Source organism: Canis lupus, chromosome 22, assembly GCF_011100685.1.
Source record: "Canis lupus familiaris isolate Mischka breed German Shepherd chromosome 22, alternate assembly UU_Cfam_GSD_1.0, whole genome shotgun sequence".
In the NCBI taxonomy this organism is placed as follows: Eukaryota; Metazoa; Chordata; class Mammalia; order Carnivora; family Canidae; genus Canis; species Canis lupus.
In genome coordinates this window covers 3,903,294-3,975,382 of record NC_049243.1, presented here as the reverse complement: position 1 = coordinate 3,975,382, position 72,089 = coordinate 3,903,294, and the positions used below count along the sequence as shown (strand labels likewise).

Here is a 72,089-nt window from a genome sequence, read left to right as displayed (position 1 = left end):
CATGATACTTGGTATTATCACCATGAAGGTGCAAGACGGTGCTGACCTCAGGAAGATGCAAGTAAAGCGTTTACTAGCAACTCTGTATGATATGGTGTGGGGATAACAGACATACACATGCACACACACAGTGCATTCAGGAAAAAAAAATCTATCCTCAAAAATTTGGCCATCTAAATAGGTAATGGATCTCAAACATGAGAAAGACACAAAAATTCTGGAACATACAAACAAAATGGTATCATATAACAACAAATGTATATAGCATTTACCATGTGGTAGGAACCACTGAAGCATTTTGCATGCATGACTGTATTTATTTCCCATAACAACCTTATGTGATAAATGCTATTAGTATCTTCATTTCACAAATAAGGAAAGTAAGGTACAGAAACACAACTTGCCGAAGGCCACAGAGTTAGTGGCAGAGCTGGATATCCACATTATCAACCCCTCCATGCCCCTCATGGGCGGCGTGCCATCTCATATCACTGAAGATAATTTTGTTCTGTTTCCTGCTACAATTCTGAGAACAGATTTTGTGTGAATTGGAATTCTGATTTCCCATAACTTGATACTACAGAGTTCTTAGTTGCCAGGCAATTTTTCTCCTAATGATGCATTTATTTCATGTTGACAGAAATTTAAATAAAACTTGAGATGGGGCTAACCATCTTGGGTTTTGTTTTGAAAAATAATAACAAAAAATTTGGAGCGATCCAGAAGATCTAGACAGGTATCTTTCAACAATATGATTTTGGAAAAAGAGCGGAGGCGAAATCTGAAAAAAAAAAATATTACAAACTCCACATCCACTTGTATAAAGCTGTTCAATTAACCTAAAACACTTTTCTTCCTCCCTTTGTTTGTGGTCTTTATTCCCATGAAGATTCATCAAAAGTCTCACTTCCTACCAGAATGCCCCACCTGGCCATCCCTCTTCTCTCTTCATTCCAGGTGGTCTTAGAGTTCCTCCTCTATACTCTTTGCAGTCATGGCACTAGGTGTCCCTCTGTCATGATATTTGAACCCCTCTACATAGGTGTGGTTTCTGTCTCATAATTTACATTTTAAACTTTTTTGAGAAACAGTATCCTTTATCTTCATAACCTCAACTTTTAGCATGGAACCAGGATTTTAAATATAAATATTTAAATATATGTGTGTAGAATTAATGCCCATAAATATATTTATTGTTTTTCATGGTATGTTTTATTATGTAAGTACCATTGTCTCTTTGATGGGGGAGAGATCATGAAAGGGATCAATGGTGGAATGATAACTGGCCAATTTATGGGTTTTGCGGTTGTCGTGTGTTGTCAGGGAAGAGGAGTGGAGACTAACAGACTAATGAGGTGAAGTATATTTTGCTTCCTCAGTTTTTGTGAATCATCCATGAAGACAAGAGAGGCAAACTGATGTCTTTGAACACTTGCAGCTCTCACTGCCTACTGCTGCCTTGGCAGGAATCACCACCGACCCCTACCCCCATTTGACTCATTAGCCAGAAAATGCAGCAGAGCCAGATTACTTTCAATATGTGTCTTTGTTTATTAGCCAGTGTTTTATACTAGTAACAAAAACCACACTTTCCAAAGAGAAATAGTAAGCTGTCTGGGTTTTGGGGGGTGGTTTTTTGTTTGTTTGTTTGTTTGTTTTTGTTTTTCGTTTTTTGAGAGAAAAATATGGAAGAGTCAGGGCTGAGTGAGATGGACATATACTATAGCTTTCTTGTTACCACAATTTGGAGGCTGAAATTTAAGATAGCAACCCTTCTAAACAAGAGATTATTCCGAGAGAATTGGTGAATAGCAGGGGCCTACAGTTAACAACTCAAGAATGATCAGTTTGTAAATTATAAAGTGGGCTAGATGGGTGATGGGTATTTAAGGAGGGCACTTGTTATGATGAACCCTGGGTGTTATATGTAAGTGATGAATCACTAAATTCTACTCCAGAAACCAATATTGCACTGTATGTTAACTAGCTAAAATTTAAATTACAAAATAAATGACAATGCACAACAGTAACAAAAAAAGTGCTCTACTGATTTTAATATATTTTTAGCGCCCTATACAGTGTCTGTGTGCAGTAAACACATTTGTGTGAGCAAGAAATGAATGAAAACTTAGTTCTGTTGGAAGAAAAGAGAAAGGTGAGAGAATGTCTAGGGGCCAACTCAATTCAACAAGCACTGAGTGCAGACCAAGCCCCTTCTGGGATTTGGAGCATGTAAAGATGAGTCATTGGAAGAGGAAATGGGAAATGAGGCCAGACACGCAGAACTCTGGCGAACACATCTATCAGGATATGAAAAGAGAACAGGGAAAAGTCTGGGAGAGTTCACTGCATATGTTGACATACGCTTAGACTGCAGTGAAATCTTAGAAACTAAGAAATCTTAGAAACTAGAAATCTTAGAAACTAAGTTTTAATTACTGTAATGATTTAAACCCAAATAGATCTAGATTCTGATATTTAGATTAGAAGATTAGAACCAATGTTTTGCTATAGCTTTCTCCTCTGTCTCCTTCTGTATCCTTTTATGTTCCTAAGGAACCATGAAGTAAAGGCAAAGAAATGTTATTTTTTTGTTTTTTTGAAAATTGTGCTCTTTTTGGTAAGGCAGGGGAATGATCATCTTCCACCATAAACCCCTCATGTGGAGCTTTTATATATAATTCCCTCTGAGTACAAGCTTCAGTTTTGTATGCTTATTTTCTAGACCCACTATACCAGCATTTGCTTCACAAGACAATAGACTGTCTCCAGATATTAACTGAAAGAAAATACCTCTTTCTGTCTGTCTCTGTGCCTCTATGTCTCTGAATGTGTCCCTCTCTCCACATATGCACACACGTGTGTGCTCACATGTTACATGGTCCTGTCCCATGTCCAAATTGTTATTTCTAACTACTCCATAGATTTTTATTATTTTAATTAAGGTATTTATGGAACCCCTTCTGTGTGCCTCATAATATGGTAGATGCCACAGAAATATACTGATATCATATAATCTAGTTGAGGAGAGAATTATATATAAGTTTTAAATGCTTAATGAATATACTATCTTATAATTAATGTCCTCTGGTATTTTTTAACAAACTCTTCAAATATGTTATCTACTTTGACTTTCAAACAACTCTCAGTATCAGGAGTTTATAACCACAGGTGGTCACGCAGGTGGTATGTGACATGGTCAGGAAGACAAGCCACATCTTCAGAAATCTGATCCGGTGGTCCACAATTGCCTCATTTGTCCTTTAGACAAGACCAGATAGAGGCAAATGCTCATATTTTCATAAAGGGACTCTGGGTCACAGGACTTAGAACCAAACCATTCTCTTGGGAGAGGCAAGCAGAGAGTCTAAGAGTGAATGGGGCACAGGGCACAGGGCCAAAGTATAGGAATGACTCAGTGGGAATGAAGCCAAAATAAGAATGAACAATGCTGAGTGGACATGGGAAAGGAACTAGCTGTGGGAGGTGGTGCAAAATGGATAGCCATACCTGCCAAATTGGTATATGATTGAAGCAGGGTGATCAGTAATTGAAAGATGAAATTTTCTTCCAGGAAAAGATTTCACATCTCTGTCCCACCAATAATAAGACCAGAGAGGGGCCAAGTATTAATTAGATGACTGGGTACATGTAGATCTAGCTAAACCTTGGGCAAGCCAAGTCTAAGAAAGAAGAGACATTTCTCCCTAAACTGATTGAACATAAAATCTGTCAAAATGCCGTCAGAAAATCAAGAAGTTGATCCTAAAATTTATATGGAAATACAGAGAATCCCGATTAAGCAAACACATTTGAAAAGAAGAATAAAGTTGAGGACTTTCACTTTCAAATTTCAAAAGTTACTATAAAGCTACAGTAATCAAAACAGTCTGATGCTGGCATAAGGAAAGAGAAATAAAACAACAAAATTGAGAGTCCGGAAATAAGCCCTTATATTTAAAATATTTATTTTAGATTTTATTTATTTATTCATTCATGAGAGACACAGAGAGAGAGGCAGAGACACAGGCAGAGGGAGAAGCAGGCTCCATGCAGGGAGCTCGACGTGGGACTCGATCCTGGGACTCCAGGATCACGCCCTGGGCTGAATGCAGGCGCTAAACCACTGAGCCACCCAGGGATCCCCCAAAAGATTGATTTAGATGCTTACCTCACGCCATACACAAAACTCAAAAGTCATTATAGACCTAAATGTAGGAGATAAATCTGTAAGTTTTTTAGATGAAAAGAGGAGGGATCAGTTACAGTGGAGGAGAAGAAGGGCCCTGAGCTTGTCTCGTCCCTCCAATACAGGTAGATAGTTATCAAGTTATTCTGGACACCCAATAAGTCTATCTGAGTTCTGAAAGAACAAAAACTGCAAGTCTATAAGTAGAAAAGCAACCACCTTTTGGAAGGTAGGAGCTTTGGAAGTTCACTTAGGGGAGACAGAGCTGTCGATACGGTAGCAGGGAGGGAGCCTACTTGTGGAGACTGCCGCAAAGTATTCCAAGTGGCAGGACACAGAATCTGAACACTTAAGTTCTACCGTGGGGGATATGCCTGGAGTAAAGGTGCTTAGGTTGGCAAAGAGGGGATGAATCCCAGGAGTGACAAGGTGGCCCGAGTGTCCCCCAGGGCAGGAAGAATGGGTGGCACAAGGGGCTACACTCCTCAAAGGCATAGGAGCTGGGAAGCCAGCAGGTAGCAGGTGGCCTTGGTGCCACCTTTCTGCTCTAAACTATAATGCATTTGTGCAACCACCTTCCTGGGACAGGCTGGCAAACATGGTGAGTCCCTCCCCTGGAGGAACAGTGTGGGGCCAAGCCCCAGGCATCCCTGAGATTTGGAGTTTTGAAACTCAGGCACCTGAGATAAAAAGGCTTGACATGGATGGGGTAAGTACAGGTGTCAGGTGGGATCTGGAAAACAAATAGGGTGATTGCTTTTTTTGTGAGGACTCACTGAACACAAGAGGGCATGAACTTAGAGCTCCCAGGCTAGAGAGTCCAGTGCAGCCATTTTCATCCAGCCCATACCTGAAAGCCTTCAGGGAGCAAACCACCACCACCTAATGGAGGCCAGAGCCACGTATACCAAGCCCCACCTGCCCTGGAGCCTGTAGGAAAGCATTTTCACTGAAATAAGTGAGCCTGAGAATCAGCCCAGCAGGCCCCTCTCGGAGAAGACCAGCACATGTGATGTGATGAGCACTGGGTATTATACGCAACTGATAGGTCCTTGCACACTACATCTGAAACTAAGTATGTACTTTAGGTTGGCTAATTGAATTTAAATTTTAAAAAAAGAAATTAAACAAACAAACAAAAAAGACCAGTATGACCAACGCTCTAGCATCAAGTTCATTGATCATAGAGTGCTCCAAATCTCTAGCTCTAGGGGAAATACGACTGGGTTTCCTTTTTCCTTTTATTCTTTATTTCTTCCACCTATTATTTATTATTTTCTTACACTTTCCAATTCCTTTTTTAAAATATTTTATTGGGATCCCTGGGTGGCTCAGCGGTTTGGCATCTGCCTTCAGCCCAGGGCATGATCCTGGATTCCCCGGATGGAGTCCCACATCAGGCTTCCTGCGTGGAGCCTGCATCTCCCTCTGCCTCTCTCTCTCTCTCTCTCTCTCTCTCTCTGTGTGTGTGTCTCATGAATAAATAAATTCTTTAAAAAAAATAAAATCTTTTATTGTTAATTTATAATTTATATATATAAACTTTATATATATTTAAATTTATATATATAATTATATACATACACTTTTCATATTTTTATTTTTGTCTACTTATTTTATTTTATTTATTTATTTATTCAAATTTTGGGATCTAGATTCTTTCAGAAGCAGATCGAAAAACTCCCAGGATCTAGTTTTTGGGAGGGGGTGGGGGGGATCTTGGTTGTGTGTTTATTCTTTTTTGTTGTTGTTGTTCTTTTTTACTTTTTCTTTCTTTTTTGCTTTGATTTTGGTTTTTGTTTGCTTTGAGAGTTTGTTTTTGTTCTTTTCTCTCTTTCGTCTTTTCTGGACAAAGTGACAACATAGAGGAATTCACCTCAAAAGAAAGAGCATGAGGTAGAACTCATGGCTATGGATTTAATAAATACAAGTATAAATAAGATGTCTGAACTAGATTTTAAAGAGCTTCTAAGGATAGTAGCTGGGCTTGGAAAAACATAGAAGACACTGGAGAATCCCTTAATACAAAGATAAAAGAACTAAAATCTAGTCAGGCCAAAATTAAAAATGCTATAACTGAGATGCAAACCCAAATCGAGGCCATAAAAATGAGGATAGATATAGTAGGGTGAATCAGTAATATAAAAGATAAAATTATGGAAAATAAGCTGAAAAGAAAAGGGAAAGAAAGGTAATGGACCACAAAGGTAGACTTAGAGAACTCAGTGACTTAGTAATATATAATATTTGTATCATAGGATTTCCAGAAGATGAAGAGAGAGATAAAGGGGCAGAAGATTTATTCAAACAAATTGTAGCTGAAAACCTCCAAAATATGGGGAAAGACACAGACACCAAAATCCAAGAAGTACAGTGAACTCCCCCTAAATTCAACAAAAGTTGGCCATTGCCAAGGCATATCATAATTAAATTCACAAAACACACAGACAAGGAAAGAATCCTAAATCAGTAAGGGAAGAAAAGTCCTTAAGCTACAAGAGAGGAGAGATTGGGTTCACAGGGGCTCTGTCCACAGAAACTTGGCAGGCCAGAAAGGAATAGAAGGAAATATTCAACATGCCATATAAGAAAAATATGCAGCCAAGAATTTTTATTTAGCAAGGCTATCATTCAAAATGGGAGAGATAGTTTCCCAGAAAAACAAAAACTAAAGGAGTTCATGATCATTAAACTAGCCCTGCAAGGGATCCCTGGGTGGCGCAGCGGTTTGGCGCCTGCCTTTGGCCCAGGGCGCGATCCTGGAGACCCGGGATCGAATCCCACCTCGGGCCCCCGGTGCATGGAGCCTGCTTCTCCCTCTGCCTGTGTCTCTGCCTCTCTCTCTCTCTCTCTGTGACTATCATGAATAAATAAATAAAAATCTTTAAAAAAAAAAAAAACTAGCCCTGCAAGAAATTTTAAGGGGAACTCTTGGAGTGGAGAAAAAAAGACCAAAAGCAACAAAGACTGGAAAGGAACAGAGAACATCAACAGAAATATCAACTCTACAGGTAACACAATGGCACTAAATTCATTTCTCTCTATAATCACTCTGAATGTAAATGGACTAAATGCACTAATCAAAGACATAGGGTATCAGAATGGATACAATAAAATAAAAATAAACAAGATCCACGGATATGCTACCTACAAGAAACTCATTTTAGACCTAAAGACACCTGCAGATTGAAAGTCAGGGGATGGAGAACCATCTATCATGCTAATAGACATGAAAAGAAAACCAGAGTAGCCATACCTATATCAGAAAGATTGTAACAAGAGATCAAGAGGGCATTATATCATAACCAAGGAGTCTATCCACCAAGAAGATCTAAGAATTATAAACATTTATGCCCCCAACTCAAGAACATCCAAATATATAAATCAATTAATAACAAACATAACTCATAAGTAATAACACAATAAATAGTAGGGGACTTTTACACCCCAATTATAGCAATGGACACAGATCATCTACGGAGAAAATCAACAAAGAAACAAAGGCTTTGAATGACACACTGGACCATATGGACTTAACAGATATATACATTCAGAATATTTCATCCTAAATCTTCTCCAGTGCACATGGAACATTCTCTGGAATAGATCATATACTGAGTCACAAATCAACCCTTAACAAGTACAAAAAGATTGAGATCATACCATGCATCTTTTCTGACCACAACCCTATGAAACTGGAAGTCAACCACAAGAAAAAATTTGAGAAGACCTCAAATACACAGAGGTTAAAGAACATCCTGCTAAAGAATGAATGGATTAACCAGGAAATTGCAAGAAAAAAATAAAAATACATAGAAGGATTAACCAGGAAATTACAGGAAAAAAATTAAAAATACATAGGAGCAAATGAAAATGAAAACATGACAGCCCACAACCTTTGAGATGTGGCAAAAATAATCCTAAGAGGGAAGTATATTGCAATACTGGTCTGTCTTAAGAAGCAAGAAAAATCTCATATACACAACCTAACCTTACACCCAAAAAAGCTAGAAAAAGAAGAGCAAATAAAGCGTAAAGTCATCAGAAGAAGGGAAATAAATATTAGACCAGAAATAAATTACATAGAAACGAACAAACAATAGAACAGATTAATGAAACAAAGAGCTGGTTCTTTGAAAGAATTAATAAAATTGATAAACCCCAGCCAGACTTATCAAAAAGAAAAAAGATGCAAATAGGTAAAATCATGAATAATAGAGAAAGATATCATCAAGACCAACACCACAGAAATATAAACCATTATAAGAGAATACTGTGAAAACTATATGCCAACAAACTAGGCAACCTCAAAGAAGTGGACAAATACCTGGAAACTTACAAACTACCAGAACTGGAACTGGAAGAAATGGAAAATTTGAACAGATCCATAATTAGCAAAGAAGATGAATTAGTAATCAAAAATCACCCAACAGTGGAGCCTGGGTGGTGTAGTCAGTTAAGCATCCTACTCTTGGTTTTGGCTCAGGTTGTGATCTCAGGGTCTTGAGACTGAGCCTCACATCAAGCTCCACACTTGTGCAGAGTCTGCTTAAATTTCTCACTCCCCTTCCCTCTCCCCTTCTCAAATAAATAAATCTTTAAAAGTATACTTTCCAACAAACAGAAGTCCTGAGGCCAGATAGCTTCCCAGGGGAATTCCACCAGACATTTAAAGAATAATTAATACCTATTCTTCTCAAACTGTTTCAAAAAATAAAAATGGAAGGAAAACTTCCAAGCTCATTCTACAAATCCAGCATTACTTTGATTTCAAAACCACACAAAGACCCCACTAACAAGGAGAATTACAGGCCAATGTCCCTGATGAACATGGATGCAAAAAGTCTCGATAATATAGTAGCAAATTGGATTCAATGGTACATTAAAATAATTATTCACCACAGTAAGGTGGGATTTATTCCTGGGCTGCAGGGGTTGGTCAGTATTTGCAAGTCAATCAGTATTATACACCTATTAATAAAGGATAAGAATCATATGATCCTGTCAATAGATGCAGAAAAAGCATTTGGCAAAATATAGCGTCCTTTCCTAGTAAAAACCTCAACCAAGTAGGAATAGATCGAACATACCTCAACATCATCAAGGCCATATATGAAAGACCCACAGCTAATACCATTCTCGGGGTCGGGATGGGGGACTGAGAACCTTTCCCTTACCATCAGGAATAAGATAAGGATATCCACTCTCGCCATTACTATTTAACATAGTCCTGGAAGATTTGGCCTCAGCAATTAGACAACAAAAAGAAATAAAAGGCATCCAGATTGACAAGGGGGAAGTCAAACTTTCACTATTTTCATATGACATGATATTCTATGTAGAAAACCAAAAAGACTCCACCAAAAAATGGCTAGACCTCATATATGAATTCAGCAAACTTGCAGGGTAAGAAATCAATGTGCAGAAATCTGTTGCACTTCTATACACCAATAACAAAGCAGCAGAAAAATCAAGGAATCGATCCTATTTGTAATTGCACCAAAAACAATAAGATACTTAGGAATAAACCTAACTAAAGTAAAAGATGTTTACTGTGAAAACAATAGAACACTTATGAAAGAAATTGAAGAAGACACACAGAAATAGAGAAACATTCCATGCTCAAGGATTGGAAGAACAAACATTGTTAAAATGTCTATACTACCCAAAGGAATCCATACTTTTAATGCAATCTCCATCAAAATACCACCAGCAGGGATGCCTAGGTAGCTCAGTGGTTGAGCATCCGCCTTTGGCTCAGGTCATGATCCCAGGGTCCTGGGATTGAGTCCTGCATTGGGCTCCCTGCAGGGAGCTTGCTTCTTCCTCTGCCTGTGTCTCTGCCTCTCTCTGTGTCTCTCATGAATAAATAAATAAAATCTTTAAAATAAAATACCACCGGCATTTTTCACAGAGCTAGAACAAATAATCCTAAAATTTGTGTGGAACCACAAAAGGCCCCAAATAGCTAAAGCAATTCTAAAAAAAGAAAAACAAAATTAGAGGAATCATCATTCCAGATTTCAAGCTTTATTACAAAGCTATAGTCATCAAGACAGTGTGGTACTGGCACAAAGATAGACACAGAGATCAGTGCATCAGAATAGAGAATCCAGAAATGGACCCACAATTATGTGCTCAACTAATCTTTGACAAAGCAAGAAAGAATATCCAATTGAAAAAAGAAGTCTCTTCAACAAATGGTGTTGGGAAAATTGGACAGCCACAGGCAGGAGAATGAAACTGGACCACTTTCTTACACCATATACAAAAATAAATTCAAAATGGTTGAAAGACCTTAATGTGAGATGAGAAATCATCAAAATCCTAGAGGAGAACACAGGAAGAAACCTCTTTGACCTTGGCCATAACAACTTTTTACAAGACATATCACCACAGGAAAGGGAAACAAAAGCAAAAAATGAACTACTGGGACTTCATCAAGGTAAAAATGTTATGCACAGCAAAGGAAACAATCAAGAAAAGTAAAAGTCACCCTAAAGAATGAGAGAAGATATTTGCAAATGATATATCTGATAAAGAGTTAGTGTCCAAAATCTACAAGGATCTTACCAAACTCAACACCCCAAAAAACTAAATAAATAATCCCGTTAAAAGATAGCCAGAAGACGTGAAGAGACACTTTTCCAAAAAAGACATCCAGATGGCCAACAGACACATGAAAAGATGCTCGACATTACTCATCAGGGAAATACAAATCTAAACCATGATGAGATGTCATCTCACACCTGTCAGGATGGCTAAAATTAACAACACAAGATGCAGCAGGTGTTTGCAAAGATGCAGAGAAAGGGGAAGCCTCTTGCACTGTTGGTAGGAATGCAAACTGGTGCAGCCCCTCTGGAGAACAGTATGGAGGTTCCTCAAAATGTCAAAAATAGAACTACCCTATAATCCAGCAATTGCACTGCAAGGTATTTACTCAAAGGATATAAAAAATACAGACTCATAGGGTTACGTGTGCCCTATGTTTATAGCAGCATTATCTACAAGAGCCAACATGTGGGAGAGAGCCCACATGTCCATGGACAGATGAATGGATAAAGAGGTTGTGGTATCTATATACAATGGGATATTACCCAACCATAAAAAATAATTAAATCTTGCTGTTTGCAATGACATGCATGGAGTTAGACTATACTATGCTAAGTGAAATAAGTCAGAGAAAGAAAAATAGCATATTATCTCACTCAGGTGGAATTTAAGAAAGAAAGCAAATGAATACATGGGAAAGGGGGGAAGAAAAAAGAAGAGTGAACAAGCATAAGAGACTTAGCAATAGAGAACAAACTGAGGGTTGATGGAGGGGAGGTGGTGGGCTAAATGGGTGATGGGTATTAAGGAGGGCACTTGTTGTGAGGAGCATTGAGTATTGTATAAAAGTGATAAATCATTGAATTCTACTTCAGAAACCAACATTGCGCTGTATGTAATACCTAAAATTTAAGTTTAAAAAAAAGAAAGAAGAGAAATATATTCATCTCACAATTTTGATTCTATTTAGCAGTGCTGTAAAGATCCAAGAGAGAAGGGGTGTACATTCAATGAATGGAAACCTCTTTGTGTTAATAATCGCCTCTGAGGCTCATCCTCTGGTCTGGACCATTAAACCCAGTAATTACACCCAGTAATTAAAATTACTGGCAATAGTAATTGTAGCAGTTTCCTATAGCTGCTCTAACAAATGATCACAAAGTAGTGGCTTAAAATGAGGTGAACGTATTATTTTATTGTTCTAGAAGTCTGAGGTCCAAAATCAGTCTCACTGGGCTAATGTCAAGGTATCAGTAGGCCGGTTCTTCCTGGAGATTCTAGAGGATAATCCTTTTTCTGGCCATTTGCAGTTTCTGTAGGCCACCTGCATTCCTTTATCATGGCCCCTTCCTTCATCTTTATGGTCAGCAATAGACTCTTCGTGTTCTCTTTCTCTCTCTCTCTCTTTCATTTGCTTCCAACATGTCATTGTCTTCTCTCCCTGACCTTTCTGCCTCTCTTCAATGAGAACCCCTAATGATTACATTGGGTTCACTGAACAACCCAGGATAATCAGTCCATCTCAAGGCACTTAATTTAATCATCTACAAAATCCTTTTTGTCATGTAAAGTAATATTTTACAGGTTCCAGGGTTAGGAATGGACATCTTTAGGGGATTGATATTCAGCCTACTATAATAATTAACAGTATTATTTTAAAAAATGGATATCTTTAGGGGGTTACTATTCAACCTACTACAGTAATTAATGATATTATAAAAAATGAAATCTGAATTTATGTAGCATATTGATTCTTTTGAAAGACACAATGAAACTAAACATAACAGCAATTTTATATATGATTTAATCCTAATAAAATTTTCTGTTTTGAAGCAATACTGTGTGTGTGTGTATGTGTGTGTTTGTGTATGTGAAAAGAATCTATCAGATTTCAAAGCTGATTCTGCACTTTTACTTTGATACTAAAAAATACCACCAAATGCAAAATACAGATATAGGGGTCATGGTATGAACAAACCATCACATTCCCAGTCTTCAGTTTGTTTAAGAAAGGGTACGATTTAGGGTAATGTAGGACACCAGCTGGTAGACTGTTTAGAAGAACATCTTTATTTTTTATGGTTTTCTTAAACATCTGGTCTCTTCTAGTAGATTTGCAGTCAGAGAACTTTAATTTCTTCTGAGTTCTTGAAATAATTACTCCTGTCATGCTTTTGCAGTTTCTACTTGATTTCCCAGCTAAGTGTTGAGATTATTTTAAGTCCCAATGTTAGATTTTGTGACTCCCTCTAATATAACAGTATCCAACACTATTGACATTTCCTCCACATTAACAGTTTCACAGTGTCTTATTGAACAGTACAGAATTTACCCCAGAAAAAAATGACAAATCCTGATTTGAGAAGTTTGATATTTTAACATCTGTATCCTGGCATTCTACTCCATAATTATTATTCTCCAAGGGAAGATATATTCATCTATTCATTTTTATTTATGCTTTGCTTTGTTCTAAAAAGACTTAAATTTTTTTCCTTCATTTGAAAATATATGTCTGGAGCAACTTAATTTGATGTATAAATCTCAACGGCATTTTTAAAGTTTCCCCTTGAAACTCTCCAATTCAGAGGTGAGAAAAGCTTCCAGCATTCTTCAGAGCCCCATTTTTAACTCAAGTGTCTATAATCCATCTCAAATGGTGGATTGGAGTTGGCACACTAATAGCTAATATCTGGAGTACTCTCCTGGATTAATGCCTAGGACAGTGTAAACTCCCTCCACCGTCCCTGAAAGCTGATTTGTGTCCTAATATGCTTAGTGCTCAGAGTGAGTCTCTGGCTAGAGTGGGCACAGGTGCCCCTAGTTGGGTAAACCTGTTTAGGCAAGTGCCGAAAGGCTGATATCCACTCCGGGCTGAGGGATCCCGTGTGGCTCAGGTATGAACTTCAGTCTCATTTTGAAATAGTTTATAATTATCATCTTGGTTAATCTCATAAACATTCATATGAAGTAAGCATCATAGTTATCCCCATTTTACAGGTGAGGATGCTGAGGTAGATCTGAAAATAATTTTTCCATCCATTCCATTCCCTTGGCATTTGTTCTGTCTGTAGTTTAAGGTATAGTTTTAAGGTATTGTTTGAAAGCATTGGCTTAGGAGGTCTATCAGAATTCAAATCGTAGACTTAGCACTTTCTAGCTTAGTAACCATGAGCAAGATAATTAACTTCTCTGTGCCTGTTTCCCTACCTGGAAGAAAAAAAAAAGGAGTATCAGTGCCTTTCTCAAAGGGTGATCACAAGATCAACCAGCCTGTGAATTATTTAGAACAATGTCTAGCACAATGTAGATATTAACTAAATCTCAGTTATTTTTAGTGATTTTTTTTTTGGTCTTGTTCTTCGTATAAGGGCATTTCATATGCAATTTTTCCCCCTGTTTTTCTAACAAGCTCTTTAGGGGCACCTAGGCACCTAAGTGGCTCAGTTAAGAGCCTTAAACTCAGTTAAGAGCTCTTAAACTAAGAGCCTCTGACTCTTGGTTTTGGCTCAGGTCATGATCTCATGATCTCATGGTCATGAGATCGAGCCTCACATTGGGTTCTGCCCTCAGTACAGAGTTCTGCTTCAAATTCTCTCTCCCTCTCCCTCCTGCTCTCTCAAATAAATAAATAAAATCTTTTTTTTTTTTAAAAAAAGGAAAGTAATCTCTTCAAAGGAAAGCTTACTTCCCTGCCTCATTTTGATTCCCTTGGAGTACCTAGCACAGAACAGTCCCTCAATATTTATTAAATTTGTGATTCAGTTAAACACAGTTGCTGTCCATATTTATTGTCATCAGAAGGGGTCCAAACTTGTTTTCATACAGCAGGGAGACCAAATTAAATGATGTGGTAACTGTTAGACTAAATAGGAACATGGTGCTGTGTACTGATAGATACTGTGAACAGATTCCATAGGAAGAAGGGACTATTTTTCTGGTGACTTGCTTTTATTGGCTCCTGCCATTCCTGGTGACACTTCTCTTGCATAATGAATACTAATTATATCCAAAGAACATTTTTTTTTCCTCCTTAGCTGCTATTTCATTAGTTTGTGTGGAATTCCTTTTTCGAAATCTGTCCTAGGCAACAGAAACTAGGATTTGAGGAAAATTGCAAAGTAATTAAGGCCTTATTGAAATAACTTGGTGCTAGAGGGATAATACATGGGAAATGTTTAGATATACAGATTGCCATGTCTGAAGGGTATATATCCAAAAATCCATGCAATTTAACTAGTTTATCAAGTTATTGCTAGTTGTTTTCTTAGGTCAACAGACAATTAGAAAAGTGTTTTGAGGATTTTAAAGGAATCAAATCCATTGCATATCTGTATCCAAGAAAAAGTTGATCCAAGTCATTTGTTCAATAAGTCTTAGCATGAGGGCTTTGGAACCTCTCATTTGGTTTGTACACTGCAATAAAATTCCATCCTTCATATGTAAAGTATTATTACTAATGGAAGATATCAGCCCACAAGCCCTAACAATGATAAAACTAATATTATGGACGTGTTATTTAAGTTCAGCAAGATTAACTGGACAACTTATATGGGTTCCTGTAACCTGTGATTCTATGATCACTTGTGCCCATTATAATTACAGTAGTTATATGTTTAATGCTTACTATGTACTGGATTCTTTATATCTCCTATCTGATTTGATATTAACTACATTTATAAGAATTCTGATTTCTATTTTATAGGTTAAGAGAGATTAAATGGCTTGTTCAAGATCACACAGCTCATAAGAGGCCTGTGCCTCTTAGACTTTCTGCCATCTCTAGTTGACTCTGGAACCTTGCTCTTGACTTTAAACCACACCATGCTCTGTTTTCTGTACTGCCTCCCACAGAGATTCTTACTTCCATGGAATCCCAGCACAATCCTTGGCCTTCTGTTTTTCTTGTACACTCTCACTTTCAGTACTTTATAGCGTGTTTAGGAGAATAAAAGTGGTCTGAAGAATATGACTCATTTAAGTACATGATAAGGCATGATGACATGAGTTCTTCAAAACTCAGTAATTCTGGTATGATTACACTTAGGGTTGTTGTGAACAATAACTATACTCTTCTCTCATAGTAATGGATCCTCAAGGGTTGATTGGAAAGCAATATTTGATATGCTGTGACACCTGCATGCCACCTCCTTATTCTCTGAAAATAAACATCCCATCTTTCTTCTCAAAAGAAATAAATAACTATTGCCATATTTGTTATTTTTCATAAAACACAGATGCCTCATTTTAGTTCTTTTTTTAAAGATTTTATTTATTTATTCGTGAGAGACACACACAGAGAGGCAGAGACAGAGGGAGAAGGAGGCTCCTCACAGGGAGCCTGATGCAGGACTCGGAACTCAATCCTCCGACCCAGGATCACGCCCTGAGCCATAGGCAGACGCTCAACCACTGAGCTACCCAGGTGTACCTCATTTTAGTTCTTAAAAGAATCTTAAAGATCAGGATAACCTTGTTCATTTTAAAGACAAGGCCCAGAAGAGTTGTAACAATACAGGTGTATTCGTGTGCACCCGCATCAAGTAAGCACAGCTACACTATGGTTCCTATTCATTCATATATTCCTCTATTCATTGATTCCATAAATACTATTGATCACAGACTGTCATACATTGTGTGAATTCCTTAGGAGTCATTGTCTCATTCCTTAAACACTAGAGCTCAGGGAATGGATGGTGACAAGAAAGCAAATAATATGAAATCTAGGCAGAAGTGGTAGGCAAGAAAGTATAGGATACATGGGGAGTATACTAGAGGGGCATCTTACCCACCTAGAGAAGGTTATCTCAAAGCCAGACTTGAAGAATGAGTGGAAGGTAGTCAGGAATGACAATAGCAAATTTGTGTGTCCCCATTCCCATTAATGTTAACTGACACAGAGAAGAGGAAATAATCATTCCAGGCTTCCAACCTTGAGAGATGTGCAGAAAGCATTGCTTGTCTACTGAGAATGTGGATTCTGGCAAAAAGAAATCTCTTGAAAGGGATAGTAGGAGTTGGATCATTAATTTTGAAATGAAAGGAATCCAGGTGAGAAAAGCTTCATAGACTTCTATCAGGTGGTAACTCTGACAAGAGTGCATGTTTTCTAAAGGAAGTGTTACTTTTGAGATAGGGGACACCATCCCAGTTTTAGCAAGTGGAGTAAGATCTTTTGCTAAGTCTAATTTCTCAGGATTCACAGCAGTCAAAAGTAAGAGTGAGACCCTCACAATGGGAGGCACAAGTTACCTTCACTAACAGCTAGTCTCCCGTCCTTGGTACATTTTTCCATGGTGAATGTGCTGGTTATTTGCACATTTACTCCACCTCCAGATACATTCTCTTCACCCAGCAGGCTTATTCTTACCACTGTTACCACCTGAACTCCCTTTCTTTCTGGCCTCTGATTTAATTCAGTGAAAGAAAAATATTGTTAGGTGATCAGAGAGTGGGAAGAGAAAGTGTTCGGAATGTCCTCCCGCCCCACTCTCATACAGCCTTTGCACGTCTGTGTTCCTCTGTGAGCAGCATCTGCTGGGCAAAATTTCCTCCACAGCTCTGGTTCGCACTGGGCCTCAGGAACACTATTTCTTCCCACTACCCCATCAGCCTTAGGTTAACAATGGTTTCCTGGAGTTATTCGTCTCTCATGCTTCCACATCTGCTGTTTTCTCCTTACCACCATCCATGCCTCTGTAGCTAGTCCATCATTAAAATCTCTATTTTCTGCCAGGCCCCTGATTGATACAGTGACTCAACTAAGTTAATTCTGCTTTCTATTTTATTTTGAGGAGTGGGAACATGTAATTCTCAGCACAAGATGCCCAATGGTCATGAAGATTTTACACAAAGCAGTATATTTATAATCTGAATCAGAATCAGTTTTGATCTTCCAGAAGAGAAGAGAAGCAGACTGCAGCTCTAGTCCCAGGTGCTGTAACAGGTATAAAGAGTTAGCTTTTGCAACAATACCATGCAGTGCATTGCACCCATTTTATAGATTATTATAGGGTTGGAGAAAGTTAGAAAATTTGCTTAGTATCACACATATCTCATAAATAATAGGCCTGGATTTGAAATTGCCTCTGATTCCAAAGCCTGTGTTCTTTTACTTGAGCTGTTCCCACCTAATTTATAGACAGACTCTTCTGATTTGAAATACTCCTTGGTTTCACTCTATGTAATTACCTACATCTGGATATTTCTCGGTCTCCTCAAGTTAAAATCTCTTACTCTTGCTCTCATTCTCATTCTCATTCTCATTTTTTTCTCTGCCCCAATGTCCCAACCCACCAAGGAATTCGGGGTTCTATTTGTTCCAGGAGCTCAGAAACTCAGAAAGCCACTCAACTATCCCTTTCACCAAACTCGCCATACACAAGAAGTTACAAAATGTAGAGTGGTTCCAGCATGCCATGAATTCTGAAATGAGATTGGAAAACTATAGGTCCTCAACGAAGACAATAAAAAAGATTGTTAGACAAATAAAACCTGTGGAAATTTGTTGCCAACAGGTCTACACTATAAGAAAGGAAAAAAAAAATTCTTCAAATGGATGATGCCAAATGGAAACTCAAATCTGTAGGAAGGGCTGATGAGCATTAGGTTTGGTAAATACATGGGTAATTTTTTCAATTTCTACATAATTTCTTTATAAATCTATACAGTGCTTAAAGCAAAATTTACAAAAATAGTTTGGGAATTTAAAACATAAGTAGAAATACATAATAATAACACAGGGAATAGTATAAATGGGGTTATACTTTTGGATAGTTCTTATAGATTATGACGTTACAAATGTTTATTATAATATCTATACCTATACCTATAGCTACCATAATAGCAACCTGTAAAAAGATTGCTCAAAGGGTTATTACTAGCTGGTAGAAAAGAATAACATAGTGGAACTGAGATTATTACCCTCTTAGAAGGCAAGGAGGGCCAGTAAGGTTATCTTCCAGATTGAGGAGGTCCTCGAAGACTGAAAAATGAAGCAAGCCACTCCATACTCTCTTTACACAGAGTCTTATTTAGGGTAATTTATTGAGGGGAGGGTCTGTGAGACAGAAAATCCAGCCAGTACACATCTATTCTCTTCTCCCCATTCCCAGTCACATTAGGAATATAATCTCCAGCAATTATAGAGTGAGGGGCACGATGGTGTGGCCATGGGGTAATTATCTAAAGTGGGTCCGTCTGTGCACCAGAGAATCTCTAATAGTTATTTAAGTGGCCCATTTTGTATACCACCATAGGGAAAATCAGAACAAGCCTTCCCTCATTTCAGTAAGGGTGAACATTACCTTCCATGGGACCTAGAACATGTAGCCCCGAGGGAGGTCATTGTGTGAACATGAACAATATGGAGGGCCAAAGATAGAGTCAGTATTGTCAACATTCCTACATACTGTTAGAAAGTCCTATTTGCAAGGGTGGCCCTTGGCTTGTTTTGGATTTGGATTTGGCTGGGATTCCCACTGTTGCCTAAATGTGAAAACAAGGTTTATGCTAAACACTTGTCTTTCTTCTGGGAATCTGGAATTTTGGTGCACTCAAAGCAGAAGGGGATCCCAGTAAAACCCTTGGGTATTGAGACTCTAAAGAACTTCTGTGGTAGACAATATTTCACATGTATTGTCACATTTTATTGATGAAAGAATTAAATGCCTTTTATGTGACTCTACTGAGAGAGGACTTGCCCTATTTCCTTCAGACTTCACTCTGTATGTCTTTTGCCCTTACTGAGCTTATGTTGTATCACTTCACTGTAATAAATCATAGCTATGAATAATGACTATATGGTAAGTCCTATGAGTTTTCCTAGTAAATCGCAAAACCTAGGGTGATCTTGTGGACTTCCAATACAACTAATAAGGCAACAGTGAAATAAAATGGAAAAAAAAGCTTGATTAATATAAAAGAAAACTGAAAGGAAGAATAACTGACTAAAAGTTCATAGGAAAAATATTAAACAAATAGCAAGATTATATACTTAAACCCAATATCCATAATTAAATATAAATGGAATAAATACTTCATTAAAATGGATTAAAAATTTCTGGAGCTATATTTTTTTCTCATAGTGAATTTTTCAGTGTGGCACAAAACATGTTTACTAGTGTCTTAAACTTCTCTGTAATAAGAAGCCAAAAATGGATACGCCTGTGTTCAGTAATGTTTCATTACTTTATCTTATCTAGAACTAATCTAGATATTCAATGACAATCCATAATTTTAGTTAGCAAAACTCTCAAGTTTAAGGTTCTAAAATCCATCTAACTCACTTGTTGTAAACATTTACATTACCATGAAGTAAGTCAGACTGAAAAAGAAATACTATATGATCTTGCTCATATGTGAAATCTAAAAATAAAAAAAAAATCCTAATTCATAGAAACAGAAAGAATGGTGGTTGCCAGGGCCTGAGAGGTAGAGAAATGGGGAGATGTTGGCCAAAACATGTAAACTTCCAGTTACAAGATGAATAAGTTCCAGGAACATAATTTACATCATGGTAATTATATTTAACAGTACTGCATTATATATGTGACCATAGATCTTAAATATCCTCCCCATACACAAAACACTATAATTATGTGAAATGATAGATTGTTAACTATATTGGAATTGTATCTTAATAAGTCAATTATATCTCAATAAACCTGGGGGGATGAGGTTAAAAAATATTTAGAGATATACTCTTGTGAGGCAAATTGTGCATTAACTAATATAGCAGAATTTATTGTCATTTTATTTTTAATTAACTATTCCAATTCATCTGCTATAAAAGTCTTAATATTTTAACTTTCTAGTGAACCAGCATAGTTGATCAGCCAAATATTTAGATTAAGTCTCCTTTTTATGATCCTGAATTTTGAATAGTCATTGAAAATGATTTGTATAGGAAGTAGCAATACTATAAACCTCTAAAGTAGCATAAGTGGAGGTATAACCAATGCCTAGATTCATGTGTTTCTGTGTTTACCATGAGTGCTTGCATTCAAGAAAATTACTCACATTTCCTATTCTTTCACACTTTGTTATATATTTAGATAGTACACATGTTAAGAAAGAAACAAAATTGTTACCAATTTTTAATTGACAATCACCAAATATTAATTGAGAACTTATCATATTCCAGCCCCTGTATTAGCCTGTATACCAAGTGTTGAAGAAACAGATTCTTAGAATCTTGGTCAAAGCCATCAGCCTTATAATTAAGACCAAACTAATCCTAGACTATATAGTTAAGATTGTTCATTTGAAGAAGAAGGGTGGCAAGAAGATGATAAAAAAAATTCTGGAATACGAAGCTATATAAAAGAATGAGGGGAGGTTGGAGGGGGAAGTGAAGTTAGAGAAATACCATTGAAGCAGAACTGGAAATCCTACAACACAGCTGTCAATCATCACTTACGACAAGACAAGAAGGCACAGTTGTTACAGGATTCAATAATTCTGTTCATGTGAAACTTTACAGAGTTATAAATCTGAGTCACCAGAGCCCCAATACTAAGAGAGACATACTTAAGATATGGTCATTGTACTTTAGACAGTGTAACCAGGGATGGTGGACTCTGTCTGAAGTAGCCAGTTGTCTGCTCAAGCATGACTCCAGCCTGCCAGCCATAATGTTGTTTTTGTCATTGTTTGCTATTGACAATATACTTAGACTCCCTTATATTACAGAAAATGATGCTCAGTATCAAGTATTCTTTCACATGCTCGAAGTCGGGCATTAAGTCACCAGATAATAGATATTGCAATTTGTTTTTATTCCAAAGTTTTCAGTACTCCAGGCCCAGTGGCAGCTACTGGTTAGAGACACCTTGAATTTAGGAAAAAGATAGCTGCGGTTTTGAATACATCTTCACCATTTGACACAGTGGGAGTTTAACAACACAACTCCCACTCTGAGAATGCACCCTGGGGTGGAGTCTATGTACCCTAAGCAGAAGCCAAACTGTTAGCATAGAATTATAAAATGTTCTGTGGATGTGGTTAATATGAATAGATCTCTATATAAAGTCGAATTCTATTTTAATATTGTGCCTGTGGGTAAAATTCACTTCAAGAACGTCTTATGATTGTCCTCCAAGCAGGCAAATGAAAATTATGTTCTATTCTTCATAAAGCTGACAAGAGAAGAACGTGTCTCTGAGCCATAGACTATGAACAAAAGCAGGATTGAATATGACTGCCAACCTGCCTGTCTTTTGAGAGACTGACACTGCTGATGCTCAGAGTTTAAAAATCAAATCTGAGAGATGACATACAGATGAATAAATCAGCATATCTTAATACCTCTTTAATTCAGCACCCTGGGCCCCATTTCCTCTTCAAAGAAATAAAACCTAGATCATTTACTTCGATAGGCTTTAAGGGTTGTAATCGTTCATTTAAAATCTAAAAGAGGTCTCTTGTTAAATATTAATATGTGGTGATAATGGAGAGAATTATGCCTGTTTAACAAACTCCAAGCAGTGCTATAAGCAGGAAGGTATTCAATAGATGGTTTTGATTAGGGTGATAATAATGAGTTGTCTATTTTGTAGATGAAAATGAAGAGTCAAACAAGTTAGCCTTGGCTATTATTTCTACACTGGTAAACATTTAGATTTTTCTATATTATCATTAAAATGTGGATAATTACCAGTTCTTTCTAGGCTCATGAATTGTCTTAGAAATGTTCTCAAAAAGTTTAACGTTATTAAAAAGCTTAATGTTATTACCGACAACCACCTTATCTCCTAGAGAAAGTAAACAGATTAGTAAAGTTTCTGAAAGTGTTCAGAGCTCTTCAGAAAAATTTGCTCTGAGTATGTAAATGCAATGAGTTTACATAAGTGATTCCAAAAACGAGACGATAAACGAATAGGCAAGGCTCACATGTCTTTGACCAATTTATAATTCGTAAAGTCAGATTCTATCATAATTCAAGTCCTCAGAGCTATTCATTTGACTCAGTTGTTGGTAGAGCCTAGGAGATTCATTCAAGTGTTAAAATTGCTGGTAGGTTATAATGAGCTGAAGCACCAGAGTAAACTATTCATAACTTAGCATCATACCACCACAGACACCCCGAGACATCACACTGATGTATTTTACCAGGATTCACATCCCTTACAGAGATTGTGTGCTAATAGCACATGTTGCAAACCTATCCTCATATCACAGAATGAGAGCCATCAGCCTGATTCAACCCCCTGAGAAAACCAGATGATTGACTCACTCGGCACATTGCATAGATAGCCTTTTTTTTTTTTTTGCTTCATTTTGTTTTCATTTGTCCAGTCTACATTCAGTAAGAGCACTCTCTCTTTCCTTTGAAAAAATATTCTACTTTCCCATTGTGTTCAGTCTTGGTGGAATTCATCATTATAGAGCCTCTTCCCCTACGTGCCCTGGGCATGTGATCTAAGCTCAGCCACTCAGCCTCTCTTTCTTAATAATGAAATATTTGAGAAAAGTGTTCTTTCTAAAATCTGATTATATAGCCTTTCCTTGAATTGTTTTGGTCATTCCATTTCTTCCCAATAAAGTTCTATTTTGTTTAAATTAATAGGATCTATTTTTGTTGCTTACAGCCAAAGAACCTAGACACACAAAGCCACAGACCTTTATTGTTGGTAGAGACCTTAATGGAAAAAAAAACAAACAAACAAGTGTAGGAAGCCCAAGAAACTGTGGAAATGCAGGGGATATGATGTGAGATGAATCTACAAGCCACAGTATTAGGCTGGCACACAATCCTTAGAAATAATGAAGGAGAGAGCCTGAGATTGGTATAGTAACATGCGCATTGGAGCAAGAGGCAATAAACCTAAGTTAAATTCACTTATTTCATAGATAAGGACATGGAAACTCAGAAGTTATTTACTGTAGAGCCAGCACGACAATTGAGATGTCCTGAATTCCAATTCCAATTCACTATATTTTGCACTATTTATGTCATATTCTAACTTCCTCTAAATTTTGCTTTCTCACTTTTTAGGCTTTTGATGTATACTAAATTTATGGCTGCTTCCAGAATTAGACTATGTACTCTGAGTAATCAAATATATTTTCCAAAAACTGAGCTTAAAATTGAACATAAGAAATTGGAATACTCTTCTCTCTGACTTGCACTTCCACCCTCTGAGCTAGACACCTTTGCATCCCATTCATTTTCAATTTCATTCTCACATTTCAGTTTTTTCTTACTTTTAGACTTTTCCATTTTATCTCTGCCTGTCCCAAAGGAAATGATTGATCCTGGAAAAAGTAACCTGGCCTTCTGACTGATGAAGTTAAGCCTATGACTCATAAAGTCAGACTTGCTGGCAAAGAAGGCAGGAATAAAACAGATTAGACAAGATACTGGACATTTATTTTAGTTTCGTATCTGAACTGAAAATCAGATCTAACCAGAGCCAAGAGGTGCTTATGGAATATCTAGCATGTTCCTGGCACTGTTCTAGGCTTCCTGAGAAGTAGAAGAACAAGAACTATTCTTCAAAGAAATAAAAGCTTTTTATAAGAAAACCTTGACTACATGCTAACAACAAAAGACACCATATAAGTAAGAGGTAAATTGTATTTGACATACCATAGTGCTATATTCTCTCTGAGAAAGTACTTTTTTTATCTGTTGGTCATAAAAACCTCAGTCATGAAATGAAAACCATTAAAAATTAAAGTTGGCCATACTCCAGTGCATATGAATTCCCATTTGGAATAAAAAAAAAACTCTAAAGCCAAATAGAAATCATGAAAGCTCCATGTCTAATTTCCTTCTAAGAAACCCAAAGCCATTTAGAGATAATCTTTCATTTTTCCAGTCCATTCCTCTGAGAGAATTGAGGTAAAATTCTGAATTCATACTTTTCCCCCCTCAGAATATAAATGGGAGAGATTGTGACTTTTAAAATGTTTGACAAAGTGTAATGTTTGAAGGGCCATAGAGGAATTTTAGTACAAAAATTAGAACATTAGTACTTTCTTCTAATATGGCTGAGAACCCATTTTTCTCCAAGTAGAATGGTAAAACTGAAGGAAGATCACTCCCAGAGCAAATTTGTCCATTTTGCCCAATCACAGACATGTAATTTTAGCAGGAATAAAAGCCAGTACAGCAGTAGGCAACAAAAGTTAGCAAACAACCAAACACATCTAGTGTCTAATATTGATTTCACTATTTGCTACTTGTGTAATCTTGGACAAATTATTTAATTTCCACATCCATTAAATTAGGAGATCCATTTTGGGTAGTATAGTAGACTAAATATAATGAAGACTCATTCAGCTAACATAGTGGATAACACATATATTTGAAATCTTTATACAGTGTATTGTACTAGTGATAAGAAACTTTCTGAGGCAGAAAACAAGGTGAAAGAGACAACTTTTCCTTGTGGTCACTTGACGAACCTTTGGTTTTGAGTTTTGCTTTTGTTTCTACCAAAATTCTAGGTGAAGGAGGAAAGCCCATGGCCCACCGTAAGTGGGGAGTTTAATCAGAAAAGGTGCATAAAAATTGCATCGTCTTTATTCTGAGCCATAAAATATCTCAAAAAGTTCAAAATATTGGTACCTATGTTTAGTTATAAAAATGGGACACACATATCCATAATTACAATTTGTTCACAGTAAATGTAAAATATACTTCCAAATAATTCATGTATAGGTTGTATGTATACCCAGCTCTGTCTAAAATTACCCTGGTCTGTATCTCTTCGTATAATTAATAATAGTACATACTTTCATTCTCAAATATGTCCTAATTTAGACAATAGGGTATATGATCATCCTTCTGAAGACTCAAGAAAAAAAATCATAAATTTTTAAATACTTAGAATAATAAAGACCTATTTACATACGGGAAATTGTGAGATACAATAAAAGTGATAATTAGAAGAACACCATCATGGCCTTAAATTCTTATAACAGAAGCAGAAGAAAGGTTAAAATTTAAGAAGCCAAGAAATGCCACTCCTAGCTATATTCTCTAGGCAGTATATTCGCTATTGAAATTTTCAAAGGGACAATTCTGATTTTATTCTATTTTTAAAGTGTACAACTTGATGATTTATGTATATGTGGTGAAATATTCACCGCAATCTAGCTAATTCACATATATATTACCTCACATGGCTACCATTTATATATATTTGTTTTATGGTAATAGGACCCAAGATTAACCTCTTAGCAAATTTCAAGTATATAGTATTGATACCTATCATCACTATTTTATACATTAGATCTCTGAAACTTATTTGTGTTGCATAAATGAAAATTTGTATTCCTTAAATAACATCTCATTTCCTATCACCACACCCCTCATAACCATCATCCTATTCTTCGCTCCTATGACTATTTGAAACCCCCACAATAAGTGAAATCATACCGTATTTCTCTTTCTGTGTCTGACTTATTTAATTTAGCACAAAGCCTTCCAGATCCACTTATGTTGTTGCAAAAGGCAGTATTATTTATTAAGGCTTGAAAATACTATATATATATATATATATATATATATATATATATATATATATTCCGTTTGTGTCTGTATTTTGTATCCAGTCACTTGTCAATGAATAGGTTGTTTTCATATGTTGGCTATAGTCTATAATGCTAACATAGGAATATACATACCTCTCTGAGATGGTGATTTTGATTCCTCTGGATAAATACCCAAAAGTAAGATTGCTGGATCATACAGTAGTTCTATTTTTAATTTGAGGGGAGGTGGGAAGATTTCCATACTATTTTCCATAATGGCTGTATCAGTTCACCTCATCAATAGTATACCAGAGTTCTTTCTCTCTGAATCCTCACCAATACTTATCATTAGTTTTTTTCTTTTTTTAATAATAGCTATTCTAACACAAGTGAGGTGATATTTCATAATGTTTTTGATCCAAATTTCCCTGATGACTAATGATTAGTGATGTTGGTCTCTTTTTCATATACTTGTTGCCATTTGTGTATCTTCTTTAGAAAAATGTCTATTCAAGCTTATTTGAGGGTTTTTGCTATTGAGTTGCAGGAGTTCCATATAGATATTGAACATTAACTCCTCCCTCATCCAGTATATTGTTTGCAAATATTTTCTCCCATTCCATAGGTTGCCTTTTCTACTCTGTTGTTTCCTTTGCTGTTTCCTTTAGTTTGGCATAGTCCCACTCATCAATTTTTGTTTTTGTTGCTTAATGCTTCTGATGTCATTTCAAAAAATAGAACTTTGCCAAGCCAATGTCACGGAACTTTTGCCCTATGTTTTCTTCTTGGAGTTTTATGATTTTAAGTCTTCTTTTTGTCTTTCAATTTGGGGATAATTTCCATATATTATGTAAGATAAGGGTCAAACTTTATTCTTTTATATCTAGATATCCAGATTCCCCAGTATCATTTATTGAAGAGATCATCTTTGTACCATTATGTATCCTTTAGCTCCCTTGTCAAAGATTAATTGGCTGTACAAGCATGAGATTAATTCTGGGCTCTTTATAATGTTTTATTGGTCCATATTTCTGTACTTATTCCAGTACTATTCTCTTTTAATTATGATACCTTTGTAATATATCTTGAAATCAGGAAGTATGATCTCTTCAGTTTGTTCTTCTTGCTTATAAATGTTTTGGTTATACAGTGTCCTTTGTGGTTCCTTTTTTTTATTGTTTTTCTATTTCTATAGAGATGTCATTGGAATTTTGATAAGAATTACATGGGATAAGTAGATAATTTGGGTAGTATGAATATTGCAACAATATTAATTCCTTCAATCTATGAGCATAAGATATCTTTTTATTGATTTGTGTCTTTTTTCATTTCTTCCAACAGTGTTTTATACTTATCAGTGTGCACATGTTTACCTCCTTGGCTAAATCTATTCCAAAGTATTTTGTCCTTCTTTGATGCTATCATAAATGGGATTGTTTTCTTAATTTTCTTTTTGAATAATTTGTTGTAAGTGCATGGAAACAACATAGAAACTGGCATCTGCAGGTTGATTGTTATACTGCTACCTTACTGAATTTGTTTATTCTGACATTTTTTGGTGGAGTCTTTATGGCTTTCTATATATAAAATCATGTCATCTACAAACATATTTTACTTATTTCTTTCCAAACTGAATGATTTTGGTTCTTTACATGCCTACTCGCTCTGGGTAGGACCTCTGTGTTGAGTAGAAGTGGTGAGGATGAGCATTCTTGTCATGGAACTGATCTTAGATGAAAAGTTTTAAGTTTTTCAATATTGAATGTGATGTTGCCTGTAAGCTTCTAAAACATCCCTTACCTATAACTTGTTGTATATGACTTTTATAACATTGAGGTACATTCCTTTTATGCCTTATTTTTTGAGTTTTTAACATATAAGGATGTTGAATTTTGTCAGTTTTTCTACATCCATTGCAATGATCATGTGATGTGTATACTTCATTTCTGTTAATGTGGTATATCACACTTACTGATTTGTGTATGGTGAACCATCTTTGTATCCCAGGAATAAATCCCATTGATCATGGTACAGTTCTTTTAATGTGCTCTTGAATTTGGTTTATTAGTATTTTGTTGAAAGTTTTTACATCTATGTTCATCGAAGATATTGGCCTGTATTTTACTCTTTTTTTTTTCTGTATTTTACTCTTGTGGAGTCTTGTCTGGCTTTGGTGTTGGGATAGTGGTGGTCTTAAAAATTATCTTGGTAGTGTTCCCTCCTTTCCAGTTTTTCAAATGAATTTGAGAAGGACTGGTATTAATTCTTCTAAATGTTTAATAGATTCACCACTGCAGCTGTCTGGTCTCATGGTTTTGTTTTGTTTTGTTTTTTTAAGTTCTCGATTGCTAATTCAATGTCTTTACTAGTAATAGGTCTGTTCGTATTTTCTAATTTTTCATGACTTTGTCGTAGTAAGTCATAAGCACTTAGGAACTTATCCATTTCTTCTAGGATATCTCATTTGTTGATAATTATTTATAATAGCCTCATTTTATCCTTTGTATTTCTGCAGTATAAGTTGTACTACCTCCTCTTTCATTTATAACTTTGTTTGGGTGATTATTCTCTTTTTTAAAGATTTTAATTATTTATTTGAGAGAAACAGAGCATGTTGAGGGAGAGGCAGAAAGAAAGGGAGAAGCAGGCTTCACTCAGCTGGGAACCTGGTGCAAGGCTTGATCCCAGGAGCCTGGGATCATGACCTGAGCTGAAGGTAGATGCTTAACCTACTGAGCCATGCAGGTGCCATTTGGGTTATTCTTTTTGTAGTGATGTCTTATTAAAGGTAATAATTCTGTTAATTCTGTTAATTTTGTTAATTCTGTTTGTATTTCCAAAAACTAGCTCATATTTTTATTAATAATTTCTATTGTTTTTCTACTCTCTATTTCATTTATTTCTGCTATAATACATATTATTTCCTTTTTCAGCAGACTTTAAGCTTAGTTTGTTTCTCAAGTTTCTTACGTGTAAAGTTAGATTATTCATTTGAGATCTTTCTTACTGCATTTACCACAAAAACTTCTCTTTTAGACTACTTTTGCTGCATTCCATAAGTCTTGGTATGTTGTGTTTACATTTTCATTAGTTTCAAGATATATTTTTATTTCTTATCTGTACTATTCTCTTTTTTATATGTGTGTATAATTATCTTCTTATTGAGATATCATTGACCTACAACATCATATTAGTTTCAGTCATACAACAGAATGATTTGATATTTGTATATATCACAAACAGTCCCCACAATAACTCTAGTTAACATCCATTACTATATACAGTTTAAAAACGTTTTTCTTGGGATGAGAACTTTTAAGATTTATTCTTTTGTATTTCCCTTTTTTATATTTCCTTTTTGATACCTTCTTTGACTAATTGATTATTCAAAAGTATGTTATTTAAGTTTGTATTTATTAATTTCGTATTATTTCTCCTGTTAATGACTTCTAGTGTTATACCATTCTGGTTGAAAAAGATATATGAACTTATAATTATCCTCTTAAATTTATTAAGACTTTTTGCCTAACATATGATCTATTCCTTGATTGCTTGAGAAGAATGTATATTCTACTGCGTACACGCCATAGACCCCTCAAATAGCCAGAACCTCCTCCATTATCAACATTACTCACCAGAATGGTACTTGTGTTGCCAAAGATGAAACTACATTAAGACCTCTTACATCATCAAAAAAACATAGTTTACCTTTTTTTTTTTTTCCATGTGGAGAGTAGTCAAAGAACGCAATCTTGATTTAGAAAAGGGGTTGAGAAAACAGAGCAGTGGATGGATAGATGGCTGCTCTTGAGGACATAAAATATATTAAAATATGGGCCTTGCAGTAGTCTGTGGGCAGACATCAAGGGGCTTTTTGTTTGTCTACTTTTATTTGGAAAAGTAATTGTGCAACATGGAATTTTCTAATGCAAATGGAAGAAAGATGAAATTACAAAGAAGAAGTGATGCATGGCTAGACTACAAGAAGAAGGGATTTGAACTTGAGTAGGCAAATGAGAGATGCAGTGAGAAGTAAGAACAGCTGCCTTTGAAAATAAAATAATAGCTAACCACTCTTGCCTAACCTGCCTCCTACCTCCTTCCCTTTCTGACTAACTGGAAGGTCTTTGTTTCCAAACATTCGAGGGGTGGGGGGTTCACCATTGGTGTTATTTGCTCTAAGGGTTTGAACAAATGTATAATGATATATCCATTGTTAAAATGTCATGCAGGATAATTTTACTACCCTAAAATTCCTCTGTCCTCTCCCTATTCATCCCTTCCCCATCTCTACCCCTGTCTACTACTGATTTTATTGTCTCCATAGTTTTGACTCTTCCATAACATAATAGTTGATATCATACAATATGTAGCCTTTTCAGATTGGTTTCTTTTCTCAGTAATTTGTATTTTAATTTCCTCCATGTCTTCTCATAGCCTAAGAACTTTTTTTTGAGCTCTTAATAATATTTTATACCTGCATATACTACAGTTTATTTGGTTATTCACATTCTGTAGGATGTTTTGGTTGCTTCTACATTTTGGCAATGATAAATAAATATGTCAAAGACATTTATGTGTAGGTTTTTGGGTAGACACAAGTTTTCAAGTCCTTTAGGTAAGTATCAAGAAACATGATTGCTAGATAAGTTTCTTTTTATGGTTTCTGTCTCTTTGTTGAAGTTCCATTTTATTTATGTGTTGTTTTCTTGATTTTCTTTAGTTTTCTTTGTTCCTCGTAGCTGAGTTTAAGACAATTATTTTGATATCTTTGTTAAGCAATCTATAGATCTCTTTTTCTTTGGGATCAGACACTGGAGGTTTATTTTGTTCCTTTGTGGTGTTATATTCCTTGATTCCCTCATGTTCCTTGAAATCTTGTGTTGCTCTCTTCACATTTGAAGATTGTTTTGGCAATGATAAATAAATGATGTCAAAAAACAATTATGTGTAGGTTTTTGGGTAGGCACAAGTTTTCAAGTCCTTTGGGTAAGTATCAAGAAACATGATTGCTAGATCATGTGGTAAAAGTATATTTATATAGAAATAAATCAAGCAAGAAATCATCAAACTGTCTTCTACAGTGGCTGTATCAATTTTCATTCCCATCAGCAACGTATGAGTGTCATGATTTCTTCATATCCTCACCAGCGATCTGTATCTATATTAAGCTAAACAGGAGTTCATATTGTCTATATCTCTAATTCATCTTCTCCCTCTACTTATCTGTAATCTTTCACTTCAAGTGAGAAATATCTGGCTCCCACCATAACTGTACATTTGCTTAATTATTCAGTTTCAGTGTACATATATAGTGGTTTCAAAATTGTTAACCTGTACCACCATGAGAGACAACTTTACAGAGGACAGTGCTTATGTGCAGTTTTTTTTTACTTTAGTTATGCAGAGTACATTCATTTCCAGAACTAATTAAGTTCTGCTCCTTTTTCTTTTACATCATTCAGCGAAGTTATTTCATACATGTATCATAGTTACATTATTTGCTCACATTCTGTTTTCCATCACAAGATCTGTGAACTTCCTGAATGAGTTTTAAAAATTTCTATAGATTAAGGTTTGCTTTTGGTGCTGTCGAACTCTTTGGGTTTTAACAAATATGCAATGTCATACATCCATCATTACAGTATCACAGTGAATAGTTTTGCCCATAAAAAAAAAATCACCTGTGCTTCACCCATTCAATCCTCCCTCCCAACCCTTGAGTCCTGGCACATACTTGTCTGTTCACTGTGTCTCTAAGTTTTCCTTTTTACAGAATATCAGATAATATCAGGAATCATTCAGTATATAGCCTTTACAGATAGACTTTTACCACTTAGTAAAATTCATTTAAAATTATCCATGTCTTCATGTGATATGAGAGTTCTTTTTTCTTTTATCATGGAATAGTATTCTGTGTAGATGACCACAGTTTGTTCATCCACACACCTATTAAGGGACATTTTGGTTGCTTCCAGTTTTTAAGGATATGAATAAAACTGCTATAAACATGCATATGCAGGTTTTTGTGTGGAGATCAATTTTTAAATCACTTGGTGATTAATTAAATCACCAAGTGATTAATTAATTAAATCACTAGGTGCTCAATTATCAGATTATATGGGAAGATACTAGAGATCTACACATAAAACTAAATTACCAACCTTCAAGGAACTGCTCATCTGATAGTGGAGGAAAGCATGTAAAGCAACAGTTAAGAAACACTACAGGGAGAACTAAAGCATGCTGTGGAAACCCTGGAGAAAGGTAAAGATCTTTATTCCATTAAAATCATAACTTGTCTGTAGTATTTGGTATAAAAAGGGGGAAGGAAAAGCCAAACTTGTTTAGGAAAATTGTTAAATTTCATTTAGTTATGGAATTCCACAGAGAGGGACACCTGGGTGGCTCATCGGTTGAGCTTCTGCCTTCAGTTTAGGACGTAATCCTGGGATTCAGGATCTAGTACCACATCGGGCTCCCTGCATGGAGCCTGCTTCTTCCTCTGCCTGTGTCTCTGCCTCTCTCTCTCTCTCTGTGTCTCTCAGGAATAAATAAGTAAAAATCTTTTTAAAAATCATGAATTCCAAAGAGTGCTAAAAATCTAAATATGAATGAAATTAATAACATTCAACAAGGGTAGGATAAACAAAAATTCAATTTTTACATATATAATTTTTTTATTTTACATTTTTCAGGGATTTTATTTATTTATTCCTGAGAGACACACAGAGAGAGGCAGAGATACAGGCAGAGAGAGAAGCAGATTCCATGCAGGGAGCATGATGTGGGACTCAATACTGGGACCCCAGGATCACGTCTTGAGCCTAAGGCAGATGCTCAGCCACTGAGCCACCCAGGCATCCCTTACATTTTGTTTTCTATAATATGTACTCAGACTAGATACCTGGATAATAAAATGTTTGAAACTGTATTCTAAAAATATCATTTTTCAGTTCCTATAGTATCATTTTCATTTTATTGATTTTATAAGGAGTATGCATTGCTCACTTATATAAACAGCAGTTTTTATATTCAAGATTTCTAAATGTGTGTATTTTTTGAAGTTTAAACAATTACATATATTATGCAATTTTCAAATACACACAGGTACACTGTTGGTGCATCTGGCTTACTGTTTGAATGGACAGATGGATTAGAAATGCAATCCAATGTTGAAAATACTCTGAAGAAAGTACAGAAGAACAAAAGGAAAGTATGGGAGCCTAATGAAGTTTCAACAGTAGAATGGTCAAAGCATATATTCTGGAGCTAATCAGAATATTTAAATTGGCAATATAGTGTTGTGAAACTAACTCAGTTTTAGAGTTACACCTCAGTTCAGAATCTGCTCTGCTAGTGTATAAGCTTGGACATGTTACCCTGAGCTTCACCTGTAAATTGGAATAGGAGCTGAAATATGTAGAGTACTTATTATGGGCCAGGCACAAATCAAGCATTTTACTTGGATTAGCTTTTATTAACCCTAGGATCAGCTCTACAAAATACATGCTAATATTTTCCTCACTGTGTAGATGAGGGCCATGCCCTATAGAAAAAGATCAAGAGACTTGGCCAAGTATACAAAACTGGTAGGTGGTTGCATGGGCATCTGGACATAACTCTAGTTCTAACCCGCTTCAAAGCTTGTTGGGTTTTCTCCATAATCTGAGCTCTTCTCATGCCTTAGAGAATTCCATAGTCTTTGAGCAAATCTTGGTGGAGTTCCCTGCATATATCATGGATCTTTCTGTCATCCCAAAGACTGATGAGAGGAGAGTTCACATTCCAGCTAGGTTCACACAAAATAAACACATAGAACCACAGTTCTATCCATTTCTCCTCTCCTCATTCTCCCTCTCTTCCCATGACATCTCCTTCTCTTCAGTAAAGCAATTACTTTTCCTACCAGAAAAGAATACCTTTAACACCCTTCTCACAAGAACCACTTTTTCGATCAGAAAACAGCATTAGACCAAGGAAGATGTGAAAAAAAAAATGAGGACACATTCAAAAACCAGAACACGAACCTTAAGAGGGAGCAATTTATGATTAACAACAGGTATTTAGTAAACTAGATTGGGGAGACACAAATTTCCTACAATAATGCAGAGGTAGTAAGCAAAAATATTCTTCAAACAGTATGACCCAATCACTGAAGTGGCCATCCCAATGCAACTGTATGTTCTAAGAGAGCAACATATGACATAAATAAGATCACTAGCCTCTGAAGAACTCTAGATGAGAGCTACAGACCAGACCACTACAGAAATATGTGCTTGGCTAAAGGTTTTACACATTTCTGGCAAAGAGGAATTGGAAGCTTACATAGCCCATACTCCTACTCTGTTGTTGCAACTCCTCAAAACAAGCCTTATTATGCAAGTGTATAGCTAGAAAATGAAAGAAGTGAGATTTGACTCAGGTATGCTCTACACCAAATACGTGGTTCTTTCTATTACCCCTTGTTGTGGCTCTTCATTTACTCTTTTAGTAGTCTTTATAAAGTGTTGGATTAAGAATTCTCCAGGTGTTGTTATAAATATCTAGGCTGTGTGTACCCTAACTAACTATTATAATAAAAATACTGTGCCCAGAGTAGGCAATGCAAGTAGGAAATGCTTATAAAAGATCATTTCCAGAGGTAGTTCTTATTGCAAAGGCCTCTGTCTGTCTCTCTAAATTTACCCTTCACTTACTCTGTATAAATATTCTGCAGCAGTTAGGCTGTGTAACATTTTTTAAATACTGTAATCTATAATTTTGTTCATGCTTTTCCCTTTATTCATAATGTTCATTTTCTTGCATTCTTCTTGTTCATCTCCTCCTCTGCCACTCCCAGATATAGTGATCATATATCTTTGGTACTCTTTATCTGCATTGTCCATATAACAGAAAACATAAACCCCTTTTCATTGATATTTGCCGTTTTAAAATATGTGTTGCTCTGGCTCCTCAATTAGATTGCCTATCTCTGCAGAGTAATCTTATATTTCTTACTTTTTCCAGTATATTCCTTGTGTCTGGTTCTCAACAAGCCTTCAATTAATGTCAGAGGTTGAGGATAGTGAGAGATGATGATACTAGTGATGATGACTACAATATGTATGTTGAGTAATATTTTAAAAACTGACCTGTTCATGTAATTGGATAATATGAATGAAAATAAAAATATTACGCTAACATTGAATTTTTGTTAGATGCTAAGCACCATTCTTATTTCTTTCCCAAACCCTATAAGTACTGTTAATCTTCCCATTTTAATGAGTGTAGAGAAACTAAAGAACTTTTCCAAGGTCACACACAATAAGTAGCAGTGCCAAACTCTGGTCTCTCTGGCCCCCAAATCTTTCTTCCACAAAGAGGTGAGGTATCATCAGAGCTGAAAAGCCTCCAAGAGAAGACCGGCTGGGGGCATCAGGGCCCAGCCTTGGTGTGATGGACCAACAACTGCCATCTGGCAGTACAATTGCTTTTGAGAGCCTGTAGTCATTGGGATTCAAATTGATATTTTGAAGGCATTGTAGCTTTTCAACCAATCTTCTGTTAACACCTCAATACATATGCCGATTTAGCTCTGGAAGTGTACTCAGGCACAACTTAATTTCATAAAATACCTTGCTCCTGGTAATTGTAGCCCTTTGCAAAATAACAAGTCAGATCCAGAGGGTAGGAAAGGATATGATTTTCTCAGAATTCTTGTAAAGAAAGATATGATTAACAAATATAAAACATTGTTTTTAAAAAATGTTCTACTCTTGATTCCAAATTATCCTTCTTCCAAGATGATGGAAGCTTTGTCCTTTCTTCTTTGTCACCAGAAATCTCCAGCAACTTTTTGACCAGGAGAAATGTCAGTTTGAGATTAATAGACCCCAGACCCCAAGCACTTGGCTTCTCTGTTTTGCTACATTCCTTGGGACATAATCTGCTTTTCCTTGGCTTGTTTTTTCTCAATTTTGATGAAAGCAAGTTAAGCACTACTATAGAAATAAATTTTAAGTATTTTGTATTCTATTTTCACTATGGTAGGTTATCATTACCATTAATCAGAAGCTCTGAACACCTGGAGACTACATCTTCTGCAATGAAAATAATAAAAGAAATGAGTACATTCAGTGATCTTTGGGCTCTTTAGGGCTTATACCCTCAGCTGAAATAGAATGAAGATAATTTTGAGGGGAAAAAAAGTATCTATATAACAGAAACATGCAAAAGAATTACTCAAAAACTAAACAGGTTTGATCCACTGGATAATGCTTTATGTATTACCTATATTTTATTTGATTTTTTCAATTATTTATTAAGTAAAACACCCCCAAATCGAATTGAAACCCTCCTTGTCTTTACTTGTATAATTACTGTAGCAAATTAGGCACTGATGTCATCTCAAAGTTTCAAAACAATAGCCTGAAGTTGTCTCTACTTTCTAAAGACCTGATCATCTCACAAGCCAGTCCAATGTAACTGCTCTTGTTACGATCATTAATGTCTTGAAAATTGTATAACTTGATGAGCGTGTTTTAGTTCTATCATCACTAGACAAGTATGATATTACTCAGATATTTTTTGGCATCATTTACCTTTTTCACATTTTAAAACCCTTTCTTCCTTGGATGTGCCTTGTTCCTCTTAGGCCTCTCTTTCTTTCCTATCTTCTTTGTGGGTTTCTCATATTTTTCCTATCTTTAATTGCTGGTGTTACCCAAGTTTAATCTTTGGCCCACCGCTCTTCAATGTTATATATATACACTCTTGCTTCATCCCATGTGATCCATGTAACTTTTTCTTTCTCTCACTCTCTTTTCTTGTAAAGATTTATTTATTTGTTTATTTAAGAGAGAGCAGGTGCTCATGCTCATGAGAGAGTGAGAGAGCATGCATAAGAGAGAACATACGCAGGGGGAGGGGCAGAGGGAGAACCAGACTCTCTGCTGAACAGGGAGTCCTATGAGGGGCTGACCCCAGGACCCTGAGATCATGACCTAAGCAGAAGACGCTTAACCTACTGAGCCACCCAGGCACCCCACTCCTCATGTAACTTTTTTATGGTTTGAACTGCTACCAAAATGCTGATAGCTCCACAACCTATATTTTCAGCTAAAAGAACGTCTCCCCCAAGAGCTCCAGACTCATAAATCCAAATGCATCTTAACTGTTCCATAAAAATCTCGAACTCATCATGTTCAAAGCTAAATTCATCATACTCTCCTCTAAACCTGCTCTTCTGTCCCCATCTTTATCTCACTGTCCTTTAGTGCTTATCTAATCACTCAAGCTAGAAGCCTAAAAAGTAATCTGTGTTTCTTCCATGTCTTTCACATCTTAAACCCAATAGATACTTGGCCAATTTTACCACACCGTTCCATTTCCTCACCTTTTACTTGACCCTGTTGACCATGCCATAGTTCAGATCCTTGTGGTCTCTGGTCTACGCTATGATAACAAACTCCCAATTCCTATCTCCAGTTTTATTGCTTCTCCCAAGCTTCCATAGTCACTTACCTGAAAGGGACACAGATGTCCCTTCCATGCCTCCCCTTTCCCTCTAAGATAAACCAAAGTTCCATTGTTTAACCTATGAGGCACTTCATGATTTGACTTCTTCATTCCCCTCCCAAGTTCACCTCTTGTGTCTCCCTCCACCTTACTCTTTAAATGAACAACCTATTCCTACAATATTAAGTTTCCTGGAAGACATAGGCTTTACCATTCTTTGTCTTTTCTTGGAAAGGGATTATTGAGAAAAATGATTTTCTTTTGTGCCAAACACATAAAAAATATATATTTAAAAGTAAGCATTGGTTTTCCAGGGGAAAATTAGCCATAATTTAGGATTATTGCAGCTTAAATATATATATATATATATATATATATATATATATATATATATATATAGACATAGACCTGGGTGGCTTAGTCAGTCAAATGTCTGCCTTCAGCTCAGGTCATGATCTGAGAGTCTTGGGATCCAATCCTGTGTCAGGCTCCCTTCTCAATGGGGAATCTGCTCCTCCTCTCCTTCTGTCCTTCCCACCATACATGCTCACTTGCTCACTCACTCTCTCAAAAAAGTGAATAAAATATTTAAAACATGTATATGTTAAAACATGTTTTAATATATATGTGTATATACACACACACACACACACACACACACACACACACACAAATATATAAAGACTGGCTGTGTTGTCTTCGGGATAATCAGGAAGACAGACTTTATTCTTGACTTCCAATCCCTGTGCAGGTGGTCTTTTAAATGTATCTATTGTGTTAATTGCCTTTTTAATAAGAAATGGAATGTGTGCATGTGTATTTATGTGTGTGTGCATGTGTAGTGTGCATGTGCAGTGTGCATGTGCACATGCCTCATGACACGTGAGTGACAATGGGCTTAAAGGCTTTTGTGTAGGGTGATGACAAACATTGATTGAATTTCATGGACTATGATCTGTAAGGTATGTCATTGTTTATAAGAAATTGTAACAAAACAAAAGCTTTTGATGCTTAGTTCTAAAATTATTATGTCCTTTCTAACAGGTACATTTTCTATGTATATTTTTAGCAGGAGTGCTTATAAAAGCAGAACTACGTGTCCTTCTGCCCAAAGCCCTCTTTACTTGTATCTTTCAATTTTCCTGTCTTAGTCACCCAATAAACAGTCATCCCACTTATCTTGTAGTGAAATGTTGATTTTCAGGGAACTTATTTTAAATGGCTGGATATACCTGCCTTTTCATATTAAAACCACTTTCTGGACAAGCGTTGCATGGATATTTGAATTTTAATGGATATTCAATGTGATGGATATATTTAGGATTGTGTTGCCAGGAGACATCAGGATGTCACCGAGCGTTTTTAAGGGCCTTCACTTCATCCCTGTCAACCTAATCCCATTTATTCATTCATCAAGCATTTATAAGATACCCATTTTGCATAAGAAATAAAGTCATGAGTCATTCCCTCTCTGTTGATGCAGTGTAGTATAGAGTGGTGGGGAAAGCAGGAAGCCCACTGAAATTGTAAGATAATATATGGTGAATACCACTAGTTGTAGAGTACTAAGGAAGCCAAAGGAAGGTGCTTAGTGCCCATTAAAGGGTTAGAGGAAGCTACCTTAGAGGAAGAATCATATGGGTGGAGTGCTTAGAAATCATCAGTGCTCGTATTATCTGACCCTCCCTCCAACCCATCCTCCTCAAAGCTAGTTCCACATGTTTTCATAACTCTCCCAAATGATTGCTTAATTTGATATCTATCATATTGAGTTCTACATTAATTATTTTGTCATGTTTTATTTTAAAAGAAAAGTTAGCAATAATTATTCAATAAGCATTCACTGAACACCTGTTGTACGCCAGGTGTTATGCTAGGTGTCTGGGAACATAAAAACCAGAAAGGCAAAGTTCCTGTACCGAGAAAGTAAAAAAGTAAAATAAAGCAAAAAAAATAAAAATAAAAAACAAAAATAAAAACCACTCCAGATGATTAGTAGTCGTTTCCATTCTAGAATGTCCTCTACGCTGCTCCTTCTACCTGGAAATCTCTTAGCTTCTCTCTTCATCCAATTAATTTAAACTCATATCCCAAGTCTCAGGTCAAATGCTACTTCTCCAGAAACCATTCTTGACCACCTCATCTATATTAGGTTCTTGCTGTTATTTGTAGAAAAACATTCTTTTTCCTTCATTGCCCTTATACAATTTCAGCCTATGTAGTTATACATGTACTATTTGTCTCCACCACTCATACTCTGTTCTATTAGGGGAGGAGCTTGTATCTGTTTTACTCATTCTCATGTGTTTATGGTTCAGCATAGTTCTAAGCAAGTAGTATATCCTCTACAAATATATTTGGAGTTGGAAGAGGTTTTTTTTTTAAGATTTTATTTATTTATCTGGGAGAAAGAGCATGAGTAAGAGGAGGGCAAGAGGGAGAGGAAGAAGCAGACTCCCTGCTCAGCGAGGAGTCTGACTTGGGGGTTCAATCATAGGACCTTGAGATCCTAACCTGAGCTGAAGTCAGATACTTAACTAACTGAGCCACCCAGGTGCCCAGAAGAGTTTTAATTATATATGAGGAAACTTGATCTCTGAGAATTTATATCATTTTGCTTATGCCTTAAAACCTTGAGGTAATTAGACTGTTTTATAGTTGAACTCTATAAGGATTTTGAGAAATTTTCATTACAAAAGTCAATAAAGCCAAAGATTTACATTACTCCACAAGATCCAGTTGGATACTGGCTGTGTAAACATCACCCTCTCTAGCCCTTGTTCTATGGGTCTCCATGCCTCCAAAGAAGCTATACTCAGAATGGGCAGCTCTGGCCAGTCGCAGTCCAAGATTATTGGGTCACATAGGCCTTAGAGCACAAGACATACTGGGAGGAGATCCATTGCTATCCCTATCAACACTACTATTAGATTCCATCATTTTTTTAAGTTTCTATTTGAATTCTTATTAGTGAACATACAATGTAATATTAGCTTCAGGTGTACAGTATAATTATTTGACATTTCCACACATTAACCTGTGCTCATCACAAGTGCACTCCTTAATTCCCATCACATACATCACCCATTCCCCCACCTACCTCCCTTCTGGTAACCATCCCTTTGTTCTCTATAGTTGAAAGTCTGTTTCTTGGTTTGCCTCTCTCTCTTTTTCCCTTTGCTCATTTGTTTCATTTCTTAAATCTCATATAAGTGAAATCATATGATATTTGTCTTTCTCTCTTATTTCACTTAGCATAATATTCTCTAGCTCGATCCATGATGCAAATGGCAAGATTCAATTTCTTATGGCTGAGTAATATTCCATTGCATATATATATACCACATCTTCTTTATCCTCTCACCAGTAGATGGGCACCTGGGCTCCTTCCATAATTTGCCTCTTGTAAATAATATGGTTGTAAACATCAAGGTGCACATATCCCTTTGAATTAGCATTTTTGTATTCTTTGGGTAATAAATAGCCAATAGTATGATTGCTGGTCATAGGATCATTCTATTTTTATCTTTTTGAGGAAACCCCATACTGTTTTTCAGAGTGGCTGTACCAGTTTGCATTCCACCAATACTGCAAGAGTTCTCCTTCTTCACCTCCTCACCAACACCTGTTGTTTCTTGTGTTGTTAATTTTAGCTATTCTGACAGGTGTGAGGTGTCATCTAATTGTAGTTTTGATTTGCATTTCCCTGATGAAAGTAATGTTGAACATCTATTGACATGTCCGTTGGCCATCTGTATGGCTTCTTTGGGAAAATGTCTTTTCATGTCTTCTGCCCATTTTTAATTGGATTACTTGTTTTGGGTGTTAAGTTTCATAAGTTCTTTATACATTTGGGGTATTAACTCTTTATCAGTTATGTGATTTGCAAGTATTTTCTCCCATTCCCTAGTTTATTGTTTCCTTTGCCATGTAGAACCTTTTAATTTTGATGAGGCCCAATACTTTATTTGTTCTTCCAATCCATGAACTTGGAATCTCTTTCCATTTCTTGGTGTCATCTTTAATTTCTTTCATCAATGTTTTATAATTTTCAGAGTATAGTCTTTCACATTTTTGGTTAGGTTTATTCTTGGATATTTTATCGGTCTTGGTGCAATTGTAAATGGAATTGATTACTTAATTTCTCTTTTGCTGCTTCATTATTGGTATATAGAAATGCAACAGTCAGGTGCTGCAGTCAGTTGAGTGTCTGACTCTTGGTTTCAGCTCAGGTTGTGATCTCAGGGTCATGATATTGAGTCCTGCATCCAACTTCATGCTCTGCATGGAATCTGCTGTAAATTTCTCTTCTTTTCCCTCTCCCTCACCCGCTGTCCCTTCTGCTCATGCTTGCTCTCTCTCTCTCAAATAAATAAACAAACCTTAAAAAAAAGAAATGTAGTAGATTTTCGTATGTTGATTTTGTATCCTGTGACTTTGTTGAATTTATAAGTTCTAGCAGTTATTTGGTGGAGTCTTTAGAGTTTTCTATACAGAGTATCATGTCATCTGCAGAGAGTGAAAATTTTATTTCTTCCTTGCTGGTTTGGATGACTCTTATTTCTTTTTGTTGTCTGACTGCTGTGGCTATGACTTCTAGTACCATGTTGGATAAAAGTGGTAAGAGGGGACATTGCTGTCTTGTTCCTGACTGTGGAGGAAAAGCTCTCAGTTTTCCCCTACTTGGGATGATATTAGCTATGGGATTTTTACATAAGGCCTTTATTATGTTGAGATATATTCCCTCTAAACCTACTTTGTTGAAGATTTTTATCATGAATGATGTTATATTTTGTCAAATACTTTTTCTGCAGATTAGATTTCATCTTTGAGTCAGAACCTACTGATTCTAAGAAGGCAACAAGGAAAACTCTTTTATCTTATAGAACTTAAAAGCATTTACATGAACGACACCACTGTTATTGTACTATGGCATTCCCTTAAGGGGACAGAGACACTCAAGAAGCTAAAACCAAAACTGCATTTGAAAATCCACTTTTTTAGAAACAAGAAGTAGGACAGGAGAAAACTGTAAAAGAAGTTAAAAGAGCAGACTTTCAAATTATTTTTCGTCTTGGCGGGAAAAGAAAAAAAAATCCCTAGGAGCTTTCTCAATATAGGAAGTGTGGATATTCTTGGCCTAATTCCTGTCTAGCACTTGTCTGTACTGTTCCTCTCTCCAACACACCTCCCCCAACCCCTCTGCTAAGGAGTGCTCATTTGCATAATTAAACTGCTTGACAGGGAGGCTGAGAAAGTCAAACAGACATGCACAGAGCCAAGTATTCTTCAAATGCCATTCTTACCCACATCCCCACTACTCAAACTGTTAAACCATTTGAAGAGAAAATGGAAGGTGTACACTGATGCTCAAGATGTCAAAAAAGCAAAAACAAAATGTCCATGGCATATATTTTATGAAATCAAGAGTTTTATCATGAGCCCAATGGCCCAAGGGCAGAAAGAAATGGTGTTCCACTGAGAAGGAAATAAGATGTGTGGGAAATGGAAAGTTTAAATGTATTTTGCAGCTCTTGGAGGTGGCAAAGGCTAGCCCCGTATATGTGAAGAGTTAACTCTCTCCATGATAGGTATGACACATCCCATAAAATTCCAGTCACTAGAACCAATAGTTTGGGTAAATTACCTTCAGGATTCTAGGATGCACGTAGGTTATCTGATTGTTGATGATCTTCTAACAAGCATACATATCTACAAGAATTTAAGAATTATTTTTTCCCTCAGAACAATGAAGAATAAAACTAAGGGCTACTTCTAAGTAAGGAATAATAATGGAGGATAAAAGGGAAGACTCAAGCTGGTTAAGTTTGACCTGATACTGTTACATGACGCCTCTGGATAAAGGTTAGATGTAAGAAGGAAGCAGGAACTTTGCCTTTCTTTCAGCTTTGCCTAAGGCTTGCTCTGCTGATGCTTCCAGTCATCAGCTGTTTAACTATTATTAATAATGTTAATAGGGGAAGTAAGTTAAATACTTATGAGTTAAAACATATGTGGTTTTGATATGTCTTAGATAAAGATTGAATGAAGGTGTTAGCCAGAATCCAAGACATCAGAGTTGTTGCTGGAAGTTACTAGAACTTTCACCACAGCACAGACTCAATCCAATCATGGCCTGCATCAGTCCTGGGCAATGCCTGCTGGCCAATGATGATTGAACCCAACATCTCCTGGAGTTTAATGTCAGTTGTATTGTGTAGGATGAACCTCAGCATCTAAGGCCCATTAATACCAGCTAATGCCCCTGCTAAGAAATACAGCTTTATGACAGCAGGAGCCTTATCTGACTTATTTATTGCATTTTTCTAGTACTTAAGCCAATGTCTGTTATCTGATTAGGTGCTAAATAAATATTGACCAACAGATGAATGAATGATAAAGCAAGCAGCTAACAAAGAAGTTTAGCAGAATGACCTACTTGACTGTTTTGCAGCCAGAGAATTTTCTCAGTCCCAGGCAACCAGAGTGGTTGATCACAGTAATGTCCAACCATATGGGTGAAATCCGCAGTGTGGGCATGAGAGATTATTCTTCCAACAAATGTTTTTGAGCATGTCATCTGTGCCAGACACTGTTCCAGGCACTAGATTTAGGGCAGTGAACAAAATACAAAACACCTACTCAAATGGAACATGCATTCTGATGTGGCAGTGCTGAAGCCCACAGACCAACAGATACACGGATAACTTAAGATCAAGGGTCGAGCTATTCTATGAAGAACAGTAAAAGCATCCTGAGGGACAGACTAGGGGGCCCTGCATTAGATATGGTGACCAACAGGTGTATCCTGATTTGAGCAGTATCCTGAACGCAGTACTGGAGTGAACTCTGAGGGTGTGTGGGAGACATGGTCTAAGGCTCAGGTCCTGAGACAGGAGCATGCTAGGCCTTCTAGAGAAATCAAGTGGCTACTGTTTGAACCACCCTCTGGAGTTTAAAGCTGCAGGAACACAAATCTCCATGACCACCTGTCTTCAGTTGTGCATTTTTTTATGCATTAACTTATTTCGAAACCATTTCTCTAGGTACCTACTGGGTACCAGGGGCCAGACCATATACAAAGAGGATGTGCCTCATTCTTTGTTGTTGTTGTTGTTGTTGATGTATAGTTGATACACAATGTTGCTTTAGTTTCAGGTGTGCAACATAGTGATTGGACGACTCTATACATTAGGTTATGCTAATATACCACAACATAGCATCTGTGACCATTCATCACCACACAATATGAGGGAGTACGATTAGCTACCTATGCTGTGACTTTTATCCCCATAACTTATTCATTCCATAACTGAAAGCCTGTATCTCCCACTCCCCTTCACTCAGCGCCCATACTTCCACTGCTATTCCCTCTGGCAGCAATCAGTCCATTCTCCATATTTATGGGTCTGTTTCTGCTTTTTGTTTCATTTGTTTAGATTTTTAGATTCCACATACAAGTGAAATAATATGGTATTTGTCTTTCCTTTTCTGACTTATTTGTCTTGGCATAATACCCATTAGGTCCATCCATTTTGCCACAAATGGCAAGGTCTCATCCGTTTTTATTGATGAGTAACATCCCATTGTACATATATACTGTATCTTCTGTATCCATTCATGTATTGCTAGAGACTTTGGTGGCTGCCATATCTTGGCTATTATTAATAATACTGCAATAAAATAAACAGGGGTGCATATTTTTTCAAATTAGTTCATTTCATTTGTGTAAATACTCAATAGTGGAATTAGTGCATCATATGGTATTTTTATTTTTTGAGGAAACTCCAGCTGGCAGCACCAGTTTGTATCCCACCAGCAGTGCCCAAGTTTCCTTTTTCTACACATCCTCACCAACACTTATTGTTTCTCTTTTTTTTTATATGTTTTGATTTTCATTTCCCTAATGATTAGTGATGTGAACATCTCTTTACCTGTCTATTGACCATTTCTATGTCTTTTTTGGAAAAATGCTTATTCATATCATTTGTCCATTTTTAAATCAGAATTTTGGTGCTGAGTTGTATAAGTTCTTTATATATTTTAGATATTAACCCCTTTGGATATATTATTTGTGAATATTTTCTGTCATTCAGTAGGTTGCCTTTTTACTTTGTTGATAGTTTTCTTCAGTGTGCAAAAGCTTTTTTTTTTTTTTCTTTTTCTTTCTTTCTTTCTTTCTTTCTTTCTTTCTTTCTTTCTTTCTTTCTTTCTTTCTTTCTTTCTTTTTTCTTTTGGTGTAGTTCCAATCATTTATTTTTGCTTTTTTTTTTCTTTTTCCTGAGGAGACATATCTAGAAAAATGTTGCCATGCTCAATGTGAGAGATATTACTGCTAATATTTTCTTCTAGGAGTTTCATGGTTTCGGGTCTTAACATTTATGTCTTTACCCCATTTGAGTTTATTTTTGTGTATGATGTCAAAAAAAAAGGAGTCCATTTCCATTTTTTCGCAGGTAGCTGTCCAGTTTTCCTGGCACCATTTATTGAAGATACTGTCTCTTCCCAACTGTATATTCTTGCCTCCTTTGTCATAGATCAATTGACCATATAATCAAGAGTTTATTTCTGGGCTCTCTCTTCTGTTCTATTTACTTATTTGTCTATTTTTGTGCCAGTACCATTATGTTTTGATTACTATATCTTTGTAATATGTCTTGAACTATGAAATTGTAATACCTCTAGCTTTGTTATTGTTTCTTAAGATTGATTTGGTTATTTGAAGTCTTTAATGGTTTCACAAAAATTTTAGGATTTTTTGTTCGAGTTCTGTGAAAAATGCTGTTGGTATTTTGATAAAAATTGCACTGAAACTGTATATTGCTTTGGGTATCATGGACATCTTAACAATAACAATTCTTCCAGTCCATGAACATGCAGTGTCTTTCCCTTTGTTTGTATCATCTTTAACTTCTTTTGTCAGTGTTTTATAATTTCAGAATACAGGTCTTTTACCTCCTTGGTTAAGTTTATTCTTATGTATGTTATTCTCTTTGGTACAGTTTTAAATGGAATTGTTTTCTTAATTTCTCTTTCTGCTATTTTGATTGCAGTGTAGAAACAATTGATTTCTGTGTATTAATATATCTGGCAGTTTTACTGAATTAATTTATTCTAATAATTTTGTATAGAGTCTTTAGGATTTTCTATGAAGGGTATCTTGTCATCTGTAAATAGTACGTTTAACTTCTTTTTACCAGTATAGATGTCTCTTATTTCTTTTTCTTGTTTGACTGCTGTGGCTACAGCCTCCAGTACTATGTTTAATTGAATAAAAGTGACTAGAGTGGACATCCTTGTCTTGTCTTGGTCTTAGAAGAAAAGCTCTCAGTTTTTCATTATTGAGTATGATGTTAGCTGTGGGTTTTTCATATAGGCCTTTATTATGTTGAGATATGTTCCCTCTAACTCTATGTTGTTGAAAGTTTTTATCATGAATGGTGGAACTTCATCAAATGTTTTTCCTGTACCTATTGAGATGATAACATTTTTTTTTAAAGATTTTATTTACTTATACATGAGAGACACAGAAAGAGAGACAGAAACACACAGGCAGAGGGAGGAGCAGGCTCCCTGCAGGGAGCCCAATGTGGGACCAGATCTTGGGACTCCAGGATCATGCCCTGGGCTGAAGGCAGGCACTCGACCACTGAGCCACCCAGGTATCCTGATGATAATATATTTATATCCTTTCTTTTGTTAATGTGTTTTATCATGTTGATTGATTTGTGAATATTGAACCATCCTTGCCTCCCTGTCAGAAATCCCATATGATTGAGGTGAATGATCCTTGTAATATATTGCTGAATATGGATTACTAATATTTTGTTGAGAAATATTCCATTTATGTTCATCAGGAGTATTTTCCTGAAGTTTTGTTATTGTTGTGATTGTTGTTTTGTTTTTGCAGCATCTTTGGTTTTGATATCAGGGTGATGCTGACCTTATAGAACATATTTGGAAGCTCTCTTTCCTCTTTTATATTTTGGAATAGTTTGAGGAGAATAGATATTAATTTTTCTTTAGATGTTTGGTAGAATTAACTTGTGATTCCATTGGCCCTAGGCTTTTGTTTGTTGGGGATTTTCTAGTTACCAATTCAATTTCATTACTAATAACTCATCTGTTCAGATTTTCTATTTCTTCTTGATTCAGTTTTGAAGGATTTTATGTTTTAGGAATTATCTATTTCTTCCTGGTTGTCCAATTTGTTAGCATGTAATTTTTCATAAAAATCTCCTATATGTTTTTGTATTTTTTCATATTAATTGTCATTTCTCCTCTTTTATTACTGATTTTATTTATTTGGGTCATCTTTTTTCTTTTTCTTCTTTTTTAAAGATTTATTTATTTATTAATGAAAGACACAGACTGAGAGAGGCAGACACACAGGCAGAGGGAGAAGCAGGCTCCTTGGATGGAGACTGATACAGGACTCGATTCTGGATCCCAGGATCACGACCTGAGCCAAAGGCAGGCACCCGACTGCTGAGCTACCCATGCATCCCTGGGTCATCTTTTTTCTTGATGAGTCTGGCAAAGGTTTATCAATTTAGTTTTTCTTTTCAAAGAACAAGCTCTTGATATCATTGATCTTTTCTATTGTTTTCTTAGTCTCATTTAATTTATTTCTGCCCTGAACTTTATTATTTCCTTCCTTCTATTCACCTTGGGCTTTGTTTGTTCTTCTTTTTCTAGTTCCATTAGGTGTATGACATTAAATTACCCCATTCTTGTCCATCCTTTCCTAAATGGCAGAGCCATGCCCCAGTTTCTCAGGAGGTACTTGAACAGACTAAAAATTTTAAGCAATGCTGAGTCTAACTAATTTTTACTATTGCCATAGCCTGGGATCTCCTGCTTTTAGGTCCTAACCAGAAAATTCATCACTGCAGCATTTACACAGAGTCGGATAATTGAAAGGACTCATGGCCTTCATAGGGTATACTCATCTTAGGACTTCAGTAAAAGTAAGGATGCATTTCAGCAGGAAAAGGAAAATGCAGGCAAATGTCTAAGAGTTCTGAGACTTTGAGGTAGATTTTCCAGGATCTTCTCTCAGTAGCACAGGCTATGCTTCATCGTTGGATTATTGGCCTCTAATCATTTGTAGAGATGCCTTGCTCTCAGGCATCTGAGATTCTGAGAATCTTTTATACCCTACTGGTTTTGTAGCTAAAATCAAGTTGCATAACCAGTGAAATCAGGGCAAACCATCAAGCGACACATTTTCAGTGAACAGTACAGAGAAAGTACTGCAAGGGGCATGCAGGGGAGTTTTGGTTCTTCTTGGCATGCTATAAATCACCAACTACTTCTTTTCATCTTTATCTTGACTGAAGGTCAGTACCATACTTCCAGATGCCTCTACCACTGTGACTATCACTGCTGCCAGCACTAAGCTGCCAAAAATGTAAAACTCCATCTGTGCCCATCTCCTCCCTTCTCTACCTACTTATATCATCCAGGTCCATAAATCTAAATACATTTTTTACCTGACAAAGCCTGAATTTACAGCTTCTGCCCATATATCCAATTCTGTACTTAATCTCTCTTCTTAGATATCCAGTAGGCATCTCCAACTTAATAGATTCAAAATAAAACTGATATTTGTTTCCATTATCTTCCCTCCTACAGATATCTCCATCTCAGTCTGTGGCATGAAATCCATGGATACTGTGTTATACCAGTTATACATCTCTCATGTGAGGGAATGTGTTCTTGTTCTTGACTATTCACTTTCCCTTACCATTCAAATCCATCCATAAGCACATTCATTAGCTTCCTGTCAAAAAAGATTCCAATTTTGACTCAAACAAACTGTATACTAGAGTTTTACTTATGGAACGTGCAAAGAGGGTGGGGAGAATTTAGTTAAGTCTAAGAATTTCCTTTCCCATGGGGAGCAGGATGAAATAAGACTAGAACTTGCAGTGTTAAGAAACCAGGAACTGAAAAAGAACTCCAAGTGAGGATTAGATTGACATGTAGGGGTCAGGAAGCACATAGATCTTCGTATTAAAATTAAGCATTCTGAAGCACTATCAACAAGAAAACCTTGAAATTAAAGCTGTTCCTGCCTCAGATAGAGAATCTGTGACAGTTCCTGCTGGGGAAAATAATGTAACACAGAATAAATCTTTATTCTAAATAAATACTAAGAGACTAATAATAAAGACTAAAAGAAAGAGGGAAATCAACCTATCTGAGGTGGAATTGTGTAGAGCTGGATAAGTGTGTATTCTGATATACAAAGAGAGTGGGCAGGTTTATCTTGGTTAAGGTGCCTACAGTTCAGTCAGAAATAAAGTTACTTCCTTAATGACTGAGATGACAGTTTGTTTATTCTTTGAGTTTATCTATAAACAGAATTTGCTATTTCAGAAGAACTCCAAGTTTTATCAAAGGCTGCAGAATTTTAAAAGATTTACTGAATTTGGCTTTCTGATATAAATGCAAACAAAACCAAACAATTGTGTAAACGCAAATATACTTGCATTAAGACCCACAACTGACATAGATAAACAAAGTAATTTTATCATAAACAGTACAATTCATTAAGGTATTGCTAAACAGGCTAAATACTGGCGTCCTATATATTAAACAGAAGTCACTTAGGTTTGTTCTTAGGATCCTAATAGCAGTGCTATATGTAGTGGTATTCACAAGTATAGGGCATTGGTTTATTGATGTCTCATTTGAGAAGAGAGTTCACTTACTAATGAGGCTAGCAAGGTAAGAATGGGTGCAACAAGAAAGGAGAATAGCATAGAATATCCTATAATTAATCAAGAGTCCATTCTAGATTGTCTCAGTTTTTAAAAAGAACACTAGCTTCCCTTCCTCTATGTTCATCTGTTTTGTTTCTTAAATTCCACATATAAGTGAAATCATATTGTATTTGTCTTTCTCTGACTGATTTCGCTTAGCATAATACCTTCTAGTTCCATCCCCATCATTGCAAGCAGCAAGATAGCATTCTCTTCGATGGATAAGTAATATTCATTATATATATATATATATCCCATATATTCTTTATCCATTCATCTGTCAGTGGACATCTGGGCTCTTTCCATACTTTGGCAATTGTGTACATGGCTGCTATAAACATTGGGGTGCATGTGGCCCCTCAAATCACTAGTTTGTATCCTTTGGATAGGTCATGGGGGTTTCTGGGGGGGCATGGGGCAACTGGGGGATGGACATTAATGAGCACACTTGAAGTAATAAGCACTGGGTGTTGTATGCAACGGATGAATCACTACATTCTACCTCTGAAATTAAAAATACAGTATATGTTAATTAAATTTAATTTAAATTAAAATTTTTTAAAAGAACACTAGCTAATAACACTCACAGAAAAAAAACAGTTGTTGAAGTATGCTTTTCAGCCTTATAGGAAAAATAGCCCTGGAAGTTCTCATTCCCATTATACAGAAACAAGACTTTCATAATGGAAGAGAAGATAATACATTATCAAATATAAAGAAACAAAACTTTAGAAGTTGAGTGTGTTGGCCTTAGAAGTAGGCTTACAAATGTGTGATTTACTAACTAGCCTAGTAACTTAAAATATTTTTAAAAGAAGGTAATTATGACAAAATGTAACTTGATTACATTTACATTTTAAAATGTTCGGAGTAGGATAAAACGTAAACATTTTTAGTATGACAGTATTATATAAATGATAATAAATACTTAACTATAGTAAACTCCAACACGTGTGGGTAGATTAGTGATGAAGGGAAAAAAAACTACCAAGTAAAAAGAATCTATGCTGTAATAAAAAATCTAAGTTGCTATATACCTATATTTGTATTACTGATTTGTGTGAAAGTAAGTATTAATTGATAAGGAAACCCACTAAACCAAACTAATATGGTCAATCATAAAGACAAATCACATGGCATTTTAAATTCAACTTTATCAAAGTTTTCTTTTTCTCTGAGTTTAATTAAAAATATTATCTTTTATAGTCATGTGCAACTACTGTGGCTATAAAAGAGGCTTAAATCTATTATGACACCACAACTAAAAATGAAAAAAAAAAACCTGTTTTCCTGAGTTATGAGACAGCTTAGCTTGATAGTGCTGAATTAAATCATTTCAGATCAATCCTGGAATCATTCTCTGCCCTAAGGAAGAACACTGCAAACAGAGGATTAATAGGTAGAAAAGGCAACAGCCAGCACAGTTTAAAGATTCTTTTCCATGTGAGCTTTTCCAACTTTCTTACATTTTAACATTATGTGGTCCTTCTGTTATAGAGAAAAATGTTCCAACAGTCTTCAACCTAAATAAAAGAACTAAAACAAGGTTATTTAAAATCACAAGCAATATAGGTTGGTGGCGATGGTGGTGGTGGTGGTTTTTCACTTTCATTTAAAACGGGTTGAAAGTTCCATTGGACAAACTCTACAGAGAAATTGAGAGAGGAAAAATAAAACCCACAATCACTAGTTTTATTTATTTATTATACATTCAGATCTCTTAGTAATTCAGACAGTGTTTCTTTATCTTTGAATTTCTGTTGCTTTTAAACATCTCCTGGAGAATATACAGTCAACATTTCTTTATCCCTGACTGAGAACCTGCTTCTAAGCTCCCAAAGCACAGTGAAGAAGCAAAGTATATAATTCATCTGCATAATTCAGAGCCCATTAATTTAGCTTTGAAACACCATTTGGAATAAACCAAATGTGATTTTTTTTTGTCACCCCTTCATTTTGAGTGTGTTGACAAAGCTCTTTTTAAATCTCCTAAAGGAGATAATGGAAAAACTGATTTTTGGCAGCATCTGGGGAATATTACACTCTTTCTAGGGTCTCAAAATAATTTCAAAGTTTGGCAATCTATCTTTAAAAAAACAGGATTACCTTGGCTGTTTAAAATAGCAAAATACTGGTACATTGAAGTATTTCTCACATTTCCTGAAAATACTAACTCATTTTAATCATGTCTCTTTAACTTTGAGTCATTAAGTTTTATTGAAATATTTTCAATATTGTATGAACTATAATGCCTCTCAAAACTTTTCCAAGGATACTCAAATACTTCTATATAGTGGCTTATTGAGACAATTTTGTAGAAGTGACCCTATAGCTCTTCTTTAAATATCTTGTTATTTGTGTTTGCTTCTTTGTTTAAAGTTTCAGAGCCTTGCTTTTATTTCAAAAAGTCTTAACTACCTAGGGTTCAAATAAGTATAAGAAAGCTAAAATGCAACTTCAAAAGGAGAATGGGAGGGGAACCTCAAACTTTTTGTCAGCTTATAATTAATACAATTCTTCCTAGGAGGCCTTAACTAACTAACTAACTAACTAACTAACTAACTAACTAACTAACAGAAAATGTCTCCAATTGAAGCTGTAAGCTATTTGTTGAATCCAAAGTGAGACCTGAATTGCATTTAAGGTAGAAGATCCATATCATTTAGAAAAATAATTCAGCTGAGTTTTGTAATAATAAAAAAAAAGAGTTCAAAAAGTTACCCAGTAATTATTCCTGAGGAGGAATACAATGTCTTCATTAGCCCAATGTCCATATTTTATCACATTTCAAGATTTTATTTTTAAGTAATCTCTATACCCACATGGACGTCAAACTCAAAAGTTTTGATTTCAGCATATTCACTTGTGAGATACCAGCCAGATATTCCAATCTAATGTCTATATTTTAGACTGAGAAGTTAAGTTCATTAGTAACGTGAGTTATGAAATGAGACCCAGAGTTCTGTACCCTTCAGAAAGATTTGGAGGGAAAAAGATGCGTCTTCACTGTATGAATTTAAAGTAGCTGTGCTAAGAATTGGTCTTAGGGACCAGTTTGAGAGGTGTTCTCATGCATGCATATGTTTGCAGTAGAGCTGGAACAGATGGAAGGAAGACACTAATGCAAGGTATTCATCTCATGCAGGTAAAGAAACTAGAAATTAAATTCATTTAGGCTTGATCTGGACTGGGCAGTTATCCTGAACATGTAGTTGTTTAAGATTGGTCAATGTGGATTGGTAGATATTGGCTTATGAGTTCTGAAGTTACTGTCCTGCTTGAAGCTATAGAGTAAGATAGTGTTCAACTTCAAGAGGTTCATGGACCTCAGGAAACTTTAATGCACAGACCTCCAAAGGTGAGAATAGAGTGATGTATTTGCAAGCACTTGAGACAGGTTCCTTTCCTGGTCTAGAACTACCCAAACTCATAGTCTAAAGAAAGAGTAAATGAGAAAGAAGCAGAATTAGCTTTCAGCCCAAGATGGCATAAAGGATGATGTCCCAACAGGAATTATCTAGAATGCTCATAAACAGAAAAATGAAACTAATTGTGTTGTGGTCTTACCACTCTCATTCCTCCATGAAGGGGGCAGGTCAGTCCTTTTTTGATATCCCCGGCCAGTGGTTTTATGGTGTATTTAAACTCTTACAATTCAGGCTACATATATGGAACAGAAAGGTTGAATGGGACTTTATTTTATATCAGTTTCCATGGTGATGCCAATTTGGCAGGGATCAGAACACTAAAGTGGGTGAAAAACAGACTCTCCCACCCCAAGTCCAGATTAAGTGAAGAAATGTCCCCAAGAACCTGCTGCATGACTCCTGGTTCCTCAGCCTGATCAGGAATAGAAAAAGGCTTCAGAAAGGATGGCCAGATTAGTGAAGAGATTTGCTTGGAAATAGCTGCTGTTAAGCTATGAGTTATCCCCACCCCCTTTGCAGGAAGGAGTAGTACTTCCTTCTAACCACAAGGGAGAGGGCCTTCTCACTGGGACCTCTCAGAGAGTTTTGACATGGCTCTATCCTGGGAAATCAAGGAGCTGGAGGAGCTGGAGGGCAGAACCAGAAAAGGCCACACTGTTGGCATCAGCCTCCACCCTACTGATCATGAGAGCAAGTGACATGGGGGTATTTGCCTAGATCAGAAGTTGGTCTTATCAGAGAGACTACTGAAGGAGTCTCCTGAGGAGGTTTTGAGCCCTACCTAAAAGAATCACTTAAAGAGAAGAGTAGTTTTTAGCAAAAAGAGACTATAAGTTTACACTGAATGCCCAGGGCTGAGGGTAGGGCATTAGTGACTGACCCAAGTAGAGAAACATCTGCTCAGGTCATGAGAACTACAGCAGGGAGGGTACTGTGGGGAATCTCTCAGGGGCCCATGAAAATATCACATTGAATAAAGATGCAGAGACACCAGCCAGGCCCTTCCTGGTCTGACAGTTTTAATTAGCTGCTAGGATCGGTGAGCACAAAACCACCCAGCCAGATTAGGAATTTACCTTATCCCTCCCCTCACCCAGATTTAGACTTTGGAGAAGTCCTAAACAAAAGTGAACATATAGGGGAGGGAGGAAGCAGGCTAAGAGGAGAGAGCTGGAGGGCAAGCCCACCTTCCCAACGTGTAAGCTCACAACCAGAAGCTCTAAACTGGGGGAGGGAGAAGATGCAATGTTATGTTTAGACCTTTGGTTATTATGTGCAGCAGGACATTTATTCTCCTTACAAATTGAGGTCCTGTTTGTCATTTAAAGTAACCACAGTTCACATAAGAGATCAGAGAAGCCAATGGGAACTGCCAAAATTTTAATTAAGGACTGGGGAAGGTTATCCCTATTGAGGAAGGTTCAAAGGGATAGTAGGTTCAAAAAAATAATCAAGGTACATATTGGTAACAATGCATCCATTTTACTCATTGTATGTTTAAGTTATAAATACATAGGGAAATTTAGGGAAATAGTCCATCAGAGCTTTGTAGCAGGGTCACCTAAGGAAATGCTTCAAAATACACATGCTCAGATTTAATCTTGGAAATTCTGATTTGTCAGTTTGTGGTGGAGTACCAAGTGTATTTTGGGGGGGAGGGGCGGCAGGGGGGAGTCTGCAGAGAATTCTGATGCTCACCCTTGATAAAACAATTTACTTTTATAAATCCATGAATTACAGTTCATTAATAACAAGTCATGGAAACAACAGGTTTGGGAAGAATGGGACTAACTTGTTGAATCAGAATTAATTTTGAGCTAGATGGGCCACATTGTTTAATATTGTGTAATATTTCCTCCATCCTGTCAGGACTGGTACTTAATGCCAAAAGAATAATCATTAATGTTTTAAAGAACAATTTATATGTAATCATTGGAAGCAAGAGGTAGATGACATGGAGAACGCTGCATTGCTGAATGCAGCGTAGCCCAACAAGCAATATTCAGGAAAAGAAGTTTTGTTCCTGCAGGAGCATATGGCTGAGGGAGGCTTTTAAACATCACTATGGAGTTTCCGGAACTCTTATCCAATCTCCAGCTCCTTCAACTGGAATGAATGCTAAGCAACTGGAAGTGTAAAAAAATGTTATGTTGTCTTCAAGTTCAATGATATAGCAAATTGTAGTTAAGAAGGTTCAGAGGGAAAAGCCAATGTTTCATATTTTATGGAGCCACTAGAGTCAGTTTGCTTCTTTCTTTTTTAAAATTATTTTTTATTTTTATTTATTTTTTTCAATGTTTTTATAAATTTGTTTTTTATTGGTGTTCAATTTGCCAACATATAGAATAACATCCAGTGCTCATCCCATCAAGTGCCCACCTCAATGCCCGTCACCCAGTCACCCCCACCCCCTGCCCACCTCCCCTTCCACCACCTCTAGTTCGTTTCCCAGAGTTAGGAGTCTCTCATGTTCTGTCTCCTTTTCTGATATATCCCACTCATTTTTTCTCCTGTCCCCTTTATTCCCTTTCACTATTTTTTATATTCCCCAAATGAATGAGACCATATAATGTTTGTCCTTCTCCGATGGACTTATTTCACTCAGCATAATACCCTCCAGTTCCATCCACGTCAAAGCACATGGTGGGTATTTGTCGTTTCTAATGGCTGAGGAATATTCCATTGTATACATAGACCACAGCTGCTTTATCCATTCATCTTTTGATGGACACCGAGGCTCCTTGCACAGTGTGGCTATTGTGGACATTGCTGCTAGAAACATTGGGGTGCAGGTGTCCCGGCGTTTCACTGCGTCTGTATCTTTGGGGTAAATCCCCAGCAGTGCAATTGCTGGGTCATAGCTTGCTTCTTTCAAAGCATCATTTGAGTTATTTTGCCAATGCGTCAGAACAATCTGTAATACCCGACTGGTCGTGTATATATGACAAAATCAGCTTCTAAAAGTTGTGTGGTGACAGAGACAATCAGCTATGTGTAGTGAATGTTCTTCCCCCCACCCCCCGCCTGAAAATATGTTTGAGAATTTAGTTATCAGTTCCTTTAAAACAATCACAAAAATTTGTTGGGTGCTTTATCCTTTTCAAAGAGTTATCACAGACAATATCTCTTTTTTTTTTTTTTAACTCATAACAATCCAAGGAAGAAGGTAGGACAAGCAGTAAAATTCAAATATCTTAACAATGGAAAGTAGCTAAAACCATTAAATAATTAAGTATACTTTTACTTTTCTCCTACTCTGTGGACATATAGACAATAACTCTGAACAGTTTCAGGGTTTACAAGTACCATTCAGTAGAAAGCTTTTTTTAAGTATTTATTCAAATTTCACTTAGTTCTCTGGGAAACAAATAAAAGGATGGGTGGAGGGATGGGGTAACTGGGTGACAAGTATTAAGGAAGGCACATGACAAGATGAGCACTGGGTGTTATATGTGCCAAATTGAATTTAAATTTTAAAAAGGAGAAAAAAATCCAGTTAACGTACAGTATATTAGTTGCAGTGTTCAATATAGTGATTTAGTGCTTCCATACGACTCCAGGAGCTCATCGCCACACGTGCTCTTCTCACTCCACATTATCCATTTAAGCCATCCTCCTATCCACCTCCCAATGGAATATTACTCCACAAAAAAAGAACGAAATCTTGCCATTTACAATGACATGGATGGAGCTAGAGAATATTATGCTAAATAATACAGTCCGTCAGAGAAAGTTGATCAGAGAAAGATAAATACTATATGATTCCACTGATGTGGAATTTAAGAAACCAAACAAACAAGCAAAAGGGGGAAAAAAGAAAGAGGCAAACCAGGAAAGCTTCTGTACATGACAAAAAAATCTGACTAATTTGGTGCTGACTTACAGAGGCTGACTTTATCCTAACAGGGGCCTTTGTGAGAGACACTGAAGTTTAATAGTGGAAGGGTACTCTCATGAGGTAGCTCCAGACTTCGAGGACCAAGAACGTCCCAGACCTCTAAGAGTTAGTTTTTGGAATCTATGTGTCGCTTTGAAACAGCCAACCAAGTGTGTAAGGTCTCTCTCTCTCTCTTAAGATCTGTCATTTGTTTTCAGCTCAACAGCTGAGTCACCAAAGAAGGCAACATTTCTGAGAGTTTAAAGAAGTTGGTCTCTCTTATAATTAGCAAGCACCTGCTCTGATGGGTGAGGATGGTGTGTGAAGGGCAAAATAGAGCAACGTCTGAAATAAAACATCCCAAAGCTCATTTAAAGTGCAAATCCTAAGTTGCATGATTCCGGAGTTTTCAGTCAGAAATCTAGAGAAAATATCCATGAGATCAAATTTAAAACATCTCCATGTAAGCCCATGTAAAGTCAAATGAGTAATACTCCCACAATACATTTGTCTTCCCCTATTTTTGTCTAGAATTTCTTATGAAAATGTTTTGTATACTGCTAGCCACGGCTCAAGATCCTAAATAAGAACGAACATCTAGCTGGAGTCCTGATTCCACAGAGCAGCCAGGTCGCCTTGGTCAAAGCCACTTTACCTCTACTCACCAACCTTGGACATCTGTAGAACTGAGATATTACCACTTACTTTACCTTCAGATTACATGATATAAAATGTGTGAGATTATTTTACAAACTTCATATAACTGTACAAAAGGAAAAGATTGTTATTTCTATAGGATGTCCCATCCACCTGGGTAACAGAGCATACTTTGGCCTTCACAGTTACTATTTGGAGCACCTTATTTCTATCATGACAGCACACTGCTTTCCATTCCTTTCTTACATAAACCTGGCCCTTGTCCTTCTAGGTGGTGTCTCATGTTTTGGATTCTGCTTGATGACAGAGCTGATTTATCTGTGCTGGCCCTATGCAAACCTTCCACCTGACCAAGTTCTAATCCCCAGAGTTCCATCCTAGTGTCATATGTCTGGCTAATGCCTCTCCTAGGATATGTCCCTGAGAAAAGAAGGGAACATATTCATCTATCAAACCTCATTCCCATTTCCTAGGTGCTAGCAAAGTGACTCTGCAGGAGGACAAAGGACAGCCCTGTGGACACGGCTAAGGATGAAAGGGAAGTTGTGCATTCTCTGCCTGCCTTACATTTTTGTAATTCCCCCTGTTGTCACTTCTGCCTTCCAACAGCACAATTGATACAGGAGAATTGGCCATTCCAGCCTCCCTTCTCACTATGAGGCAAATGAGACACCTGAGTCAGGTCCACCAATCAGATACATCTACATCAGACTTCTATTGGGAAGTGAGCAATGTGAGTGTGAAGGCTTGCCAGGGCATTTATTGTTGATATGGGTAATCATGAGGAGTCCCATTTTGAAAGTAGTAATGACAGTTGTAGGAAAGTCAAGTTCCTGGAAAAGGTAGCAGTTGCAGTTAGGTTGGGTTCTTGCAGGTGCAGGCAGCAGCAGCAGCAGCAGGTTCTTCATGAGGCCACTTCCACAGTTTTCATTATTGGCCTTGAAAGCTTAGGGTAGATTGTGTTTCTGTAGCCCTGTCTGCAATTCTGAGCCACCTAGTGCTCTTTAATACATTCCCTTTGTGAGTATGAAGAAAACGGATTCACTGAGGCTGAGCAACTCTCCAAGAGTCACACAGTTGGTTAGAGCTGAGATGAAACTGGAAACACTGTACCATCTCCACAAGACATTGAACTGCTTAGTGGAACTTGTTGATCTCAATTTACTTATCCCTTCTTACATACTCTCTAATATTTAGCTCTTGATTCAGCCTTCTTTGCTCCTGGCTAGAACCTACCAACTGAGAATGTGACCATCAAAACATCATGATCTTTGGAGTAGAGAGGACGGTTTTGCCCAGAATTACAGTGACTGCCCTTGACACATGCATTTAAGTGCTATGACAAGCTCTCGACTGAAATGACCCTCCGTGACTCAGATGTGTCTCTCTAGTGGTGGGTTATGCGTTCTGTGACTCTCTCTGAGTCATTTCAAGGCAACAGAATCCACAGCTCTTTATCAGACAGAAGCACATTGTTGAGGATTATCAGGGGCTGCAAGGGCCAGGGGGCTAGTTTGTGACTCAGAAGGGAGCTAGGATGGAGGAAATGAGACCTTACACTGTGACTTGTTTTACTGCCCCTGTGTGGTTTCCACATTTCAGTGCTCTGACCCAGACACCTCAGGGATGACAAAGCAGGTGGTCCTTTTTGGAACATGCATCAGGAGACATAAAAGGAGACGTATGCAATAGATGGGCTGACAGACATAAGCAGTCCCCAAATGCAATATGCTCACAGTGACTAGGCACTTCTGAATGACAGAGAACCAGTGTTTCATTCCAGCATCATACCTCCCACTCATTTGCCGCTATGCTTAGGGAATGAAATGGGCTTTGATATTCTCCTAAGGAAAACCACTGGGAAGCAGATCTGCTGGGGAAAAAAATGACCACAAATCAAAGAGTAAACATTTTCAAATTACCAGCTCCTCCTCGTTACCTGTGTCTTCCATGTACAGGTTGTGTGCGTCCCAGCACATTGTGCTTTAATTTCTGGTCTGAAATAACAGTGCCTACTAACTTCCCTCCTCTCCTGTCTCAGTAGAATATTCCTGACACACAATTACATTACGTTTTTATTTTCGTTCTAAACCACCGCAACTGATGGGTTTTAGCCTGATCCCAAGACTTTTGCTATGGGAATTAAATAAAGTTGTCTATTACTGGAAGTTTCAAGGCATGAATTCTTTTTTTTTTAAATATTTTATTTATTTATTCATGAGAGAGAGAGAAAGGCAGAGACACAGGCAGAGGGAGAAGCAGGCTTCATGCAGGGAGCCCGATGTGGGACTCGATCCCGGCACCCCAGGATCAGGTCCTGAGCCAAAGGCAGCCCCCCAGGCGTCCCTCAAGGTATGAATTCTATGTCCAAAACCATGCAGGCTAAAAAAAATAGGATGGATGCAAACCACTGACTTCCTGAGTCATATTTTTTAGTACCAGATATTTAGTAACAAAAATCTTACTTCAAAGGAAGTTTCCTTCAAAACCCCAATATATAAAATAGATACAAGAGATATTTGATTACAAGGTTTATGTTTAAAATATGCAAAACATACTTGTTTTAACATCATTCAATGAGAACCCCTTGAAACATCTTGACAAACACAAAAATTTGAAATCAGGAGAGTGATTGACAGTTACAGTCTTATATTAAAATCCACATCCAATATATTCCTGTATACTTCGGGTGGCATAGTAATGAGAAAAATGTAATTCACACAGATAAGCATTATAAAAGTGGAAATTTTAACAGCTTGCTTTGAAACCTCAAGATATTATTCAGCAATCATGATTCTGAAACTTTAAATAGGAGTATGAAATTATATTCCAAAAGTTGAAACTTATGAACATGAAAGTTAAAGAAAAAGCACCCAAAATTTTAAAGTTCCAAAACCATCTAATAATCAACTTTATTGTGATGCAGCTGATCCTATATTCACTGTTTATTACTCAATTAATTAATGATTATTCGGTGGCAGGGGCATCAACTGAGAAGATATATCTAACTGTTTCTTGGCATTTGATATATCGAGGCTTTTATATAACATAAATATGTACTTCCCTGTACATTTAATGTAAAAAGACACACACAGACTGAATTTGCATAAAAGTCCTACAAGTTCTCTAATTTCGCTCACCCTTTTACAAAAGTTCACGTATCTGTGGAAATGGTAGGAGAAGATTTAGTCCAAGTCTTAAATGTGAAAGCACACGCACATATGCACATATTCAAGTACACAAAATTTACCAGGACCACACATTAACAAATTAAAGGTTCTTCTCGTGTTAAAATTGTCATATATCACCTATGAGCGGCGTGATGTTTTTAAACTGTGATTTTAAAATAGTGTATATAATCAAACAATTATAATCCCCTGAAAACTTCTGGAAAACTTAAGAGTCTCTGAGCTCTGAATGTCACTCTCATAAATTATGACCTAGAGGCTGAAACTAAGGATTAAAAAGAGAAAGCAAGTTCATACACATGTCTAAAAGATGCAACTACGTAAAAAATTCTTACCCACAACATAGGAAAAAATAGTATTTGGCCCAGAATCTTGGTTCCCCACTAGTAGATTATTCATTTTGCTTCCAAAGAAGTCTAAGACGGGGCCATACATTTTGAGAGCTCTCATGTGGGTTGGATATACCCACTCTGTGCATGGAACACAAGCCTTTCTTCCTCTGTCACCCAGGAGCAATTTCTGTCTATAGTCATCTTTAAGGGAGATGTGTATTTTCTTAATAAGGTCTTTTTTTTCCCTTTAATATTGGATGCAAACCAACAGTTTGTCTAGGAGGTAAATATATATATTTGGCCTTCTATTGGCCCAAAGATAGATAGATAGATATATATATATATATATATATATATATATATATATATATATAGGCCTTCTGTTTATATATATATGTATATATGTGTGTATATATATATATAATGATGAAAATGATGAAAAGCTGTTCTCAGAAGACTGGTCTGGCCTCCAGGAGGGAGGATGATTTTGTTGCATATCCTGTTCACCCACATCTGGATGTTGGCTTTCTGCAAACCCAGGATTTGCTTTGTCCAGGGGCAATTTCTGACACTGACCTGCCTCATCCTAGTTAGCACCTTTTCACCCTAAGACTAAGGAACAGGTTTTAACTGCTTTCAGTTCTTAGTTGCTTTTGTGGCATTTTTTTAAAAGTTATTTTGATTTTGAAAAATAGGAAAATATGCAGAGTAGTACAAAGGGGTACAGTAGTAAATCCCTATTTATATACTATGCACAGATGTTATAGGTAGGCTCATTGACATATTTGTTACCATCTTTCTTATAAGAAAAACAATTTCAGTAAAATGATTTATTTTCTAAAAAAAAATCTCATATATACATGAGAGTGAAATTATCAACAGATATATTTGTCCTAGCAATGAACATTGAACATATGAGACTGATCAGAGGTGAAGACATGGACGGGAATATGTTGCCCTACGTAGCCCACCAAATGTTTGCTTTCTAGCAACTGGGGCAGTATTTTGCTATTGGCAGAGGAACTTTGCAGTGTAGATTCCATAAATCATTTGATACCCTGTCGGTGTACAGTTTGCAAACAACACTGACTTCTCTCAGGATAGACACATATTTTGACATTTTTAGTGGCTACAAAGATAAACAATGTCACAGTACTCCTTTGGTTCATTCCCCCCAGAATTCAGCTTGTTTTCAGTATATGCCGTGTTTAAATGAATTCCTGCCCTGACTCCATACCCTTGTCCCATTTACTGTTGGCAGCCTTAAATATGATTTTACCGTTTCACACCCTATAAATCATTAAAGTCTGTAGGTTCTCCCAAGAGATATGAAAGTTGCTGCTTCAAAGATCTCCTGAGGAATCAGGCAAAATTCAATTCCTGCAAAACTTGAAATGTTGGACAAACCTGCTACAGGAGCCTGTGATTTCTAAAGAAAGAGTGGGATTTCTCTCGGAGCATGGCCATGCATTTTTGGTCCAATCACCGTGATTGCAGAAGGATGTAATCCAGGCTCAGATTTGCAAGCCAGGACCAAAGTGGGCCTATGAATGATGAAGAATGGAGCTTTTGCTGGATTGAGGTACCCAGGAGATTTCTACTCTGGGAACTTCTCATTTCAGAAGTCCCCTGGACATGTGAGGGAAAAGGGTGAAACTCAAGTTAGAGATTTGTCACTTTCATCAAGGCCTGATTAACCAAGATTAACCTCAGAGACACTCAGGAGAGTTTGGCAAATTCCCCCAAAAAGCTAGGAGCAGCTGTGATCTTAAACTTAAAACTATACTACGCCCTCAACTGATGAAAACTCACAGTGCACAATATACAGAAAGCCTTTGATGGATACTATTGAGAACAAGGAAAATGAACTTACTTTTCTCTTCAACTATCTCATTCATATATTCATATACTTCATCTCAATCATGAGGAAAAAAAAGATGGAACACAAATTTTTCATGGGGCTCATAAGTGAATACCAAACCCAGATTGATTTCACTCTTTCTAGAACAGGGAGTTTGGGATCTTTTATCAACCCAGGTCTTCCTAATGAATAAAGGTCCATTAATTCAACCAAAGCATCTTAAAATCTTAAATATTCTTAGGCAATACTAAGTATTGAGAGCTGTCAACCAGAAAACTCAAATCCTATGACCCACAAGCTAATCTGTATTTGTCTCAATTGAATTTGAACCTTTTCTTTTTTAATGTATCTTTGTTTACAAGCTTGTCCAGAGGTAACTTTGAGTTACTAAATTTCCCTATCTGAAATTGGGTTTTTAAAAAATTTTTATTTAAATTCTAGTTAGTTAACATACAGTGTAAAATTAGTTTCAGGCATACAATACAGTGATTCAATACTTCCATACAACACCCGGTACTCATCACAAGAAGTCACATGGTCTTTTTTAAGAGGAAAGGAGAACTTGGACAGTGATAGCACTCTGGTACAGAAGGAGCACTGGCCTAGGAGTCAAAAGATCGAAGAAACAGTTTGGTCACTTACCTGCGTGGCCACAGACAGATTCCTCAATTTCTCTGGTGCTTGATTTTCTTGTCTGAATAATGAAAAGATTGAACAAGATGGCCTTTTAGGTTCTCTTTAAATTTAAAACTCCATACCTCTCTTCAACTTACACTGTCTATTTCTTCATTTGAAAAATGTAGATGATATGGGGCAATCCTGATTATTTAATGGAATGTTTTTGAAAAGTATGTAAAATGCTGAGGGTAGAATAGCCTGCATCTATTCTGGTCCAATTATGTAAGCCAAGCATTATGTTATCCATTTTATATACAATAACTCAAAGAGCCTGGCCAATATTAAGTAGAATATACTCTTTACCCACCATCTTGCTCTACCCTCCAACCTGCACTATTTCTTTATAAGTCATTGCCTCCTTCTTGTGTTGGAGTAGGGAGCAGAAGTCCAAAAGGCATGAAATTAAGCCAGTTGAATGCAAAAATGCCAGGGTGCAAAATGTAATTGTGATGTGTCCAGAAAGACAATGAGAGATTTACGTATCACAGATCCAGTAGTGGGGAAATTCCTTTAAATTAGAATTGTAATATTTCTTCCATGAATAAATCTTTAGGCTTTAGCACATATTAAACTAACATAGAGTCAGTTCTTCCCCTATCTCAACACAGCTTGGTTTTAAGCTTCAAGAAGCCAGGGAAATAATTTAATTCAACGCTCTCATTTTGGAAGTAAGTAAATGGAGACTTGGAATACTTAGCACCAACACGTACAGGATGATAAGACTATAGTAGTGGTGCTGGGACTCCTATGCCACTCTTCTGATTCCCAGTCTGTTGCTCATTCTGCTATAGTTAAGCAGTCACCGGCGAAGAGTATAGAGTTCAGAGAGGCAAGAGAGAAAACTAGTTTTTGTAACATACCACACTTTTGGTTCCCTATGATCCAGTCCTCTTTGAAACTTAGCTAATACCAGCTATTTTCCCTCTTTGTCTTTAGTTGGCCCCTAGAGCACTGAGAAGGAGCACTGTGGCTCCCAATGCAGCATCCCTGATTCCCGCATTAATGGGTCCTTTGGGACAGAACCCAACCTCATCCCAGCCTGACATTTAGATGAGCCCAGAGTTGTTCCTATTCTAGCATTAAAATCATTGAGAAATGTCTAAATTTGCATCGAAAAGATGGGATGAGCTAGAGCTAGCTCAGAGCCTCCTTTTCCCGATTTCACGGTTTTAAAAATAAAAAGAAACAATTAGAAGATAGATCTATATCCTAGACTTTAAAAAAAATAAACAAGCTATTTACCAAAATACTGCAATTAGCCAGATTCTTCTGGTTGACTCCATAGGCGATTCAAGCATGTATTGAAATGAAAAACTGGACAGAATTTTTAGTGAGTATACTTCAGTCTGCTCTTGCAACCAAAGTACACCTGATAAGTCTTAGGGAAATTCTGTATGAGGGTGAAATTTTAGCACAGTTGGGAAGAGCATTTTCCAAATAAAGAATATTAATATCTTATTCACTGAAAAGAAAGAGGAGGAAACAATATCTGGTAAGCCTGAAACAGTGACTGTAGTTTTCAGATGACAAGTAAGAAGCTGAGATGGCTAATTATTATCCAGGAGATGTCATTAAAATATTAGCTCATGAAGTGTGATTACAGAGTGCAAGCCTACGCAAAACTGCCTATTTTTCTACACATTGAGACTTGAAAATTTTACTTTTCTATATCATTAGTGTTATTATTATTGCTGGAATGATAAGAGGACATTACATAATCATGCCTAGTGAGTCTCAGCACTTTCACAAGTGATTGAGTGCTGCCTTTCATGGAGGAATTCCAGAATAACACCAAGTCATCAATGCTAATTCCTCGTATCCCCAAAACTCTAGCAAAGCAATCATTATTTTAAATTTTCACAATTACCAGAATATTAGCATTTTTTTTTGACATTGACCTTACTCTAGGCGTTTTCCTACTGATGTAAATTTTTCTTATAAAACCCGTATTAGAAATAATTATACAAGTTATCAAAAGCCAGTGAGGAGCGAAAAAAGGTGGATTTGACACCCAGATATAGCCCATTAACCACAGTGGAATAAATAATTTCACTTCATGTTTAAATATTTGAAAATATAATAAAGATGATTTTCACATGAAGGAACTAAAAAATAGTTACTGGGAGATAAGCAAAGATGATTTTTCACTGAAATGTAAATCAAGTCTCAAAGGTTTAAGTCACACTGGAACTATGACTCCTACTGGTTTAAAAAATCATGTTTATTGAAGGATATTTCATATTCAATAAAGTCACTCTTTTTTAGTGTACAGTTCTGACTTTTGACCATGCATACAGTGTATTACCACCACCACAATCAAGATATATGACATTTCCACCACCCCCCAAAAGTTATCTTATACTCTTGCAGTCTTTATAACACCCACAATTTCTAGTTTCTTCTGACCCAAACTTCTTCTAAGTTTAGCTGAGCTAATATTAACTGCTTTGCCTTTTGTATCCTATGGTTGGTTCTTCCAAGCACTGCAGAATTAGAAACTGTGGTTTTCAGTACAATAGTTTTGATTCTTCTATTTTTATGAATTCTTATTTTTGATGATGTCCACTAAATAATAGCTTTGATTCTTCTATTTTTATGAATTCTTATTTTTGATGATGTCCACTAAATAATAGCTTTGATTCTTCTATTTTTATGAATTCTTATTTTTGATGACGGCCACTAAATAGCGTTTTCCACAAATTGAATTTTTTTTGTGTCTTGTCTAAGAAATAGTACCTAAGATCACAAAGATTTTCTCCTACATACTCTTCTCAAAGCTTTAATAGTTAAAAGTTTTACATTTAGATTAATTTTGAGGAGCTAATTTTTGTACCTGCTGTAAGATATGAATCATAGGTCATTTTTTGCATATGGATATTTAATTATGTGTGCACCATTAAAAAAAAAACTATGCTAGCATGTTTTCATTTGAAGCTCACTGTTAGCTGGGACTTCAGCTGCTGTTTCTACCATAATCACCTCTGTGTGGTCTCTCCACTTTGTCTGAGGATCTTCAGAAGCCCAGATGCCTGTGACAGGTGGCTGGACTTCCTACACCGCGACGCAGGGCTCCAACAGTGAACATCCCAGCCAAGAAGGCAGAAGCTGCACCACCACTTAGGACTTAGTTGCAGCATCTTTCTGCCATACTCAGCTGACTTCTGTGGTTATGAGCTCACCGAATTTCAAGAGAAATGGACGAGAGGAATAGGTTATATAAATGGCCACACTGAATAAAAGCATGCAAGATGAGTGATATCATTGAGGCCTTCTTTAGAAAATACAGTCTGCCAAAGGAAACTCTTTATTTTACTATGCCTAATCCAAGAAACTCATCATAAATTGTCTTCTTTTAAAAAAAAAGGCAGAAAAGAAACTTTTTGGGTTCCTGGACAACCATGGACTTCCACGCAGCAAGACTGGCCATGTAGACTCATCTACATGACTGAACCACAACAGAAGAATGAGATATCTCAGGAAAGTCCACCTTCTTTTCCTTTGGGTAGCTTTATATGGTTACAGAATTTTATAGCTCCTCCCACTCCAGTCTTATTAGAGATGTGGAAACCAGGAAAGGAAGAGGAGAGGCATACCTAAGTGATGCCATCCATTTCTCACTTGACAATTCTCCCCAGATATCCCACGGTTGAGAAATGCTCTATGTCCCTTCGCTTTAGGTCCAAATCTTTCACAAGGATATGCAGACTGGCCAGAGGACCACGGACCTAAATATGTCAAGGTACCCTTGCTAAAAGGAAAGGGATTCATGACTTTATATACTGAGATGCTATATCCCCTGAGTCTGAGAATAAGAATAGCTGGTTAATGGAGTGGCTGAGGATGTTTGGGTTGGGGCTAGGAAACGTGGATTTCCAGGATATATGAGTGAGTAAATTTTATGTTATATATATTTTGTGACAATTTTAAAAAATAAATGCAATGGTAAAAAAAACCCGCTAAAGTATCTATATTAATATCATAAGTAGAGTTCAAAGCAAAATTATTCAGGATAAAGACTACAAATATGCTAAAATCCACTCATTCGTAATGATACTAAGAAAAGACAAACTAATTGCTCACCTTTGAAGATTGCTAGGACACCAATTCATTATTCTGAAAACTTATAAAGAAAAAGTCAAATCTTTAATATCTGCTCTCCTGTACAAACTATTTCAAAATAAGCACAATATTTCGAGAAAGTTCATGTCTACAGTAGAAATTTGAAGACAAAAAGCAGAAGACATAAGAGAATTATGAAGTCACTATTCTGAAACCTCTAATGAAAGAATGGATCTAGGCAATTACCGTCAAACAATTTAAACCATTAACCACCCACCTTTCTGTAATGATTTATGATGAATGGATTAGACTGGCATCATCTGACCTCACTGCAATGTTGTCATCACTAAAAGACCAAACGTCATGGGTCTCCTGCTATGACGCAATGGGAACTACTTAGTACCATTGATGAAAGATTCTTGCCCATAAACAAAACAGAAATCTGAATTGAAGCAAGTGCTTCCATATATGCAGGAGATAGATGAGTGTGTTTAAAGGTACCACAGGATTCAAAGAGCTAAATTTAGAATTTGGATATTCAACAAGTTAAAAGATTTAGTTCCACCAATAAATGTCATGAAAAAAATATTAAGAGACTTACCAACCAAATGCAATCTGTGGCCCTTGCTTGGATCCTGATTCAAGCAAAACAACTATAAAGGGACATTTTCACACAGGGAAAAAAAATAATCAGGGACTAGATATTAGAATGGAGAATTAATATTGATAGTTTTCAGAGTGATAATGGATTTTTTAAGTGTTAGTATCTGGTAGAGGTACAGGTGTACAGGTGAAATTTTACAACACCTGGTGTTTTAAATATTCATCAGGGAAAAAATACTGTGGTATGACTAAATCTAGATTCACAAAATATTGATAATTATTGAAGACAGGTGCTGAGTAAGTGGGGCTGATGATACTATTCTATTACCTTATAAATGTTTTTAATTTTTACAATAAAAATACTTTTAAAATATTGCTTTAATTATTCTGTGCTATGAGACCTGTAAATAATTTTGAGAGTTACATAATTAGTGGCAAAGAAAGTCTAAGTGAAACACTGAGAGGTTTCTGTTCCTTGGTGTCCTGATTTTTTATCTGGTTTATTAAAAAAAAATTAAGAGTAGTCATACAAGAAACAATGGGTTGGATACCATTAAACTTGCTATCACCCAAATTAACTTTTCTTGGCTATGTTATTAGTTAATAGAGAACTTGTTAGCCATAGGTTTTGTTATACATATTCAGCTCAATAGAGAGAGGCAGCCTAGAATTTGAGACAAGGAGACCTCGTCTCGTGTCCATGACCTATTATTCACTGTTATTTTTCTGATTTTATTTATTTTGCCCTGTATGTGTATGTGAGAGTGAGACCAAGTAAAATATGTAAAGCATTTCAGCCATGGTGTGATACCAAATACACTTAAGTTTTCCTATATTCCCCACACAATTTTTCACACTAAGAAAATTCAGTCATAAATGTATATTTTACAAAAATTTACCATGTCTGTTGAGACAAATACAGAAGGCCAAAAAGACACCCACCTTTCTGTAACTCAAACACACAATTTAAAATATTCTTATAGTCTTGATTTTCCTCTTCAGTCCCTCATGCATTTCTCCTAAAATACACAATGACATATCTGTCCCCAAAATGCTTTTTAAAATGTTATTCTTCTTTATTTTATTTGGTGAAAGAAATTCCCATTTAATTATACTGAAGCCTGTTTTGTTTTTTTGTTTTTTGTTTTTACCTTCCCAGCTTTAATCCCTTGCACTGTTTAATAGGGAGTATAATGTGTATAAGTGAACAGTTGCCAACTTCCAGATGCTAAGAGAATTTGAAAAACTATGTACCTGTGTTAGGTAAGGAACAACTTGTTTAGGATGTTTTATATATATATATATATATATATATATATATATATATATATATATATATATATATGACCATTAAGACAAATACAATTCAATATCACCACCTCATACTTCGAAGTAGCATTGAGGGTTTATTTTGATCATTTGACTATAGTTGACTCAAAATGTTACACTAGTTTTGGGTGTACAACATACTGATTCAACTTCTCTATCCTTTAAACTACGCTCATCACAAATGTAGCCACCATCTGTCACCATACAGCACTATTTCAATATCTTTGACCCCACCCCCCTCTGGCAATCTTCAGCTTGTTTTCTGTATTTATAGGTCTGGTTCTGACTTTTGCTTGTTTATATATATTTTTTAGATTCTACATATGAGTTAAATCATTTGGCATTTGTCTTTCTCAGGCTGACTTAGTTCATTTAGCGCAATATCATCTAGGTCTCTCCATGTTGTCACAGATGGCGCAACACCAACCTTTTATGGCAGCATAATATTCCATTGTGTATCTTGGGTAGATAACATATCTTCTTCATCCATTTGTCAATGAATGGACATTTAGGTTGCTTCCATATATTGGCTATTGTAAATAATACTGAAATAAACATAAGAGTATATATATTTTTGAATTCGTGTTTCCATTTTCTTTGGTTAAATATTCAGCAATACTCTTTGGTTAAATACTAAAATTACTGGATCATATGGTATTTATATTTTTAACTTTTCAAAGAAAAATTCCTCTTTCCACAGTGGTTGTAGCAATATACATTCGCAATAACAGTGCACAGGGATTCCTTTTTCTCCTCATCCTTGCCAACACTCTTATCTCCTGTGATTCTCAAAACTCAACTTAGTAGGTGCAAAATCACTGAAATCATGTCTTTCCATAAGGGTTTTCCAGATTCCCCATCAATGTGAACATCTCCTTGACTTACTATCTGATGCATTTTGTCTATTACAACATTATATTAGTATGAATATATATCTATAGCAACAGCTAGATCTTCATCTCCATCTCCATCTCCTTCTGTGTTTCTTATTTCACTTGACAGTAAGTCCTTAAGAACCTCTTTACCTCCAGTTGTATGCAGGATAGTGTCTGGCACATTGTATTTGTCCAAGTGGGTTGAAAGTCAAATAGGCTGAAATGGTGGGTTGTCTCACTACTTATTCCTTCCAGTTGTCAAATAGATTGGTTCTGTGAACCTGATGATTGATTACTAGACTTATTGAATTAAACTGGATTTCCAATTCAATCTGATGCCATACTGTCAGATTTCACAGTGCAAAATGATTTACGCTAAGTAATCTTAGATGTCTAGAGTATTTGTAATGTAGACTGCCCCCAAATTACTTGGAGATTCCAAATATCTAGGTGGGATTTTAGAAGCTCATGTATTGGGGTTTTTCTTCTTCTGCCATCTTTCTACGTGAACATAAGCAAATTACTTAGAATCCCTGTGCAGAATGGAAACAATCACATAGTACTCGTAGCCTAGCAACTTCTCAAAATCATTATGTGATAATGTCTATAGAGTGCTTTCTGTTTGTGAGATGGAAAGAAGCTTTATAAAAACAAGTCATTATCTGTATCATTAAAGCAATACCTATTGGAGCAGGATCATATTGCCTAA

General features: G+C 36.4%; 1 long non-coding RNA gene across 5 annotated transcripts; it reads right to left on the bottom strand.

Annotated features, from left to right (window-relative positions):
- Positions 1-17,542: 17,542 nt before the first annotated feature.
- Positions 17,543-70,978, bottom strand: LOC119865176. 5 transcript variants are annotated; one of them, XR_005376206.1, is made up of 6 exons: positions 70,933-70,978; positions 70,119-70,195; positions 69,175-69,226; positions 67,494-68,634; positions 64,479-64,530; positions 17,543-17,678 (listed from the first exon to the last, which is right to left on the bottom strand). It is a non-coding gene; the product is annotated as an uncharacterized LOC119865176 (long non-coding RNA). The 5 variants fall into 5 exon arrangements; XR_005376208.1 differs by lacking the exon at positions 17,543-17,678 and adding an exon at positions 60,703-60,837; XR_005376207.1 differs by lacking the exon at positions 17,543-17,678 and adding an exon at positions 62,406-63,604.
- Positions 70,979-72,089: the final 1,111 nt, after the last annotated feature.